At 32.1% G+C, this 57,332-nt stretch overlaps 6 protein-coding genes and 1 non-coding gene across 13 annotated transcripts; 3 read left to right on the top strand and 4 right to left on the bottom strand.

Moving 5' to 3' along the window:
- Window positions 1-1,236: 1,236 nt before the first annotated feature.
- LOC118047317 (allantoinase) lies at window positions 1,237-6,702 on the bottom strand. Of its 4 annotated transcripts, none has more exons than XM_035056581.2 (16): window positions 6,485-6,702; window positions 6,301-6,397; window positions 6,088-6,208; window positions 5,789-5,862; window positions 5,357-5,433; window positions 5,068-5,104; window positions 4,911-4,996; window positions 4,474-4,533; window positions 4,143-4,285; window positions 3,518-3,644; window positions 3,109-3,264; window positions 2,925-3,035; window positions 2,178-2,288; window positions 1,929-2,027; window positions 1,553-1,698; window positions 1,237-1,427 (listed from the first exon to the last, which is right to left on the bottom strand). In XM_035056581.2, exons 1-15 carry the CDS (start codon window positions 6,569-6,571, stop codon window positions 1,570-1,572), a joined length of 1,515 nt encoding a protein of 504 aa, XP_034912472.1. In that variant the 5' UTR covers window positions 6,572-6,702; the 3' UTR covers window positions 1,237-1,427; window positions 1,553-1,569. The 4 variants fall into 4 exon arrangements, with proteins under 4 accessions (XP_034912472.1, XP_034912471.1, XP_073264915.1 ...); XM_035056580.2 differs by having other exon boundaries at window positions 1,237-1,385; XM_073408814.1 differs by having other exon boundaries at window positions 1,237-1,698.
- A 2,843-nt stretch (window positions 6,703-9,545) lies between these two features.
- On the top strand, window positions 9,546-13,645 carry LOC118047320 (uncharacterized). Its single transcript, XM_035056583.2, has 5 exons — window positions 9,546-9,938; window positions 10,787-10,840; window positions 11,249-11,352; window positions 12,329-12,367; window positions 12,969-13,645. Exons 1-5 carry the CDS (start codon window positions 9,863-9,865, stop codon window positions 13,119-13,121), a joined length of 426 nt encoding a protein of 141 aa, XP_034912474.1. The 5' UTR covers window positions 9,546-9,862; the 3' UTR covers window positions 13,122-13,645.
- A 385-nt stretch (window positions 13,646-14,030) lies between these two features.
- LOC118047318 (general transcription and DNA repair factor IIH subunit TFB2) lies at window positions 14,031-19,529 on the top strand. Of its 2 annotated transcripts, XM_035056582.2 has the most exons (15): window positions 14,038-14,590; window positions 14,679-14,846; window positions 15,137-15,205; window positions 15,481-15,568; window positions 15,761-15,861; window positions 15,969-16,014; window positions 16,101-16,160; window positions 16,733-16,801; window positions 16,980-17,063; window positions 17,165-17,248; window positions 18,014-18,099; window positions 18,261-18,351; window positions 18,608-18,688; window positions 18,907-18,981; window positions 19,072-19,529. In XM_035056582.2, the coding sequence occupies exons 1-15, from the start codon at window positions 14,478-14,480 to the stop codon at window positions 19,204-19,206; spliced, it is 1,350 nt and encodes a 449-aa protein (XP_034912473.1). In that variant the 5' UTR covers window positions 14,038-14,477; the 3' UTR covers window positions 19,207-19,529. The 2 variants fall into 2 exon arrangements, with proteins under 2 accessions (XP_073264826.1, XP_034912473.1); XM_073408725.1 differs by lacking the exon at window positions 16,733-16,801 and having other exon boundaries at window positions 14,031-14,590.
- A 489-nt stretch (window positions 19,530-20,018) lies between these two features.
- Window positions 20,019-20,091, bottom strand: TRNAV-UAC (transfer RNA valine (anticodon UAC)). The gene has a single exon. It is a non-coding gene; the product is annotated as a tRNA-Val (tRNA).
- Window positions 20,092-26,187: 6,096 nt separating this feature from the next.
- Window positions 26,188-28,428, top strand: LOC118047321 (tetraspanin-19). 3 transcript variants are annotated; one of them, XM_035056587.2, is made up of 7 exons: window positions 26,188-26,379; window positions 26,583-26,767; window positions 27,193-27,292; window positions 27,406-27,486; window positions 27,583-27,687; window positions 27,928-28,104; window positions 28,204-28,428. In XM_035056587.2, the coding sequence occupies exons 2-7, from the start codon at window positions 26,601-26,603 to the stop codon at window positions 28,213-28,215; spliced, it is 642 nt and encodes a 213-aa protein (XP_034912478.1). In that variant the 5' UTR covers window positions 26,188-26,379; window positions 26,583-26,600; the 3' UTR covers window positions 28,216-28,428. The 3 variants fall into 3 exon arrangements, with proteins under 3 accessions (XP_034912478.1, XP_034912477.1, XP_034912476.1); XM_035056586.2 differs by having other exon boundaries at window positions 26,188-26,416; window positions 26,570-26,767; XM_035056585.2 differs by having other exon boundaries at window positions 26,189-26,379; window positions 26,570-26,767.
- Window positions 28,429-29,371: 943 nt separating this feature from the next.
- LOC118047322 (E3 ubiquitin-protein ligase AIRP2) lies at window positions 29,372-33,509 on the bottom strand. The gene is made up of 5 exons (XM_035056588.2): window positions 33,193-33,509; window positions 31,554-31,704; window positions 31,395-31,461; window positions 31,059-31,293; window positions 29,372-30,023 (listed from the first exon to the last, which is right to left on the bottom strand). Exons 1-5 carry the CDS (start codon window positions 33,270-33,272, stop codon window positions 29,813-29,815), a joined length of 744 nt encoding a protein of 247 aa, XP_034912479.1. The 5' UTR covers window positions 33,273-33,509; the 3' UTR covers window positions 29,372-29,812.
- A 9,890-nt stretch (window positions 33,510-43,399) lies between these two features.
- On the bottom strand, window positions 43,400-45,756 carry LOC118047323 (CBS domain-containing protein CBSX5). Its single transcript, XM_035056589.2, has 2 exons — window positions 45,253-45,756; window positions 43,400-44,500 (listed from the first exon to the last, which is right to left on the bottom strand). Exons 1-2 carry the CDS (start codon window positions 45,609-45,611, stop codon window positions 43,678-43,680), a joined length of 1,182 nt encoding a protein of 393 aa, XP_034912480.1. The 5' UTR covers window positions 45,612-45,756; the 3' UTR covers window positions 43,400-43,677.
- Between the last annotated feature and the right edge of the window lie 11,576 nt (window positions 45,757-57,332).

Raw genomic sequence — 57,332 nt, 5'->3', positions numbered from 1 at the left:
ATAATAATAATCAACATTTCATAAATTATTTCAAATAAAATAAGTAACAATTAAAAGAATGAGGATCAAATTTGATAAATAAAAAATTTCAATAAAAAAAATGATAAGGAAAAAGCAAATAGCAATTATAAAAATAAGGACCAAAGTTAATATAAAAATAAAATTTTAAGAGATGAAATTGAAAAATAAATATTTAAAATAAAATATATATAACAATCAAAAGTTTGAGGATCAAATTTGATATAATCAGCAAATAATGACATTTCTAAATTTTTCACAACTTCCGGAAAGTGTTTTCCCCTCAAATTTTTCAGGAAAACACTTTCCTGAAAACCAAGCCAAATTTTCCTTTTACTGGAAAGTGTTTTCCATTGACCAACTTTCCTACTGGCAAACAAACACAAGAAAGTTTGGAAAGTGATTTTCCGGAAACCACTTTCCGGAAAACAAACACAGCTAAAAGGAAAATACTTTTCTGAAAACCAAGTCAAAATTTTTTTTGACTAAAATTAACTGGAAAGTGTTTTCCGTTGACCGAAAAGTGTTTTCCGTTGACTAGAAAGTGTTTTCCGCTGACCGGAAATTGTTTTCCGTTGACCAACTTTTCTAATGACAAACAAACACAGGAAAGTTTGGAAAATGGTTTCCCGGAAACTACTTTCCGGGAAACAAACAAGGCCTAGATATCTTTTTTTTTTCTTCATCCAAACTGATCCGATGGGTTAACCGCAGAATCAATCTAAATTTATTATTTTTATTAAAATAACAGAATTTTTATTTTTTTAATAAGATATTAATATGGTTAAGTTTTATCCGGCAAACAATGTTACTAAAAATTCTATCAAATTAAAAAAAATTAATATGATCAATATTTTTTTAATTTAATTAAAAAAATATAAACTAATCCACTACCAAGCTAAGCTATTAATAATTATATATAAAACTTTGAATTAATTAGGACCCTTGATATTATTTTCGTCTTTCGTTTTCTATATTATTTGTATTCTTGAAAACAACTTGTATGTGTTTGTTTGTTTGTTTGTTTTAAGTGTTATTTAACTTTTGCTTTTTTATGACCTTAATGTATACAACATTATCAAATCTTTCACGAACGGTTCCAGAGAAAATTATGAAAGGAAAATTGAAAAGGACTTGTAGGATATATGGCTAAAACTACAGCATCTTGAGAGTATCCATCCTTTAATAATACCTTTAAATTTCCATTTAGAATTCAAAAAAAAAAAAAAAACTGCAATTTTATTCCCACAATTATATATACACACGGCTCCAATGGAGTATTCACATTCTTTCTTGGCAGGTTGTGAGCACGGTATTCACATCCAAGCACAAAAGTTAGAGTGCCTGATATGGTTTATGAAATTGGACTGCAAATTGCACCAGACAGCTAGTAAGACACCTTGATAGAACTTGAGTGGGAAATGAACAACATTTTGAAGAGATTAGGAAGCTAGGAAATTCAAAACTGAAACCCAAATATAAAAAAAAGGCCTCTTGGAGAGAAAGAAATTGGAAATTAAACTACAGGGCTTACTGTTCTAATTTATCCCATTATGTAGCTAAGATAGGAGCACCGCAAGCAGCAGGAGCGTGCTTTCCCTCTTTGTAGACCAGGTTTCCTCTGACAAATGTTGCCAAAACTTTTCCAGAAAGTTTGCTTCCCATGTAGGCTGAGATACTCTGTGCACAGCACAAATGTGATTAGTGGTTTCGACAGTAAAATCATTTTACTGTGGTGATTAGGCAAAGTTCATTAGATCATTGACAATTTGGCATGCAAACTTCCAACTGCAACCATTCACTTTGAAATATCCCATTGATGGTAAACATTTTACTAAAAACTACTATTTAGAACAAGCAGCATTAGTTCAATGTATCAGAAAGGAGGGTGGAGAAATCCGACGGCATACGGGATGTTTAAGGTAAACAGGAAGATCATTGTTGAGTTCAAACTCCACATTTGGCTCCCATACGGTAATGTCTGCATGGTTTCCTACTGCAATGCCCCCCTGCGAAATGAAGTTCAGCTTCAGGTGATGATATTAATGTAAACAATGTTATGATCTTTCTCATGTGTTTGCTCTGGTTTTTTTTTTCTTCTTATTTTTCTTGCCTTGACATCTGCCATTGTTAAGTTGTAGGAACGAGAAAAGCTTTACCTTCAAATCCTGCCCAGCAAGCTTGGCAGGCCTTTCACTCCACCACAAAGCCAGCTGTTCCAGAGTTACACCATATTGCCGTCCATGTGACCATGTCACAGGAAGAACAAACTGCAGATGCTCTCAAGAAAACGCCTATGAGTTTCTTAAATGATAGCAAAATAGCAGACATATCTATTATAGACAACAATATCTTTCTCTTTTGCATTGGTTAAATTATGATCCTAACAATTGACATGGTTTTTTTTTTTTCCGGTGATGGTTACTGCAAGTGTTTGAGTTGCTGTCTGTTTAGGCCAGAAATGATAGGATGATAGGATCCTTGGATGTGTGTACAAGGAAGAGGTTAGCTCTTTTTCATGCACAAGAATGTAAACCAAGTGAGCTGCCATTTGTTAATCTTCTTTTTTTCATATTTGCCTTCATTTCAATTTGAAATATCATTTGCAATAAAATGTTCATGGTGATTAGAATGTTCTTATGGAAAAAAATCTGCATGAAGAGTGAGCCAAAAATTCTGAATTCGAACCTTCTTCAATAACCTGTAATCCAAGTCCACCATATTACTATTTCCAGTTTCAATGATGACAGGCCAACTAGTTGAAATTCTAAACGGGCACATTGTAAGACAATATTCTGTATAACTACAAGGTTGCATCTCGAGGATGTTTACCAGTAGAGTTTCACATGTAATCGCATTGTAGAAATAAAACAGTTATATGAGTTGGTAATAAAAGAAAGACCAACCTGCAAAGAAGATATGCCACCCCAAGCCTTCAAAAAGTTACCTTCATCGAAGAGTTTAAGATCAGGAGCTGATGGTGAATGATCAGAACTTAACATGTCGATGTCACCTTCCTGAAATAGAATTCAAATCATGCATAGACAAAGTGATGTGAAGAGAAAAGGCAACATTGAAATCTGTAAGTACCAGTAGAGCTGTCCATAATCTTTCTTTATTAGCTGCGTCACGGATTGGTGGAGCACATTTAAAACGAGTGTCTCCATCCTTAATCTCTTCTGCTGAAAAGGCTAGGTAATGGGGACATGTCTCAACAGTTACGCTGTCACCATTACTTTTTGCTTGCTATATAAAAGCACAGAAAAAGACATCGTAAAAAATATGTGCAATTATCAAGGACATGAAACTGTTTTAACACAACTAAAGGGAAACGATGACCCTACGTCAAAACATGCAATTTGATTTGGTTTGATTAAATTTGGATATATTCAACTTGTATCTAAATTCCACCAGCAAACCAAGCATCATTCCCATCCCTCCCCCAACAAGGCTCTATTTTTATGCACATGCACTCCGTACATGGAAAATTATATGATACCTTTAGAAGCTGGAGGGAGGAACCTGCATCGGACAAATGAACAACATGAAGATGAGCTCCTTCTGCAGGACCACCGATCCTAGTGTCCTTGGACACTGTCAAGAGCTCTCTAATCGCTGCCTCCTCCCTGGTTAAGGAATGTATATTGTCACTACTTATATATGCAGAACATATGTAGAAATCATGCCTAGTGCCAACCAAACATATACGATGAGCTCATATGAAGATGCCACAGGGAACCTGTTTCTTGATAGCATGTAGATGAAAAGCAGGATCTTGAATCCAGATTGAAAATAAAATATATGAAAATGTTGATCGTTCACTGAATGACAGAATAACTCGGCCTTTTGAAAATATGAAAGTATATGTAACTTCTAACTTTTCCAATGTTTCATCTAGGACAGCATGCATCAAACAGAACAAGAAAAAATTGGCCATAATATCATGACACTATCTGAAAAGGCATAACTCTATGCTATTTCATAAGTCAAAAAGTCTTAGTCATATTTCCAAAGAAAAAAAGAAACTGCAATCATTTAGATCCACAAGCCAAGTATAGATAAGAAAATATAGCTTCATTTGTCGCTCACTTCTTCAGAAAAAGAAGTCATCAGCAATATCTTACCATGATGGTGGCCTTGTCTTAAGGTATGTCGAATAAGATCGAGGGTCATTTTCACCGTCTTCTAAGTAGCTTTCAGAATCTTGGGGAATCTCTGCATGTACAAGTAAAGGTCTTCTGTACTTTGCCAGTATAGATAGTCCCTCCTATGGAGGCAGAACACAAAAGCTTAATACGCATAAAATAGAATCTAATATTGCTGAAAGAATGGAGATAATATAAACAGATATGCAGCCTTGATTTGAACTAATAGGTTCCAAACCCCAAACACAATTTTATTTGACCAGATCAAATTTGTTATAAGAGAGGTTAAACCATGCATCAAGAACCCAACCTTGATATGACTGGAATTGGTCATTGGGAAGTCATTGATCCCCGAAGGACACATGAAAGACTGCAAAACAAGAACAGGAAGGTAGTAATAAATAATTCGATAAACGAAAACAACAGAAAATACACATGCATGGGCATAGTAAAACAAAGGCTCTAAAAATTGATTTGGTATCTAGCTAAACTGCAAACTGTTAACAAAGTACGAAATCCATCAAAACCCTGATTGATATGGCATCACTTGTATTCTGTAGCAGCAGATAAGTGCACGCCACTTGTTAAATAGTTCCAAAATTATATACTGAGAGCATGTTTGCACGGGAGAATACCACAACATGATTTCAAATTCGAGCAGAAAACATCTTGCAATGCATAGAAATATTGTTCAGTGAAAGCTCGTGAGAAATGATCACAGATAAAATTCCTAAGATGCTTCCCTACCTTCAAACCAAGAGCACCGGCACTTAGGAGGGCTTCTAGAGAATTTGCATCGAATGCATTTTCAGGAACAAGACCTCCCCAAAAACCTAGTGATATTAGAGCTTAGAAACAGGTCCTTAAAACATTTTTAAACTGAGATGTGGTTTTAGGAGCATACCAACATCAACGTAGATGTTCTTCTCTGCAGCGTCAATCTATCACATGCATGTCAAAAAAATTAGGACAAAACCCAGGAGTTGGTCAACTATATCCTCATATAGGAAAAAAAAAAACCCCGTAACTTCATAACCCAAGAAAAAGCAAGGATAATTGGACTTGAATGGGAATCTCCCTAATAGTGTAGGAAAATCAATGAGCAGAATAAGATTGCAGCTTAATCTTTGCAACTGAAAGCACTGATATTGCTGGATGATATTAAAATAATAATCCAACCCTTAACTTTATACCTTGAGTTTTAGAGTTTCTGCAGAAACAGTTGAGGGAAAATTATTCAAAGGCATGTCAATCAATGTTGTAATACCACCTGTAAATGGATAGTAGGGCCAAGCTTAGTGAATACAATGAAACAGAGGAGATAATTGAAAAAAAAAATGGCATAAAAGATTCCATTACAATAAAATTCAGAAGGTTTCAAACTGCATGAAGATGAACTGGCCATAAGAAGTAGGCAAAAAAAAAATCGATTCTGGATGTCCATTGACATCCCATGCCACAATTTATAAACATTGTGTGAGATTCTTAAGAAGTCTAGACCGTGCAGAATTTGGGATATTGAAAAAAATAAAAAGGCATCTTCTCTTGACAAACATCAGTGAGGATCACAACATTAGTATAAGAAAATTCAAATTCAGTATATTCTAACAAGAAAAAGAGAGTACCAGCAGCAGCTGCTCTAGTCCCAGAAGGAAACCCCTCCCATTCAGTTCTTCCCGGATCATCAAGATGTGCATGCCTGAAGCAATCATTACAAAGTCGTTATTTCATCGCTTGTTCATATATACTTTAATACTCAAATAAGATACTGCTAAGCTGATGCGAAAATAACAAACTAGACTTCATGGCCGAAGTGTTCTGTCAACAAATATTATAATCAATCATTTTACAAATATTCATTTCAAATTGATTATATTATCTCAAAATGAAGAAACTTCAGGGCAGCCAGATTCCTATTTCTTACACATCAATCAAGCCAGGCATGACAACAGCTTCTCCATAATCAATTATTTGCCCCCTTTTCAAATTACCATGCCAATCCTCTTCCTTAACTATAGAAACGATTTTCTCTTCCTTTACCTCCACTGCTTTCACACAAAAAAAGCAGTCAAGAAGCTTGTAGCAAAACTTTATAATCCCAGAAAGAAAAAAGGAATCGTTATTTATTAAAACAAACCTGCACCGGAAATAACTCCACGAGGTGTCACAATACGCTTACTAATAATCCAGTAATGGTTATAAGAAAAGAGGCTACAATCACTTCTTTCAAAGAGCTGCAAACCAACATTTCAGTAAAAAAAAAACTTCATCTCTGCAACTATGTATGGCCAGTCCATCTTCATCACTGTAAGTGAACTTACCGTGGGAGAATCCTGAAAGTAGAAGAAGTAGAGAAGAGAAGCGAGCAGTGCTAGTAGAGGTAAGACTCGCAATTGAAGATCGTCCATATCCTTTTTCCTTCTTTCTCTATGGCTTTCTTACTCTTATTAGCATGGTTTTATTATTGCACCGGGGAGCAAAAGGTAATGGAAAGATTAGAGGGCGTTTGGTTGGTGATGACCAATCACGTGCGGCGCAGATCAACTTTTGATTTGTTGCTAGGTTCCTCTGATAGTGGAAAAGAGCTCAGATTCCAATTAAAGCCAATAGGAAGATGACAAGTGGATATGAATGAAGACAATAGAGTGGGCCTTGGTCTGCTAGCTAGGACAAAATAACTGTGAATAGAGTGGGCCCTGGTCTGCTAGCTAGGACAAAATAACAGTGTCTTTTGGTGTTTTGTTTTTCCAATCCTGCCTGCCTGCCTGCAGCAGGACTAGTATGGGCTTCACTTGCTCGTATTTAAAAAAAAAACATTCTGACTCGAATAGTAAAGCAAAAAATGAAGATTTTATTTTATTTTATGTATAGTGTTTTTCTTGCCATTATTTTTTTTTCAATTTTTTTTTATATTTTGTATTGATTAGAAAATGAGTTTAATAATTTATTTTCTACAAGTTTATTACAGTATCAAAAAATATTATAATATTAAGTTGATGTTCTAATTTGAAAAAAATAATTTAATTTGATTATTTTTTGAAAATTTTTAAAAAAGGAGGGAATCAAAAATTAACAATAAGGCAAAAACAAAAATCAAATCAAATTATTTTTATCCTTTTTCTATCAATCCAACGTTTTTTCTAAGAAAGTAGCCCATAGGATTTTTCAAATTTTATTTTTATTCTTTTTAGTTTGAATTATTTATATTTTGATCTAAATTTATATTTTATTCATATATATAAATTAGAGAGGTTTTAAAAAACAACAAATGAGAGATAATGTCATTGGTTGATCACATTTTAATGATAAAAAATATTGATCTTAATGACAACAAGTTTTATTTGGTAAGAAAAATCTCATTAATGCGATTTTAAACCTTAATTTTATATTAGAGAAATAGATTAATTCTTGTGAATTCGAGTTAATTTTTATTTTTTAAATGGATTTATGTTAATTTAATATTACAAATTGTTTTATTGAGGCATCTAAAGTGTTTCTTGGGTGTTTTCAAACAAAAAAAATATTGAAAATGACTTTTTTTTTCCAAGAAGTTAAAGACCAAATTTTCTTTGAATAGTTAATCGCTGAAGATGAATCAGAAATAAAAAGGGTGTATACAGGGAGACTTTGCTTTGCAGGCCCACTTGTTTGGGTGTTTTTTAAAAAACATGGGCATGTTAGGTAACTCAACCTTGCATAACTGAGTTTTTTTTTAAAGAAAAATTATTATTATATTTTTATTTAATTTTGATTTTTTTAAAATTTTATTAATTTTTTAAAATTCCATCATTCGATATTTAATTAATTTTAATTAATTTTTTATAAGTTTGTTATTATCTCATACAGATATCATGATATTTGATTAATGCTTAATTTTATGTGGATTTATTTTTGTTGCCGTATAGTTAAGTAATAATTTCATAAAAAAACATCAAACCCAATGGAATTCATGTGCCGGATCGCAGATTTGATAAATTAACTTAAGTTGATTAAAAATTAAAATTGATAATTTATTTTGATTTACTTTTTATAAAATCATTGTAGTTTAAAATGAACATCTTGTTATTTGAATTAATACTCGATTTTATGAGTATTTTTTTTTGTTATCGTATAGTTATATAATAAATAGTTTAAGAAAATAAATATTAAAACTAGTAGAATTCAATTTGAACTATAAGTTTAACAAGTTAAGACTTGAAACTTGAACCAATTTAATATATTATTATATTAATATATATTTTTTAAATATCATCTTTATTTTTTTTTTAAACCCAACTATATTTTTGTTAATCATTAAAAAAAACTTTCATACTAAGACTTTGGCTATGCGAAAAAATAGGTTAGGAGAATTTAAAATTGACCTGATAATGTGTGTGATAACATTGACAAAGAGTTTATCATGGTTTTAACATTTTTGTTAATATTTTTTTTAGTCCAATCTATATATTTTTTAATATTCTTACAAAATAATCGAAAATCAAATAACACATATGATTTCTCTCTCTTTCTAAAAACCATATTTCTTGGAAAAAAAAAATCAGGGTTTTCATTTTGTTAAAGGAGCTGTGAAGATTTTTCGACATTATTGAATAAAATCCTGAGGCTGGGAAATGAGTTACCCATAAGCATACCTATATGGATTAATCAAAAAACTTATTCCCAACAATGGACTAGTTGTAAGCCCAAGCAATTTCTCTTTACAAAACCCTAACCCTAACCCTAACCCTAACCCCACTCTTCACTGCCACCCCAAATCGATCTTCACTGTCTGATCCTCTCAAACCCTAACCCAAAAGCATACCCATGAACGACTGCAGACCTCGTCGTCGCTTGATTTCTTCCTTTTCTTTCTCACAGTGAAATCCCAAATTCTCAACTCCTTTTAACAAGAAAATTATAATTTTGATCGGGAAATAAATATGGTGTCATATGGGCAGGCAATAAAGAATGAGAAAATGTGGATGCGGAGGTGTGAAAGAGAAAGTTGAAAGCTTTAAAATGTTCTTGCTAGAAGAAGGAGAAGGAGAAAGAGAGAGCTCTGTCTTCAAGAAATGCTTTTGCTATTGTCTCCCTCTCTATTTTTCTCTGCTCACTACTCCCGCCACGCTCAACAAGCATCCAAATCGCAATCTTTCCCTTTCTCTCTCTAAAATTTACATTTTCAGCTTTATATTTAATATAAGAATATTTTAGTAATTAAATAAAAAATAATAGTAAAATTATAAATAATTAAAAAATTCTTATTAATGTTTTTATCTTTAATGTTTGCTAGAACATTTTTTATATTATTTTTTAAAAAGTTGTGTTTAATAGCATAATAAAAATTACAGTTTTTATATTGAAATAATATTTTTTTATTTTTTAAAAATTAATTTTTATATAATATATTAAAGAAAACATAAAAAAATTAAATAAAGTTTTTTTTTTTAAATATAATTTTAATTATATTTTCAAATAAAAAACAAATACCAAATCTATGTTTTTCGTTGGCAAGTTGAAGTGTCCACAAAACACCCGGACGATCACAACGGAGAAGAATGGTCCGAAAACCTTGTAATAAAACCCAAGATGACCAAACTACCCCTATCTATATATAACGGGACCTCCTCGTCCCTTTTTCGTTATCCTCTTCCTCCGTGGCATCGCCGCCCTGCCTGCCTGCTAGTGAGATAAAGAAAAAGCGTTGTAGTTAGAGAGAGATGCTACCAGAACAATGGACTCAACCTTGTGGCAATCAATGCACACAAAAATTCTCAGCTCTCACGCAGATTCCTTGTAACCCCTTCTCTCTCTCTCTGCCCATTATCTTAAATTGCTGTTACCTTGCGAATTATCTGTCAATAATTGCATATTAGATCTCTTATTCTTATGAACTTTGTTAATAACGTTGCATTTTATTTTCTTTCCTTTAATTTCATGATTATACTAAAGATTAAGGAACTACTGTTATTATGTTATGCTGTTTGAGATTATTGAGCTAGCATTAGTAGAAAGAAACATCCTTGAAAGGAAAGCTTTTGACAATTTTTTTTTTATTCAACGGTATGGTTTATTCTAGCAATCTTAAGGGTGGATGCTGACCCTAAGTGTGTGTCTGGCATTGAGGTAGTATTGTGGTTTGAAAAAGTAGGATTGAAAAAAAGCAATAAATTGTGTTCAAGAGAGAATTTTGAGTGGGACCATGCAAAACTATGGCGTGTGTTGAAATTTTGGCTGTGACAAAACGCAGTTTCAAACACACATCATCGCACCACCAAAGGAACCCTAAGGCCCGAACCCTAGAAGTGGAACACAACTCCTTGACCATATTTTAATAAGTAATTAGAAGGAAGCTTGTTTTTGTTAATTTTATTGTGATTAAATGGGTAGTTCTTGATTATTGGTGTTGGAGAGGGCAGCTTCTATGCTCTTTTGTTCCATTAAAAAAGGTAGGTACATAGCAAACCTCCTTTCCTGTCTGGCTTATGCTTGTCTGATTGTTTGAATTACACCATAGAATATGAAAGTAAAGTTGTGCGTGCTTTGAATTTCTTGCCAATGGATAATTCTGAATAGATATTGTTATCTCTCTAATGTAAAACTATTGGTTTGATCAGTTTAATCAGTGGCATAGATTTTCACAGGGAGAGTATTTTGCAAGAAGGGCTGCGGCACTGATGGGGAGACGTGGGAAGATTGTGAGTTGTCATCTGCTTTGTTGCCATTTTTGCTTAAAGATTGTTTTAGGTGTAAATTTGTGGTACTTTAGTTTGGGAGTTGTAGTTTGTGGATATATTGTGCTGGAGTAGCACTGAGAGTTTACGCTACTGGACTTCATGGTTTCCAAGTTCCATTAAGTCAGGAATCAACTTTCTCTTCAATGACTAAATAGATTGGATTTAAGTATGGTTCTTTTATCGAAAAAAATGGATTAGGCAATTCTTCATCATGGTATTTCAATTTATTAAATTGATACACGATAAGAGACCGTGCCTATATTATAGCTTGAAAGTTGACTTGCCAAAATCAAGGGGAAGCTTTCGAAAAATCCTGATGTTGTTTGTGGATAATTTAATCTCTAAATGTTACTTTTGTTGGATTTTCAGGTTTGGACGAGTGCAATGAAATATGTTACAAGGACCCTGTACTCAAGGACCGGCAGTGGACTGCATACATTGACCGATCTCCTGGATCAGCCAGTTACTCTGAGGTATATTGTCTTTGAACGTGCTCTATTTTTTATTTGTTTTCACACTTTCTATCATTGTTTCACATGGAAATTTCAGACTGTTTTGATTGTTATGTGATTTATATTAAAGAAGACTTAACATGAAGCTACCTGGCGGGACAATCATTCAATTTTGTCAGTTCCCAATCCACAGGGGCGGTCCAGGCCTCCAAGTTTTATTTGAATTTTAAACTAAAAATATTTATCTTCAATGAATTTCTTCTTGAAGTATAAAAATTTTGTTTGCTGCTTTGATTTGTCTGCCAGGAAAAAAAAAATGATTGTTGTACTATAGGGGTGGATATGAGTTCTTTGAATGTAGAAATTGGCAAGTCTACTGTTGTCAGTAATGGTCAAAGACCATCGGCAATTAGTTAAATAGCTTCATTTGGGGTCAGTATGGTATACTTATTTCTGGCCAATAATGAAAAATCATGATTGAAGCCTGAATGGGATATACAGTTCACCAACTTTCAGGTCTTTCAACCACTAGAGTTTGGGGAGGTTTATAAGGACCTAGACAAATGGCAGTCCACCCTACATCCTGCCTCTGATCTCCCAGCCACGTAGAAATTGTCACTGCTTTGCAACGATATCTCTTACTGTATATTGCAATAACTCTTTGGCTGCTTACTGGATCATGGAGGATGAGCATTGCCTAAGCCACATAGAAGTTGCTATAAGAGACGGATCCAGTGCTTTATGTTACTAAGCACTTCTGCCATATTTATCCACTCTAGGATTCATTTAAACCTTGTTTGAAATTAGAAAATGGTATAGTTTCATGTTATTAAGATGGGTTTTTGAATTGACTAATGTAATTTATAAACTATATAATTAAGGTTATACCTGGTTGAATTTTGAGGTGTGACTTAACTTACACGTGCTTGTAGTTAATGATTCTGTGGTTAAATAAATGATTAGTACTTACTTTTCATTGATCTCTTCCTGTATACAGGAATGTTTCAAAGCCTGTAAAGCTGGTTGTGGTTACAAGGTGAGTTTCTTCTCACAAGTAAAGTCTTTTGTTGCATTGAAAGCCATTTTTTTCTTTAGATTCATGTAAATATTTGTATTTGAAGGTACTCCCATGAGTTCTGAATTTATGGGACAGTAATATATTATTCCGCATGAATCATTTACTCTGTTATGGACGAATCATTTACTCTGTGTTATGTAGAGAGCTTCCTGGCAAACATTTTTGTGGTAGTTAAAAGATTTTCTTTTGCTTGATGGGAACAATATGAATTTCACCTGGTGTTAAATTAATAGTTCAGTGGGATGCATCAAACCCTGTTTTATTCTGTAAGTGAACATGATGCTGAAACATGCTATGACAAGTATGCCATCTTGTTTTACTTAGTGGATCTCAGTAAGTTTATTCTAGAGGAAGGCCCTCTCTGTTATTTTTCCTCTCACATTATGCCTCCAAAACTTATCAATGTGGATCATAGGTTGGTATTTGGTAACTGCAGACCACAATGACATTTTTGCAGATTATATTATTTCTCTAAAGGTTTACAACCAATTCAAATGGTCCTGTGAAAAGTCTCTTTTTTCTTCTTTTTCATGCAATGGTGTTACTTTGTTTGTTGCAGTTTGAGATTCACCCAGGGGAAGTTGATAAGGCTCGTCCAAACAGGCCATGCAATCCTCCCCCTTCTGAGAAACCACCCCCTGTTCAGAAACGACCTCCACAAGCTGTCAAGCATGGTGAACCTACTGAAGATGTTCCGTGCACTTCTGCGTAGCGACAAAAAAGACAGGGGAAGAAAAGAGACCGTTAACTAAATAGTCTGATCGAAGATTCTTATTTCGGATCTTTCCGGTTCCTGGGCCCCTTTTCTGTTTGCAGAAAAGCTTACAGTTTTGGTCCCTCTTCTGTCCCTTGTTCGGTGCCTGAAGGTTCACAACACTTGACATCTGGTTTTCCAGATTTTTGATAGGATAGCTTGGATAACTTAACTGTAGAGTTGATAACCTTTCAATTTTGCTGCTGACACATACATGCATAGATTACTTTGGACGCTGCATAGGTTAAAAATGTATTCTCCAAGATTTGAGAGAGAAAACACACCAGGATTCTGTTTATTTCATCAAACAGATGTGAGAACGGTGGAGGATCGGCTAAAGCTTTAGCAGAGATAGCAGTGATTTTCACTGTGCCCTCTTTTATCATGCTTTTGATGTAACTACAGCAATGAGTAGCTTGCTGAGCTGAAAGATGGACTTTTAGCATCTAGCTTTGACAAGTATTTCGAGGGATTTGGACTAACTTTTGCCATGTATACTGTCGCTGGTCAGGAAGATTAATCCCTCCTCTTCAATCCAGTTATAGCAGATCATTTTCAGGTGAAGAATGGAGGGAGGATTCACTAGCAATTAGCTCCATGTCTTTCGAGGAGTTACCAAGGTCAAAATCCATGTCTTGCTCAACCAAGCTCCTTCCAATCAATAGTTTTTAAAGTTTTTTTTTTTTAATTAAAAATATATTAAAATAATATTTTTTTATTTTTAATATAATTACATCAAATTTATTTAATTTATTTTTTAAAAAAATTGAGTAGAATCCAAACTCTTATAGATATTAATCCCAGTGTTTTATTATTATTTTTTAAAAAAGTTTTGATACACTACTTTTATTGTCATTAAGTGATGTCTATTTCTTTTCATTTTTTTTTTTAAATTCTCTTACGTTTTTCCTCCCCAGAACCCCCCATACTTGTGATAGCATTCCACAAAAATCCCTAAAAAGTCTATAAATTCTCAACAAAAATTCCAAAAGATTAGCTATTTTTAACAGAAAAGACCAACTAGGGATTTCTGGAAACGGCAGGTACTATTCAGAAAAGTTTAAAAAATGAGGGACCTAAGTGGAATATTACAGAATTTACAAGAACTAGTATATAGTCTCCATCCCTTCTCTCTCTATATATAGAAAGTCCCCACTCCCCTGCTACGATCAAAAAGCACCACGCAGTTAACACAGCACCAGAACCAAAGAGAAAAAAATCCCCCAAAACGACACTGCTTTCAGTACTGACTCACACGAGTACAAAAATCACAAAATCAAAACCCCCATTCAATTAGAAACCCTAAAAATCAAAATGCCTCAAGTGAGAATCATTGCAAAGAATTTCATGGACATGGTAGCTTCCTTACCAGCCATGAAACTCGACAGGCTCTATCAAAACGCATTCATCTGCGAAGCCATACTCAGGTTTTTTTTTTTTTTATTTGTATGTTTATTTATTTATTGATCAATCAGTAAATGATAGCTGTTTTGGTGTGTGGTTTTTTTTTGTTAGGTCGTTGCCGCCTTTAGCGAAGAAATATGTAGTACAAATTTTGTTTTTTGACGGCCCAGTATCAGGTAAATTGCTGGAGCAATGGGTGCTTGCTGATGGGGTCACCAAACATAGAGTTGCTATTGATCGGTTGATTCAGTTGAGAATTTTTATTGAAGTTTCTGACAAGTAAGAACCGAAATCAAAATCAGAATCTCTGCTTTCTGTAAATTTCTTGGAGTTAGACTTTTCCCTTCATTTTATGCTGTTATTGTATTGTTTGTATGGGAGCTTTAATGACAATAATGTGATAATGGTAGGTAATTCTCACTCATAAATATTTCTGGGATTAGATTTATGGGACCCACTACCGGGACCCCATTCATTCATTCATTCGATGGATGAAATCTTTATGGTGGATTTTTTCTGGGGTGAAATTAGAGGTGCTCTTTCTGATATTGTTTGCCTTTTACTGGCAGGAAAAGGGAGAGTAGTTATAAATTAAACCAGACGTTTCAGGCTAATCTACGAAAGCATTTAACAAATGGGTAAGTCTTAGATTTGCATTTGAAGCATCTTCATAGATATTGCCTATTTTCAAGTTATTAATTTTTTTTTCTCCATTCTTTTCTTGATAGGTAAAGTGTAAAATAAAAAATATTAATATTTTGTTGTTAGTTTCTCGTGCGTTTGCCAATTTGTTACTGTTTGTTATCTATTTGATTTATGGCATTATGTTGCTTGGATACATTGAACATTGTGTTTTTTGTATCATTTTCTTGTGTTGCTCTTCGTAATAATAATTGAATCTTGGATACTGCAGTGGAGTTTTGCCAAGGGAAACAATGGCTGCAGTTGTAAAACTCCCTAACTTGGAGGAATTAGATACCTATGCACTTGAACAATGGGAGGTGGGAACTTCATCTATGTGTTTCCATTATCGGTCTCGTTTGCACTTGTGTGTTTAAGGAAACTGTATTCTAGTTCCTATTTGCCATGGTAACCACCACTATATGAATCACTATAACTGACTTTTTGTGTTGGTTTGTGACCAGACTCATGATTAGACTACTCACTTTTGACTTGCCATTGTGTTAAACCAGTGTTTTTTGCTGCTACTTATAAGCTCCGGCCAAGCAGAAAAGCCATCTAGCTTGAGCTCTTCCATGATGAAAATTTTTCAGCGGGGTCTTTTGTCTCAGAGGTGTTTGCCTTGAATTGAGGAATTAATTTCTTTTGTCTATTTAGACAATGGGAATCCTGAATAAAGTACCTGACTTGTGCTATGCTATGTACCTGCCTTGCGTGCAGGGATAGAGATGCTCCAAGATTAACTGAGGGTGGTTTTCAGTTTTTGGTATGTATCATGTTAATCACAAGTAAATTGCACTTCTTATGGTTTGTTACTGGCATGTTCAATTCTTTGAATGTGTGTGATTGCAGCTGATGGATACAAATGCTCAGCTGTGGTACATCATCAGAGAATATATCACTAATTCTGAGGTATGGACTTGTTAAATTCCTTTAAACTGTTCTTTCTGTAGATTTTTGCCTCACCAGCATCAGAATTCTGATTGTTTCCGTTATGTACATCCAACTTGCTTGTATATCAATGTCTTCAGGAGATGCTTGAAGAACTTGGATGTAAAAAATTTAAAACCATTGTAACATGGAATCTTATATAGCATTTGATCATTTGTTTTAGAATCTTGATGCAATTTGGACTAGACCCTTTTTTTTCAAATGAAAATTATGAATGTAGGGCAATAAACGATCCAAACTCCTTTCCAGCATCTCTTTTTAGCTGCTTGCTTGCCAGTACATCACCAGGTTGCCTTTAGCCTGTTAACCAAAATGGCTTAGATTGAAGCTGCCAATGATTGTGTTGACTTATGGAAGCTCTCAAAACAACAGATAGATATTAGCTTGGCTTGTTTCATCTGACTTGTAATATTTCTTCTGAGATAAGATAGAGTTTAATACTATGTTTGTTTTTGTATAGATATCTGGGTTTCTGCAACTTGGCATATACTCTTTATCTCATATTGTATTAAGCCCTCTGCCTTTTGGTTCAGGAGAGAGGTACAGATCCTGCGGATCTGATTTCTTTTCTTCTGGAGCTTAGCTTTCATGTCACTGGCGAGGTATTGAACATTCTTTTTTATTGGTATCTGTTATCTGGCAGTATTATTTGATTCACATGATGAACAGTCATCTGGTTAAAATTTGCTACTGCACTGTTTCCACATCTTATCATAATCTATTTTTGGATAGTGTTATATTTTCTTACTTCGTTATATTTTCTTCTTCGTCATGATTTAGGCATATAATATCAATACATTGACTGAGATTCAGAGAAATACTATCAAGGACCTTGCAGAATTGGGATTGGTTAAACTTCAGCAGGTTATTCTAGTTTGGGCTATTGTGGGCTCTCAATGTGCTAATCACCTTGAAGATAATAGGTATTACTGTGCTGCACTTCTGATTTATATTTATATTTCCAGGGAAGGAAAGAGAGTTGGTTTATACCTACTAAATTGGCTACGAATCTTTCAGTGAGCTTAACAGATTCATCATCACGGAAACAGGTATGCTTGATGTGAAGTGTATAAATGAAATGTGAATGCCTGGATTTTATCTTTATTTATTTGTGGTTTGCTGGTTCTCTAATGATTTTGATTGGCATGTTTTTCGTGGTGATTGTTATCATGTATACCACTGTATGATTTCAATGTTGGTTCAATCATAAAGATGGATATGTTAGTGAGTATAAATTGAATACATTCTCTTTGTTCAAAAGAAGCTAGTCAAAACCCTCAAACTTCATTCAAATTTGCTTCTAGTATTTGCATTATTATAAAATAAGAAGGCGGCTTCATTATCTGGTCAATGTGGATTTTGAATTCCCATATGATTCGTTCCCTTGAAGCTATAGGGCTTGTGTTGATCTTTTTTTACTATCTCCTTCAACTTTGTCTCTTGTTGTTTGGGAGTACACTAAGGCAACTATATTTCTTTTTCATACTTAATTTCATATTTAAAAAGCTAGAGGTTCAATAGCTTCTTGCTTGGGTGAATGGTACTATTGCTTGAGATGTACACATATATTCTAAATAGGCATGCATGATTTAATTGGTTATATCATCTTGATCTGTTGTAATTAGCTTTGTTTCTTTTGAAATAACTTAGATCAGAGCCAAAGTGTCATCTACCATTTGTATATCTTAAACCTGAGGACTGTGGCTGGACATCCTCCTGTTTTCCCATAGAGTGTAGCCATGAATTATTTGAATAGGAAACTTGCTGGATTTAACTTTTGTTGTCTCTAATTACATTTCTTTTCTTCTTTTCAGGGATATGTTGTTGTAGAAACCAACTTTAGGTTGTACGCGTACTCATCATCAAAGCTTCATTGTGAAATTCTACGTCTTTTCTCGAAGTATGGAAGCCCACTTCATGCTAACTTTCCTGGTCTTTTGTTGGAAAGAATTGTTTTCTGCTGAGAAGTTCTGTTTCTTGGAATCATTGCATGTAAATGAAACTAGGAGAACTCTGAAATGTTGTTTTTGTAATAGAATTTGTTGTCTTCTATGTATGCAGGATAGAATATCAACTTCCAAACCTTATAGTTGGAGCAATAACAAAAGAAAGTTTGTATACAGCCTTTGAAAATGGCATCACATCTGACCAAGTGAGTTTTAATTTCCAATAATTTTTCCCCAAAGTATGTTAATGCATTTGAATGAATTGTGTTAGCATGCATCCATGAGAATCTTATAAATAAAGCTGAAATATGTTGAAAAAATAGAGGGGGGGGGGTTTGCAACACTAGCATGTTATCATCCTTGTTTCATTTTTTAAGGAATCTTGTTTTCGTTTCTGTTTCTAATTTGTTAACTTTGGAAGCAATTCTGGTTCAATTAACTGATGCAACATTTCTTTTGCAGATAATTTCTTTTCTTCAGCAGAATGCTCATCCTCGTGTGGCAGAGAGATTACCATCAGTTCCTGAAAATGTCACTGATCAGGTCATCCTATCAATAAGTTCAAATAAGTACTCAACACAAAAAGTTTGGCTTCTTTCACTAGTTGAAGTCGTGAATCTGTACTCTCTGGCATTCCATCGAAAGCAAAATTGGCTTTGCTCTTCTATTAATCAGTGGTGTTCTCCATATGATGTGTGTAAAGGATTTACATTTTGTTTGATTTTCCTCATGCTTTTCCACCCTTTTTTTCTCTCTGACAGATTAGATTGTGGGAAGCAGATCTGAACAGGGTTGAGATAACGCCCTCGCATTTCTATGACGAGTTTCCATCTAGGGTAAATATTAAGCTTCCCTTTTTATCTTTTTTTTTTTGTCATGACTCTTCATGTTCTGTTCTGTTAAGAGTTTGTTTATTTTCCTGTTAGGATACATTTGAGGCTGCTTGTGACTTTGCACGGGAGTGGAATGGTTTGCTGTGGGAGGATTCAAAGAAAATGCGGGTTGTAGTGAAGGCAGAAATTCACATGAACATGCGAGAGTTTCTTCGTGGTCAAAAGTAGCACCGCAGATGTTATCTGTTTGTTTGCGACCATGACAACTTCGATAAAAGAAAAACAAGCTAAAGCCATGTGCAACATGCTACATATACAATATCGGGTTCCTCGATGTAAGAGTGTTTTGGGTCATCTTAGGTTGATTTTCCAGTAATATAGTTTTTTGGGGATCTCGTGGTGGTGGTTTTCATCATGTGGGAAAACGAAGTAATACCTCCTGAGAATTTGTGTGCCATGGGCAAAAAAGAGCTCTTACAAGAAGTGAGATAGGTTTTTGTTTATATACAATTATTATTTGATACAAAGGGACGAGTTTCATGTACATTAAATTGGGCAGTATTTGTTTTTGCATTTAAAAAGTATTTTTAAATATTTTTTATTTTTTAAAATAATTTTTTATGATATATTAATGTTAAAAAAATATTATTATTTTAATATGTTTTTATATAAGGTAATTCTTATTCTTATTATTTTGTATTTTCTAATTTTCTACCCAGAATACCAGATCAATTGTTAATTTTTTGCCACAGCAATATTACATGCATTAGCTTTCAAAATAATCATTAATAAATTACAATGATCTGACTTTAATTTTGTTAACACAAAGAAAATACATTATTTTAGATAAAAAAAAAGGTGAAAATATTTAATAAATGAAAAATAAATTACAAGATAAAATTTGCTATCAGCTTTTCTTTTCTCATGAAAAAATGGCAAATTTTGAAATGGATTGTTGGTATTTTGTAGGAAATATTATAAAGTGTTATCTCATGTATAGTATAGTGTCTAATTGAGAATTAGGGGAGCATAAAAATACATGTTGCTGCCCAGGATCGAACTGGGGACCTTTAGTGTGTAAGACTAACGTGATAACCACTACACCACAGCAACTGCTTGCTTATGATATCTTTATTAAAATATATATACAAATATAACTAATTAAAAGAACATAAATCCGCATTTCAATATTAATTGAGACTCTGCAGCCTCTAAAATATGTTGAGGCTTTTGATTTGTGGCGACTGGCGAGTGAAAACCGTTTCAACAAGTACAGATCCTAGCAGAGCCCAAATTGCAGTTTGCATATGATCACTTTTGGTGGCCACTAAGGAGAATTAACGCAGAGAAAGTGTTGTCAGAGTTCATACATAATTTGAAGGCTTGCAGGTTTTGTGAGTGCAAATCCAAAAATAGTTATATATCTTGGTTTTCTGGGGAAATTCAGGGATGGAGAGGCCTCTCCTGAACTTTTTCAACCATGATGCAATCCCATGAATGGGTTTTCTTTTTTGTGATGTATAATATACTGCATGCATACCTTTGATCGGCTTATACGAGTTCAAACTATAATAAATTTAGTGTTTCCATAATAATCTACAGCTCAGGATCATGCATGTCTTGCCTAGGCAAGTTCTTGGGAGATAAACATTTGAGCTGGCTGCAGCCACTTTGGATGATCGATAAGCTTTTGTAGGAACGAATGGTTAACTGGCATGCCATTAGTTACTATCTTTTATATACAAGTGAGGTGTTTTAATTTCTCTTTAAAGCCCTAGCTAGTTTCTTATTTTCCTTCCTTTTGCGCTTCTGCTTCTTACTCTCTCTGATTTTCTTCAAGTTTACATGCAAATCTAACAAAATTTTCACCAAATCCTCACGAAATATGCCAGGTCCTAAGACTTCCCCAAGGAAACCTAGCACAGCGGAAGAATGGTCCTGATCTCCACATGAAAGCGAAAGCGACACTGAAGGTTCTTGTTTAGTATCAACAGGTGCAGATGCAGAAAATGAGGCTCAAGAGACTTTTCGTGAACTGACACAACTTATGCGGGAACTTACAGTTGATGTGGAGGAAATGAAGGCCGCCATCAAAAAGATTTCTGATAAAGTTGCTGAATTTCTCAGGAAGACAAGAGGACTCCTCCAGCTAGGTCTAAGAAAAATTAAAATTTGGCTCAGTCTCACCCGAAACTGATCAGCCTGGAAGCTTAATTACTTACATTTCATAACGTTCTGGGTGCTAGTTGACGATAATTATGTTTTCTTTGAAGTAGGTCTTAAGTCGTGTTTATTTTTTAGCACTCTTTAGGATTTGCTGAAATCTTATTATGTAGCTATGCATTATGAAGCGTTTTACCCCTATTTTCGTTGATGACAAAATGGGGAGAACGTGTTTGATGGATATGTTTTAATGCATGAGGGATAATTTTAATATTTGGATGCTTTTGCATGAATATATGCATGATGTAAATGATAATGATGGCTGTGATATAAAATCCTGAGGATCTGCTTCCATCCCAAAACGCACAGTCTTTGAGCCTTGTTGAAGATATTCAACATGTTGTCTTTTAAAGTTAAACAGGTTAGAAAAAGAGGCAGAGCTGGTAGCCTAGTACTTGTGTTCTTTGCAAAACGAGCTGATGAATCCATGAATGACTTGTTTCTCGACTGCTGTGTTGTTAAAACAATTTGGTTTGAAGTTGAAAGGAACTTTTACATTTTCAGGCCAACAGAATTTACAGAATAAATCCTCTCTTTTTGCATCATTGAGGGATTTCGTAGCGTGCCTGTCTCTACTTCATTTAGCAAGAAACTAATGATGGAATGAGAATCAAAGATCTTCTGTTGTCAAAATTGTAACGTGCGGCCTCAAAATTGTCAATCCTAAGCCTTTCAAGCTGTTGTTCAATCCTTGTCTTTTTCTGCCCTCCCGCTTTAAGCTCTAATTACTCTGTTCTCACGCTTGTTAAGGGTGAGTAAAAAAATTAAAAAACTGATTAAACTAAGAAAATTTAAAAAAAAAACTGAAAAAACCAAACTGTTAAAAAAACTGATTAAATTTTTTTAAAAACCGACCGGTTCTGTTTTGGTTTTATAAGTCTGAAACCAAAAAAATTGAACTGATCCCAAACTTGAATCGATTTTTATTCTAAAATAACCGAATTAAAACTAGTCTGTTTGAACTGGTTCCGATTAAAAAAAAAAAGAGAACAGTTTTGTTACTTTTTTTGATAAAAACTGAACCAAATCGAAAATGATCACCCCTAACACCGGTCATGGTCCGGCAAATGATTGTGTCTACTTTTTTGGCTTTAGGCCTACAAGGTACAAATCTTACCTCCATTTCTTCTTGGATTGTTAATTCGAGTGCAATGACTGGTAGTACAATGGGTCTCCATGATGTTCATAAGTATGGAGGCACATAAATTATTCAGATTGTTGATGGTGGTACACTTTTTATTACTGTTATTAGTACTCTAGGTTCATAATTTTGAAATGTTTTTGTCTCTCCTAGTTTATCTACCAATTTGATTTCTTTTGGCCAATTGGTGGATAATAACTGCGACGCTCATTTCTCTCCTGGTGGTTATCTTGTGTAGGATCAGGTGTCTGGGATGGTGATTGCAAAGGAGTCTAAAGCGGGATGTCTATTTCCTTTACAATTTTCTACTCCTGATGTTGTTTCTTTTGCTTGTACAGTTATTTCCAATAATAATGAAGTATTGCATAAGAAATTAGGTCATCCTAATTCTGTTGTTTTGACTCATCTTTTGAAACATAGTCTTTTGGGCAATAAATATTCATTTTCTTCATCTCTTGCATCTTTTAATTGTGTTGCTTGTCGTCTTGGTAAAAGTAAAACATTATCTTTTTCCTATGCATGGTAATTGTGCTTCTACTTTCTTTGAGATTGTGCATACTAATATTTGGGGTGTCAGTCCTATTATTTTCTACGGTCAGTATTGTTATTTTATGATGTTTATCAATGATTATAATCGAGTTACTTGGATTTACTTTCTTCGTTCTAAAGCTAATGTGCTCACTGTTTTTCAAAAATTTGTTACGCTTGTTGAGACACGGTTTTGTACTTATATCAAAACCTTACGCTTCGACTCAGGGGGGAATACAAGTCGCATTCCTTTCAGGCTTATCTTCAGCAAAAACATATTATTTCCCAGCATTCTTGTCCTTATACCCTTTAACAAAATAGAGTCGTTGAGCGTAAGAATCGCCATCTTTTAGATGTCATTCGTACTTTTCTGATTGATTTGTTTGTACCTTCTAAGTTCTGGGTAGAAGCTTTATCTATTACTGTTTATTTGATCAATTGTTTGCCTATTGCCACTTTAAATTATGATTCTCCTTTTATTATTATTATTATTATTATTATTATTATTATTTGACATATCTCCAAAGTATCAATCATTCCATACTTTTAGGTATGTTTGATTTGTTCACTTGTCACTTGTTGATTGTCACAAACTTGCTGCCTAGTCTGTCACGTGTGATTTTATAGGATATAGCCCTACTCAGAAAGAATTTGTTTGTTATGATGCTCATGCGAACAAATTCTGAATCTCCTGGAATTTGATTTCTTTGAAAATTAGTATTTTTTTTCAATCTCAAGTTATTTTTGATCCTCCTATTACTCTTCTACCTGCTTTTGATGATGCATCTTCTTCTATTAAGCGATTTAAACTATGAGTGATGTATCATAGATGTCCTTCTTCAACGCCTATTTTAGACATTGATCTGTCATCTGATTATACGCTTCCTACACTTCGACGCTCCACCCAGGTTACACATCCACCATATAGGTATGGTTTTTCTCATACCTCATTTATTGCCACTCTAAACACTGTTTTTGTTCCTCACTCTTATACTCAGGAAATCACTCAAGCATATTAGCAGTAGGCCATATAAGAAGAAATCCAAGCTCTCCAAGAAAATCACACTTGGGATCTTATGACTTGTCCCTCAAGTGTCAAAAATATTAGTTGTAAATGGGTATACTCAATCAAGTTTCGGTTTGATAGGTCACTGGATCGATATAAGGCCTGTCTTGTGGCCTTTAGGAATCGACAAGAGTATGGTATTGATTATGAGGAGGCATTTGCACCTGTTGCCAAAATGACTATTGTACAGACTATCTTGGCACCTATTACGTAACAAGGGTGGTCTCTCTGAAAAATGAACGTGAAAAATGTTTTTCTACATAGGGATTTGAAGGAAGAAATCTATATGTCTCCACCTCCTAACATGTTTGCTACACCTTCCTCAGAGGTTTGTCCGTTGCATTGATCTTTGTAGGGTTGAAACAAGCTTCAGGTTATGATTTGATAAATTTCGCTCTACTCTGCTTGGTTTTCACTTTACATAGAGTCAGTTTGATTTTTCTTTGTTTCTTCGCAAGACTTCTGCAGGAATTGTGTTGCTTCTAGTATATGTTGACAACATTATGGTTATTGGCTCTGATGCTGCGTTACTTACGCAATTACAACATCTCAAGGTGTCTTTTCACATGAAAGATCTTGGTCCCTTGCAATACTTTCTTGGCTTTGAGGTGCAGCTTACTCCGATTGATACATTGTTACCCCAACACAAATACACAGAGGAAGTAATTTCATTAGCTGGCCTCCAATTGGGTAATTATGTTCTTACTCCTTTGGAGGTAAATCTTAAGCTTTCTCAAGAGGAAGGTGACCCTCTATCAGATTCATCCTTGTATCGGCAACTTGTTGGAAGTTTAAACTATTTGACGATTATTTTTCCTGACATTTTTTTTGCTATGCAACATGTAAGTCAATTTATGCAGGCCCCTTGAAATCTTCACCCAGCCATTGTTCATCACATTATTTGATATCTGAAGGGCACCTTTACACGCGAGTTATTCTTTTTTAAGGAATCTTCCTACAGTTGGTGGGATATAGTGACGCTGACCGTGCTGGTTGTGCAGATACTCATCACTTTGTTACTGGCTGGTGCATGTCTTTAGATAATGCACTCATTTCTTGGAAGAGTAAGAAGCAAGATAGAGTTTCCTAGTCCTCCACCAAGTCTGAATATCACACTATGTCTTCCGCATGCTCCGAGATTACTTGGCTTCGTGGATTATTGGGTGAACTTGGTTTTCCTCAGCATCATTCCACTTCTTTTCATGCTGATAATATTAGTGCTATTCAAATCGCTACTAATCCCGTCTTCCATGAGCACATGAAATATGTCAAAGTCGATTGTCATTTCTTACGTGAATCCTTTAACCAACATGTAATTACTCTTCCTCACATTTCCACCAAACATCAAACTATAGACATTTTCACTAAAGCTCTTTCTCGGCACCAACATTAGTTCTTGGTTGACAAATTGATGCTTCTTGATCTATTAGCATCAATTTGAGAGGGGATGTTACAAGATAATTTAGGGATTTGAATTGTACTATTTTAGGAATGTTTACTGACCTTGTATAGCATTTGGGTGCTGAAAATCTGCCATTAATACTTACCTTGTATACTATTTAGGTGTTGGAAATCTGCCATTAATTATGTAAATCTTCTCTGTATAATGAAGGAAGGGTATTCAGACCAATTTTGATAGTTAAGTGGTTGTACGAGTTTGAATCAGAAAAGGAGAAACCTTAAATAGAAAGTGTTTTCCAGCACTTCTCAGGATTTATTGGTTTTCATATGTTTAAATTGTTTGAACCCTGTTGTTGATCGCTCTGCTGTGGATGTTTTCGTCAGCAAGAATTCTCGGGAAGCTAAGCAGGGTTCTGAATATCCCTGCTTGTCTAGTTCCTGGCAACTGCAACAGACATTTTTTTGTAGCTTTTGTTTAGTTCTGTTTCTTCGAGGAGTTGTGTTTCCAGCATTTCTTGTGCTCATGTATCAGAAACATTTCCAGATTCGGTTGATTTTAATAATGAATTTGCCTTCATTTATCTGAAAAAATGTCAACCGCCTCTATTTTGCTGAACCAAAACCATTAATTTCAATGAATTTCATCTGAATTTCATCTTGTTGTTTTCAGTGTAATGTGAATTATATTTTTCTTTCTTCATAATACTTGTATAAAAAGAGTAGGTAACGCTATGATAAGATTGCTTGATAACATCAGGTGAGTTACGAATTTTGTCCAGTTCCTATACCTAAAGACAAACATAATGAGAACGCCAATCACTGTTTGCCTCCTTGGAAAGTGAGTCCAGACAAGTACCATGAAACAGAGAGTTTCCAAGAAATTTCCCAATTTCATCATTATTCAATTATGGCTCTTTGCTGTTTAGCACCATGATCATATCACATTGCAGGACATGAAGGGAAAGAAAAAGAAAATCCAAGTTTGCAACTTGGTGTACTAGTTTTACTTGCCGCTTGAGAAGAAAGCCCAGTTCTCCATTTGGTCAGTGAGAATTTATTTCTTAAAGCTTGAAACTGAAGTATGTTGTTATGTTTGTTTTTGAAAATGACTTTCTTTTATTTTGTCTTCCATTTGGATTAGTTGTAATAACATTCAATGCGAATTTTCTTCAGCCATTGTAACTCAATAGTGAAATTTAAAGTGATGTTTACTTCTTTGAATGTTCTGCAAGTTTTTTGGAGCAGCTCTCCGGTACTACAACAATGGCCGGAATTGCAAGGACTTGTCTGCAGTCAATATTGAAATTTGTGAATTCGACACTGGGACTTGTTGGTATAGCAATGGTTCTCTACGGTCTTTGGATGAGCAGAGTGTGGCAAAGAGACATGCAAGACTCATCTTTTGATGATTTTGATTCTAGTGCTCCATGGTAAAGGCTCTCTCTTTAGAGTGATCTTCACTTTGTGTTTTTATCCGTTTGACTTCTCATCATTTGAAGATTTTCACTATTCCGTCCCCAATCACTTACTCTATCATATTGATTCTAGTTTTTGCACTTAATTGAAACAAGATCCCCATAAAAGAGAAAAAAGATTTGTCTGCTAAAGGTTATCTTCCACCAAGTTTATCAGCAGCTTGTTAGAATTTTAGCAGAACGAAGCTTTCTGGCAGTTTCTTGGCAGAGTAATTCATTATGAATCTAGGAATGGTTACTACTCACCATTGAAACAAGAAAAAGTTGATTGATACTTTATGATTGTTAAACAATTTCCTCTTTTTTTGCACATGTTAGAGACTTTTTTTTTTTTTTTTTTAATTTCTGGAACTTGCTTAACATTTCTTCTTGAATTTCAGGTTTATATACACTTTTCTCAGCATTGGGGTTACCTTATGCCTAATAACATGCCTAGGCCATATTTCTGCAGATTGCTCAAATGGTTTTTTTCTTTCTTGTGTATCCTTTTTCAGTCTGGTGAATCCAAACATATTCATGATCAAGCAGAAATTTTAAAATCAAATCATGTTCATGCTAAGCAGAACCTTGTTGTTGGTCTTAATAGAACATAGTACATGGAAATTATCTTCGTACTTCTCTTATTGGAAACAGCACTTGCAGCAGATATACTCCTAAATTCTGATTGGGAGAAGGTACGCTGCCTCTTCGAACTTCCTTCTACTTCCTATCTTCCATGAAAAAATGTTACTTCGTACTTTTACGGCTTACAAGCTATGTTGCTCTATTAGGATTTACCTGAGGATCCGACAGGGAGGTTCCATGATTTTAGAGAATTTGTGGAATCTAATTTTGACTTCTTCAAATGGATAGGCATGTTCATCGTCCTAGCTCAGGTACATTCCTGGTGTTTGATTTCTATGTTCTACAGAGTCCTTCAAAAGTTGTTCAAATGGCGGCAAGCTAGCTGGCTGTTGAAGAAAAGAAAATTGATTACCTGATTAACTTAGTTGTTGATGAGCATTTTCCTTTTTGAAAAAACAAAGAACATGAAGGAAAATTTTGTTTAGGCACAATTTTTAAACAGATATGTTTCGCATTTAGCACCCCACTAGCTAAGAGTTCCTCGTCTGCAGGGATTCTCTATGTTATTAGCAATGGCTTTAAGAGCTCTTGGACCCAGCAATGAATCCAACTATGACATTTATGATGAACACCCTCCGGCCAGACTTCCACTCATCAATCACCATTTACAACAACCTCCATACGTTGTTGGTGAACCACGATTTCCGATGAAGAATGATGCTTGGAATGTAAGGATTCATTAATTTCCAGTCAACTAAAGGTCTTTCACTGATTGCATGTATTGTAGCAGACATAATATTTTTCTCTTTATTTCTCATCCTTCTCAGACCAACATGTGAAGAAAACAACACTTCTTTTCTGCAATATGATTCGAGAGGCGCGTGGGAAAACATTATTATTGAGACGAACATTAGGTTTGGTGAAGGTTGATATGGAATTGATGGAAGCTGCAGCCTGCAGGCATTTTGTGGAACCATATAGTACTAGTTACTCAGAACTACGTGCACCCTTTGAAGCTTTTAATTGAAATAACTAGCTTATAGCATGCGTCACACTTGAAATTCACGGCAATCTAATGTTTGAATATTTCTTTCACAGTTCAATTCCAAGAGATTTGGTCACACAAAACATAGAACATGCTACTTAAATTCTATGTTGTCCACTCCCTGCATCCAAACACATTTAATGCCGATAGGAAGGATATTCAACTCACCATAGATAAAATAAAAAAATAAACCATCAAAACTGTTGTATGATCTCAATTTTTTTGGGTGACAAATAAGTAAACAAAAGAATCTTCGTAAGAGATTGAATAGATAGTCAAATCAGTTGTTAGTCTTTACTTTATAAAAATCAATTAAATTGAGAAAACAAAAAAAATAACTGAAAAAACTGAACTGTAAAAAAAAACCGATTAAAATTTAAAAAAACTGACCGGTTCAGTTCGGTTTTGATTTTATAAACTTGAAATAGAAAAAACCAAATCAAACCCAAATAAAAAAAACCCATAAAAAATCAAGCCAAATAAATAAATAAAAAAACCAAATCAAACCGAAAAAACTGAGTCAAAACTAGTTTTTGTTCTAAAAAATTGAACCAAAACTGGTTGGTTTGAACTTTGAACCAATTTCGGTTCGATTTCGGTTTTTTTTAAAAAAAATTCAGTTTAGTTACTTTATTTTAATAAAAAAACAAACCAAACCAAAAATAATTACCCCACACCTCCTATTATTAATACTAGTAAACGAAAACGGTGCATTAAATATCTATTATTAACATATTGACAAATAGGAATAGTGATAAGATTTTAACAAGATTATCTTGCTTTTTTCAATAAAATACTGGTACATTTATCCCCCCTTTTCTCATTTGTAATAAGAAAATAAAGAGTTTCTTTGAAGAGCAGCACGTACGAGTAGTATTTGTTTTTACATTGCAACATGCTTTTTAAAATATTTTTCAAATTACTTTACGCTTGAAAAAGTACGTGAAAAGAGAAAAGAAAAATAAAAACTCCGTGTTTTCAATGGTTATTTTGAGCTGTTGCATCTGTTGATCAAGTGCTACTTCATACGAGCTGTCTTCAGCTTGAGGAACAAGACGAATAGATCTTTTTTCTTCTCCCACAGACACAAGACGAATGTGGGAGGGAAATTGCAGAGCTTTGACAAGCAAGCTCCAGGCTATACAAGCATGTACAAATGTGCTAAAATACGATTTATAAAACCCATCTTTAACTTCACCTACCAACCCACAATAACCATGGCTGGATTTTCTTCTGACAAGAAGCGGGAAGAAAGCCCTGGAACTCCCAAGCGGCCTAAACTCTGCCTACTGAATTTTCGGTGGTTATGTTATATTAAGGAAAGGGGGGGTGGTAGTGGTACTATTCATCCGAAGACCAGGGAGATGGCGGTTGCGGGCTGTACTTGTCGCCTATCTTACGTGTGAATCGTACGTGTCGAAGAGGTTGTCAGGAATTATCAGAGGCAACTTATCTACATACATAAAAAGCCTTCTTAGGTTATCTCTTGTCACCGTTGCCATGTCCACAATGTCCCTGCTGTCAGTAAACACCCAGAGATCTCCAGAGTTTACTCTCTTGAGACTGTCCCGACAGAAGGGGCATGACTGGGATCTTGATCGCCTGCAAATCATTGCAACAGAACATTATGTTCAGCTATGGTTATGTAAACATTAAGAAACGAAGGAACAGAACACTACTGGCATGGTACGGAGAAAGAGATGGGCACTAATACATCAACCAGAAAAGGCATTGCGTAAACTAGTAAGAACAACATTCAACTGATGAGGATTCAAGTTGGACCATCTAAATGCCAGGCACAAAAACCTTACGCATTCTCAGCCTGCAGCAGGTACAACACTATGCATTTCATCTTGAACATGTGTTTTACCAGTATCATAGTGAAGGAGGGATAGAACGACGGCAGCCAAAACAGAAGCAAGGCCCCAAAACCTATCATACATCAAGGCTGCAAAGCTGAAGGCCAGGCATGCCACATTAAATAATTTATTTGAGTGACTAGAATGACAAGGCTTTTTGCACCCAAAAGCCAGCAATCCTGGAATTGCAGAATCAATTTCTTGGTCTAGCATTAGCCAAGTAAGGCTACCAGGTATCATTATCAACTTCTTACAAAATTTCAACTTAAATTTAGCTTCCTTTCCAAACATTACAGAACAGAGAGAGCAATGGGATCGCTCATTCATGTTTACTCAAAAACAGAAATGAGATCATTTTTGATAATTCGCTGATGAACCTGTGGAAATCTTTCAGGTTGATGATACAGCATCCTTCCAGTACAATGCACAACAATTATTATAGCATTTGCTTTGAAATCACAGCCCAACTGTGAGCCGGGATAGGATGGCACAGATCTTGCTTAAGTCAACTGCCATGTGCAAGGACACCATATCTTTCCCTGGTCAGGGATTCACTACGACACATGTAACCAAAAATGAAACAGAATGAAACAATTCTAATTTCCAAAAGAAAGCTATTGTATCCATTTCTCATTTAAGTGTAGAGATTGAAAACCTGCACTATTTTTATCAGGATAAGAAAAAAGCCTAATAGAAGCATTTTCCATGTGGTCAACAAAAAAACTTGGCCAGCAGGGTAACTCCAGTACTTCAAGAGTAAGAGGGACGGAGGGAGTACCATTCACGGTAACATTTCAAGCACATGGCATGGTGGCAGTTGGGCAGTACAATCTTGCTATTCATCTCCATGCATATTCCACATTCTTCTTCTCTTTCAATGTCAACATCAGCATGCTGCCTATGTTCCTCATCATCACGTCTTCGGTACCTTTCCATGCATACCGCCTTCTGTTTCTTATCTTCTGTGTCAGTGACCCCTCTTTGAAGTTGCAATAAAGAGGGATAAATTACAGCTGGCCACAGCAAGGATGCAGATTAAGAAAACAGGGAGGGTCTAACTTAAGTGAATAATAAAGAAATTGTGCACAAAGATAATTGGAAGACAGAAATTTACCATAGAACTCCCTGATACTTGCTTTTCTTTCATGAGTAGTCATGGTAGTTGTGCCATCCACATAAACCTGAGGTATGGGGGAACAACCAAGTTTTCAATGATCCGGTTAATACTAGGAAAAAAAAAAGTACAGTCCCGTCCAAGTGAACAAAGTTCAACCTTATAAATTAGGATCCTTAGCAGTCCAAGTGCACCAGCAAGATGGCAGTCTGTCCACTGCACAAGAAAAAGAAACAGGTGTGCTGCTGGACTATATGACATTCTCATCTGAAGACAGGCCCCATCATAATCTCTTGAAATATCTGATGCCCTGCACCAAACATTGCAAAATAAAAATTTAAAATGAAGACATAAGAATCTAGCAATGGATTCAGCTCATAACTTTCTTCAGTAAGACGCAAAAACTGGTAAAATGTACAAGACACAATAAAAAAATAAATTCAAAGCATACTTAACATAACCCCCCACCCCCAAACCAGAGGCTGCTGGAAACTATTTTAAACATATATATAAAAAAAAAAGAAGCAGAATATGGCATCTCCATCTTAGTTTGCCTTGATGATTTTGGCCTATAGGTCCACATTAATCAAGAATTTACAGAACTTATCTTCAAACTTCTAAAACATCGTAAATATGCTGTGAACAAAAAAAAAAGATTGATTAAAAAGGATGCTTCGTGCAAAAAATCCCATAGTGAACATTCCAGGAAGCCTTTAAAGTCTTCAGCTCACAAAAATTTAAAATAAACTGGACTGATGGTCCTTTACACAACTTAACTCAAGCTACATATGACGGCATCTCCATGAACCAGATACCATTAATAAGCAGATCTAAATATGTGATTGCATTGATACATGATAGGTAGGAAGAGGGTCCCAGCAATAGATAATCCAGCACCAGCAGTCATATCATTATATACAATCACAAATAAAGTGATAACTCCATTAATAGGGTGGATACCATAAATCATGTGAAGCCAAGTAAACTCAGCTTATCAAGATAATGAAACTATTCTCCAGTCTCCTCCAACTCAAGTACAATGGCTTCCATTTGCAAGTGCAAATTGCAAAACCCACATAGATATTTTCAACTTGGACATCTTTGAAATACCATTTCAAGTAATAGGCTAACAAAGAAAAGTTTCCAACTTTAACCACGAGATTCATTAAATCAATTACATAAATCACAAACCAGGCAAAACAATCCAGGAATTAAAATCAGTATGCTCAATGCTCGGCTTTAGCATGAAATGTAGCCATACCAACCACAAAGTAAACAGTCTGAACTCAAAAGCTAACGACAAGAACAAATTTCAAAGCCATCAAAAATTTCCATCTTGGAAAAAACTGAAATACACGGAGAAGAATTGCAACAGCTCAGAGATGAAGAGTAAAAAATGACTTGAAATTAGATTTTGTCAAGCAAAATTTTTTTTTTCGAAGGGAAAAACTGTTTATATTAACTGAGAGTATCATATAATTCATTTTGACAAAAAACAATGAAGAAGAAGAAGAGACAAGGTTAAATAGTGGCTAAATTCAACAACAACAACCAAAAAAAAAAAAAAACATAATTTAAGTTAGACTCAAGACAAAACAAAACATATTTAAGGAAAAAAAAAAAAAACTTTACCAATCTAACAAGCAAAACATTAAAAAAAAAAGGCAAAAAGTCAGTACTTCTAGCATTCCACTCAAGCACCAATTACACCCCAGAAAAAATTTAAAAAAAAATTTCACAGACAAATGTAACAACAAACCCCAGAAAACCCAGAAGAAAAGGAGAGAGAGCAACTTACAGAGTATTCGCATGTTGAATATCAGCTTCAAGCACTTTAAGAGAGTCCTTGAAAGATTTTCTCACAGACCCTATATACATATCTCTTCTTCAAAACCTCCAAAATCAAGCAATCGGATTCTCTCTTTGGGTAAAAACCCTGAAAATTTTTCTAGTTTTCTCTTCACCAAAACCTCCTTCCTTTTCTTTTTTTGGTGGTGGGGTTGGTTCTTCTCAGAGGAGCTTCTTCTTCTACTCTGTTCTTGAAAGGGAAGCCATAGATAGAGAGGGGACACGTGGATTAGAGAGTGGGATGTCGTGGAGTTAGCGTTGAAAATTGAAAAAAAAAATTACTAATATTTCGAAGATGATCCAAATAGTATTTAATTGAAACCAAGAAGGGTACAAACGTCCATTTAAATTTTTTGTATTAATTATTTAATTCCAACCACATTTTAGGATTAGGTAGTGTTTGATATATATAACAGCAAGTACCATGTTTATGTATTGTTTGTTTTTTTTGCTTGGAATTAATTCGTTTTAAAAGTATATTTAACTTGAAAAAAATATTAAATTAAATTTTTTAATAATTTTAATGTGCCATATCAAAAATAAAAAAAACTCTAGAAAAAATTCACTTAGATATATTTAAAAAACACTTTTAAAAAGTATTTTGTACAATAATATCAAACACATATTTAATATTTTCTTTTTCCTTGACTTTTTAGGTTGAAATCTTGAAATAGTGCATTAAAAAAATATTATTTTTAATACATTAGATCAATATAAAACTTAAATTCATTTTAAAAAATAATTTAATATTAGTTGACATAGTCCTACCTTTACAATACCCACCACCAACCATTCTGTATTTTATTTTTTTTCAAACCTTTTATATAAATAGTTTGTCAATTAAGGTTTTGTTTGTTTGTTAAGAAACAAAGTGTTTTTTAAAAAACAATTATAAAAATCTTTTTCCGTTGCAATGAATTATATTTTGATAATACTCACTCATGTTATAAAAATTAAGTTGAATCATTATTTAAAAATACATAAAAAATAATTCTCTTAAAATAATATGGTACAATAAAAGGGAAGATATTTTCCCTTCATGATAAAATTCCCTGATCAAGGCATAGCTGACTAGTTTTCTTAACTTACACAGTTCAATGTTTCAAGTGGATATATTATATTAATTTGATGACTTGATATTTTGGTTTGATCTTCATTGAAAAGGTGAAAAATTCAATATTTTTTATCAAAATAAAGTTATTTTAGGATGGTTTTTTTAATTTTTTTTAAATATTTATAATTTAAAGTAACTCGAATTAACTCATCTAATTTACAACCCAAGCAGAGTGATAAGTTGATTTTTAGACCGAGTCTTGTAACTATAACACCAACGATGGAAAGGGAAGGAAATATTGTTGATGGAAACTTTTTTTCTCAACCAAACACAGCCTTAAGGTAGTCCAAAATTCCTCAGAGCACCGTAAGGATGCAGCAGCCCGTGACTGCCCCTTATCCACTCTCTTCTCGATACAATAATAACACATCCACTTTCTTTGGCTCTTTGTCTGCCACTTTTACCCTTGCTTTCGGTTTAGCTTTGCCTCCACGCACTCCTGATCGTTACATTTTTCCTCATACCTACTTATTGCCCTCTCCTTTTCAATTTATTTGCTAATATACCCTTCACGGCTCTAAGCTGTCATGTGATTTTATCCCAAAATACCAAGAAATGAAAAGGTAAAAAAAATCACTATTCCTTAGAAAGTAAGTGTTTAATTCATGTCTATAATTTACACCCTAATATATTATAGCGTACAAGTGTTTTTTTAAATTATTTTTAAAAATATATAATAAATTAATAAAAAAATATCCTAAGAAAATATCAACTTAATATATTTTTAAATAAAATGTCTCTTTAAAATGTATTAAGAAAAAAAAACAGAAACTTGGACTTTCAAACACTTGCTTATTGACATTTCCTCCTCTTTAATCTTATATCTACCGAGTACATTAATGGGAAGGATAATAACACTGTGTTTAGAAACACGTGCAATTCATGTTTTTAATAAATTTAATTTTTTAAATATTTTTTAAATCATTTTAATATATTGATTTTAAAAATAATTTTTAAAAAATAAAAAAAATATTTTTTTAATACATTTTAATATAAAAAACACTTTTAAAAAAATCATAATTACACTACCAAACACAAACCATAAAGTCTTTGGGCAAAATACTGCTATTGTCTTTTTTGGTGTTTTTGCGCGCACGAAAAAAAATCCACGGGGAAAATGTTTAGTAACATTCTTTTAAAGGCAAAAGCCAAAACTACAAAATAAAGCTTTTTTCAGGATGTTATAACATAAAGGGAAACAACTAGAATCATCCTTGTGTATGTAACGATTCAGCGAATTAATTCCTATAAAAGAATATTTGATCAAAATTATACTGTATTTGGAAAATTTATGAAGATCAAACTACTTGAACTAGATTGCATTAAATTGTAAGATCTATGCTAACTAAGATTTACTAGAGTGTTTAAGAAATAAAAAAAATTTAATTTTTTTAAGCAAATAAGTTTTTTTGAAAATATTTATGGAATAAAAAAACATTTTTTTGATAAAATATATTCAAGAATCTAAGAGCAAAAGTTTTAAAAAATATCGTAAGAAATTTTAAGAAAAAAAGAAAATTTGAAAAACGACACAATCATTTGAAAATGTTTAAGTCATGATGAATTTTTTTTTTTTTTGGAAATTCTCATTTATTAAAATATTTGAAAACGTTCAATAATAATAAAATCAAATTTCAAATTCTTAAGGAATGATTTTTTACTTCTTGATTTTTTTTATTTGTTTCAAAAAACCTAACGGATGATAATTTTCAAGATTTGAGAAATTTTGATTTTAAAAAAATTATAATATTTCTGAAATTTATTTTAAATTTCTAGAACATTTTCTGAGATCTTAATGGTTGATAATTCTTGAAATATTTTATCTTGAAATTTTAATTTGTTTCTTAGAAATCTTCAAAAGTGTGTTTTTGTTATAAAAATTACTTTGATTTTTAATTTTTTAATAATTTTTAAAATCTTAGCGACCGAGAATTATCATAATGATTTTATTTCCTAAAGTTTTTGAAAAAAAAGATAACTTCTCTATTCCTAAAACATTTCTAAAACTTCTTGGTTGTTGGGAAAAAAAAAAAAAACAGTTTTTATTTATTTAGAATCTCTAAATCTTAATTGGTAGTCGCCCTACAGTTCAACGCGATGGGGTTAAATGCTTACAAAAATGTACTAAATTTTAACCAAATCTTTGTGGCGTGATATAAACATAGAAAGCATTTTGAGGGTTTTTCAACTATTATTAATAAATATTTTTTTATTATAGTTTTGAAACCGATCTAATCTGGTAAATAGATCCAGGATCCAGCTGATCCGGGATTAAAACTAGACCGGGTTAAAGAAAAAACCAGGAAAGTAAAAAATCCAATGTGACCCGGTGATCTGATTGACCCGACAAGACTCGGTCAAGAACTCGATTATAACCCGTTGATTTTTATTTTTTTTATTAAAACCAAATCATTTTGATTTAAAAAAAAAATTGAACTCGAGCGATCTAATAACCCAGTTAAAACCCGAAATATAGCCAAATCTAAAAATTATGCTTTTTACAATCACAGCATCCAAACTAAAAGGTACAGTCACAGCCAAAAAAACATATTTTAGCTGTTATTTTTAAAAAATAGTTTTTCTAAGAATATATATTTAAAAAAACATTATTTTTAATATTAATTAAATCATAAAACATGAATTACACTGCAATCCCAGACAACCTCAAAATGGGTCTCGGACGCCGGTGAGTCTACCCCTGCCCCTGTTTCAAGCCAGGGCAGATGAGCCTTGAGGACGACGGTGGGGATTTTGGAATTGAAGGAAGCCCCGTCAGCCTGGGATAGAAGGAAGGGAAACTAAACAATGTTATGATATCGAAAGTGATGGCCCTAGAGTCAAGGCAGCTAAGATTCAAGATGTAGCTGATTTGTGTTTATATTTTAAAAATATTTTTTAAAAAAATAATATTTTTTTAAAATTATATATTTTAAAATTATTTTAATATACTATATAAAAATAATTTTAAAAAATAAAAAAAATATTATTTTAATATATTTTTAAATAAAAACAATTATTACACCATGAAAACACGTCCTAAGGACAGTCTGAAGAAATCATTACAAACTCCAATTTCAGAGTCTAATATTTTATTTAAGGGTCCAACCTTCTATTCTTTTTTATTTGAGTGCGTACCTTTACTTCATATTGTTACATCATGATGTGATCAGTCTAAATTAGCGCTTGATTGGTCTTTTTTACCTATACATGAGTGATATCGTGTAACTTCTGAGGCAACACATTAGAGATTCTCGCCATGTTTTGTCCTTTTCTTTTGATTATTTATTTCTAAAAAACAAATTATTTAATACTGTGTCCACTTAATAATTTATTATATATATATATATATATGTATGTATGTATGTATGGTTTTCAAAAAAATATCACGAATTGGTTCTCGGTTTTATAAAAAAATAATAATTAATTTTAATATTTAGAAAATATTAAAAATGAAGGGAAAAAAAAAAATAGCATGCCTTTTGTTTTTGAAATATAATTGCTTCAACTTTGATCCTCTCTCTTGTTTTGCCTTTAATCATTAAATTTTTGTTTTATTTTTAATTCAATCCTTCAATATTATATTTAATAGAATCTGTAATTTGTTTCAATTTACTTTTTAAGTTATTATCCCTATCTAAAAAAATAGTCAAATCATTAGGTTGGTTATTAATTTCATGAAGAAAAAAGATTTTATTGTTTGAGAAAAATAAAAAATAAGGGGGCTAAAATTGAAAATGAGAAAGAATGGGAGGCCTTTGAAAAAACATTATATCAGCACCTTTGTACCTCGGAATTCTGTCAAACTTTCTCTTCGGTCTCTTTACTTCAGAAATTAAACGGGAAGAACGCAGGGAAGCACCAACTTGTTTCTCTCCCAAACTCTAGTCAACTTGCATGCATTTTATACCTTCAATTATTGATTTATGTATGTATTACGAAGCTAGTTTACACATAAAGTTGAGAGATGGAGTAGCCGCTGTAAAAGAATCATCTTAATCTAATAATTTAAATTTTTAGATAATATCTTAGGATATAATTTTTATTATTCTCTGAAATACCTCCTCAAGTGAAAACCCTTTAGACTTGAAACTTGCACAGACTCACATTACCTTGTGCTTAATTTTTATCAAATAAATAAGGGTTGTAAGATTCGAACTCGTGACCACTTGGTCATCAAGGCTTTGATACTATATCAAAGAACCTTCTTAACATAATAACTTATGTTTTTAGATAAAATTCTAGAATATAATTTATATTATTCTCTAACAGAAATAACACGCATATTCGTGACGAAAAGATGATCAATTGTGATCAATTGTCAGCTGATGATTGAATCTGGGCACATCATTGTTCATGATGAAACCCATGGATGATTAACCTCAGGGTGAATAAATTGAAATAATTGAGTTCGATGCTCTTCATAATTCAGCCCGTTTATCTCTCAAGTACAGGGACGACTGTAATCCCTCTTCTTTTCTGCAGAATCTGCTAAAAACAAGCAATCATTGTTGCCTCAGCAGCCAGCATGCAACCAACCTGCTGCTGCAACTCCAATTATGAGTTCTGCAGAAAAGGATCTAAACATGAAGGGTAAATTGAAAAGGGGATTTAATTTCTACGCACACACTTTCTAGATCTGCTCGTCGATTTCTTATTTCATCCAAGATTTGACTTTGCATCCTCTTGAAGGATGCTTTATCATGAAGTTGGTGAGCCTCACCCCAAGTAGCTCAATCTATTTAATTATGATAGGTATATGGTCAATTAACCAGTAATGGTGATCTATAATATGATCATGATTTTCATATTTATTATGATTTTTATATTTATATAATCATCGAAGGTCCATTTAGTCGTATTTGTTACTGATATTCTCTCCTATTGTGCATATTTTATGAAGATATAACGGCACTGTTTTGAAGAAAATTGATGGAAATTACAAACAAGCATGAACAAAAAGCTTAATTGATAATACTACTAGATTTAATAATTTATATAACAAAAATTTTATCGATATTTACATTAACATTTTATTTATAATTATTTTACTTATAAAATTATAAACAGAAATTGTTTGTTGATAAGTCCATCACTAATATAATAACATGCATTTATTTTTAAAAAGTTGTTGGCGAAATAAACACATATCATCAAAGTTTTTTCCTTTTCTTTTTCCAATTACAAATCATTTTAATTTGCATGATATAACATTAAGCCATCCATGCAAAGTCGTTATATCCTGCTTGAGTTTTGTTCTAGATAGATAGATAAAAAAAAAAAAAAAAAAAAAAGAGGGACAAACCCATATCAGTATTGTTTTAAATAAAAAAGTTAAAATATATTAAAATAATATTGTTTTTTTTATATAAAAAATGAAATTAACCGGGTTGAATTTTATCTAGATTTGACCTAATCATCCTATTAACTCACTCGTTTCATTACCAAAATAATCTAAAATAAAAACCTAATCTAGATTCTCAAGAAGATATTGAATCAACTAGTAATTAAAACCAGGCTAGGTTTAATTGACAATGCATCCACCACCTCATAAAAAAACAGGGAGGAGCAATTAAATCTATGAGTATGTGGGGGAGAGGAGGGAAAAGGATATTTGGTGGGTGGGAAGGGCAGATATGTGATGTCCAGCTCACTAGGCTAAGTTATATCCTGTATATTATCCTGTCCACCTCATCATTCATCAAATAAACACTACTATATAGTTTTTTTCTGAATAAAAAATATCATTGTTGGATAGGCGTTTCATTGAATTGTCCCTTTCACCCCTTCTTAGATAAACAACATTATTTTATTTCAACATTACTTGACTCTCAAGAATTGTGTACAATTATAACTTTAAATATGTTAATGCAGGATAACATTATTTAATCTATTCGAAGTATATATACAGATAGGTTAATTTAAGTTAATTTTATCAATAACAAATTTAAAATAAAATTAACTAGGATTAGTGAAACCTACCTAGTTATACTAAATAAATTCTGATTTTATTTAAAACTCAGTACAAGTTAAGCAAGACAGCAAACTACCAGCTTGAACCACTGAGCTAGCGCAAGTGGCAATTTATTTTTGAAAAAGTTTGTTTAGAAACGCGGTATAAATGGTATTTTTTAAAATTTAATTTTTTTTTTAACTAAAATTTTTTAAATATATATTTTTAAATTGTTTTGATGTGCTAATTTTAAAAATAATAAATTATTTTATTATATTTTTAAATAAAAAATAATTTAAATCGTAATTATTATTATAATTCCAAGGAGGTTGGAAATGTAAAGAGAAACTTGGCGAGACATGGTGGCTAGCACAAGAGCAGGCTGCAGAGCTCGGTTGCCCTTGTCGGATAATTTCACCAGGAAGTAGAAGTGTCCAAGGGCTCGTGCCTGAAGGCCAGATTCATGCATGGCTTTGAGCCTTGGGCCCTTAGCAAGCATATATAGTTAAACAACCAACGGAATCGTTCCAATGAGATGGACTCGGGCCCTTTTTGCCACGACCGTGTCAAGTATCAACCCCAAACTTTAAACATTCTTCATTTTAGTCCTTATATTTAAGGATTTTCTTTTACTCGGAATATGTATTTGGCCCTTATATATATATATATAAAGCTTTATTACTTTATTTCATTGTATTCCAAATATATATTTTTATGCATATCTATGATTTTTTCCCCATCCTTGTATTAAGTATATTACTGAAGAAAAAAGATAGGAAAAAATAAAAGATAAGAATATGGTTACAAAGTATTTAAATTATTCAACAGATTCTATCTTAGTACGAGGAGGTGAGGAACCGTGTGAAAAGAGCATGCATCTTGGTGTTGTAAATTTTGTCCTTTGGGGGAAACTAGACTCTTCGTATGAGTAGTAACCTGCCATTGTCTCGCAAATCCATTAGCTCGAAAGTTCTTGAATTCTTCCCTACTAACATAATTGACGAGTGTTTAGTAGTACGGTCAAAAAATTTTAATTTTTTTAATTAATATATTTTTTATGTTTTTATATCATTTTAATATCCTGATGTCAATAATATTTTAAAAAAAATATTATTTTAATATGTTTTAAAATAAAAAACATTTTAAAAAGCAATCGCTATTATATCCCCAAACACCCTAAAATAACCTCAACCTGGTGGTTTAACTAGACATAGAAAGTAATGTGGTTTTTTTAATACAACATAATTGTTTTTTAATAATTTGTACACGGTTACATTGGTTATTTTATTTTTTTACAAGTAAAATTTTTGATTTACTCTTACAATAAAAAAAATGCGATGCCTTTTAATCACGAGTGTTATGGCATTTTTATTTTTTTTAAATAGTGCAATTATTTTGATATTTTTAAAAATAAAATCAATATAATTTTCTCATAAGGCTTCTTCCCACCCCACCCTACCCCACCCTTTCTTTACACTAGTTTTATTGTTAATATGACAATTACTCAAAAGCATTATTGTAATTGACCATATATTAAATATTATTAAAATACATATTGATGCTTGTGTAGTACACACTAGTGAGTGGACGACCTTTGCATTCTTCAGGCAATGCATGTAAGGTCATCCGGCCACTTAATACAGTCTTTTAGGATAGCGTTTAAAATATCTCGATGTCCTGTATATGATGAAGACCTGTACGTGCCACTAGTATGGCACCAACAACAATGTTTTTTTTTTTTCTCTTTCTCTCTCCTTCTCAAAACCTGCGCCAACCCCTTTAAAATTTAAGAACACCCCTTTTAATAATATTTTTCTTCATATTTAGTTTATGTTTTTTTATTAGTATTTTTTTTTTTATTTTAAATGATCTATAAAATCACAAATATTTTTTAATTTTATCTTTTTTTATTTTTTAATCTTTTAAATTTAATCTCTATTTTTTTTTAGGTTTTTAGTTACAGAAAAACAAGTAGTGCGGCAAAAAAGTATGAAATCATGCTGAAGCTAACAATTGTGGGTTGCAGCCTTGTATAGATGGGGTGTGGTGTTGCAGCAGAGATCTCGTTTACGGCCAACTAATAGCAGAGAGAAAGTGAAGTGGCTGCAACAGGCATGGAGGCTATATGAAGATGCAGTTCACATGGACTCTAGCAATCTTCAAGTAAGAGAAGCCTTGCTGTCATGGATGTCTGAGTTTAATCATAGGCTCTTGTGATCACTTTGAAGCAGGAGTTGATTGTTTCAATGCCTTTTATTTGTATTCCTTCATTCTTTCTAGGTTTTAGTTCTCCAGCTAGGTTGTATTCTATGTATAGAGATTAATACCCAGATAAGTAAATAAAACGGACAAGGTCTTCCTAATCTGATTGAGGCAACCATCATCACTTCAAGCAACTGATACTGTCTCCTTTTCTTTTGTAGAACTATGCCATTTGTTTTTCGGGCATGTTCCACCTGAAACACCAATAAATGACCTTGTTAATGAAAATTATTCTTCTTCTGTTCCTTTTACCTTCTTTTTAATACCTTTGGTCAAACTTGGGAAACGACTCTTTGTTGATAGAAGACAGTGATTTTCCATTGTAGAAAAGAACATCTTGTGATCAAACTTGATGGCCATTGGCCATAAACTTGATATAATGGTTGTTGTCTGGGTTTCACAAGCACAAGGACTTTCAGAATTTGTTTTGATCAATTGTATTATTATTTTCTCTTTAATTCTGCCTTTCTTGACTGGATTATACTATGTGAATTATGACTGTCTAAAAAAGACCAGATTGCAAATGAGAGCGCAGAAATTCCCCTCCCTCTAGCTAGCCGGCGGGCGGAGCGCTCTATATGATCGGCGGACCGGATTTAACATGTATCTGCTGCGGATTTTTGTTTAATTATGCCAATCATACTCCACGGTGGATTTATAATATGAACACGGCGGAGCTAAGAGAATGGATCGGCTGAGCAAAGTGACGAGGCAAATGACAGGAACAGATATGATCTGCAGGCATCTCTGTCCTTTCAAACCCTGTTTTTTCAACTTTTTTTTCACAGTTATTTGAATGTAGTGAATACCTTAACGAGAAGCAATAACGTCTTTGAAAGCAAAACAAGTTTCTAAGCTCTTTGATGCCAAAACGCTACTGCTTGCAGCTAAATTCATATTATCCACGCCCATTATAATGCTTGTTTCTTTCGACAATAACAACCATTATATTGGTAACAGTGAATTAACTTAGTTCATCATAAAAGGTCTAATTGTCGAACAATTCCTTGGTCTGTGATGTCCATTCTGGCATTTTCACATTTTACTGGAAATATAACGTTTTCGAAATTATAACATATTTAAATATTTAAGGAACCGTAGAACAACGCTCACACCATTGACCTCAAACGTTCCCGCAAAACTTTAATCATTCCTGCGAAGGTAACAACACCAACCAAAGTGCCATCCTCTTCAATAACCCATATGTAGCTTAAACGATGTGAAAGGGCTTGAATCATCACTGCTACCAATGAGCTCCATGGATAGCACACAATTGTCTCGGTGCTCCTCCCCGCTCTTGCTGAATTCCCAGCTACCCTCCCACTCCTTCCCATTCCGAACTCTTCGTCTGATGAAGATGAATAGGATGAATCAGATGAAGATGATAAAATTCCTGATTCCTCTTCTATTAAGTCCAACGCAGGTCCTAGATTCCTCTCTTCCAGTCTTTGCTTCACCACCATTATCAGGTCCTCCGGCGGGTCACCACATTCTATGTAAGCCATCAACTCCCCGGCCGAAAGTGTCGCAATTGCAGCAGCCACTGTCTCGTCACAGAAGTTCAATGTGAATGGTGAGATTTCGCCAATCAACTTGCCGTCTGCATCAAGAATTGCTACAGATGTTTGTTTAACAAGGGATTGAGAAATCAAGGGCAATGCAGCAGGGTCATCGTAATGGACGGTAAAGGATTCGGTATCAATGATGTTGAGGGACTCGATGGTGTGGTTTGGAGTTGGAGAGAAGAGGCCGATGGAGTTGAGGAGGTAACGGACTATGTCTTCCTGAGTGAGCCAGCAGTACTCACGGTTGTTGTGAAGGGTGGAATTGGCGGTGGATTTGCTTATCAGCTTCTTTCTTGTGAAGGGGCTGTGAAGTGGTATCACAAGGTTCTGTGCACCTTCAAGGATGAGATCTATGGCCTCCAGTAAGCTGAAAAAGAGTAAGAGAAAATCATTAGATGCACAACATAACACAATCAATATGAGACAGACAGAAACGGAACAGGAAATCTCAATGAAAACCAGTTTCAACTGCTATAGTAGTCTTAAAGAGATGCAAGTTTCAGAATCCCATCCGTTTCTTTTCTTTTTACTACTTTTGATTACAAGAGAAAGGCTTAGACCTGAACCGTCCTCTTGAGAAGGACGGGGGAGGGAGGGTGAGTGCCGTTGAGCCACAATAATAATCGGCAGCCACACATTAGTTACTCCAAAATTTGTCTCTTTTATGCAAAATTCCAGATAAATCTTCAGTGATTTTCAAATTTCACCAATAAATTTTCTGAACTTAGTTGTCGCATATAAAATTCATCAAGATTTTAAGTATTTATGCATCACACCTGCAGGTAAGAAATCTATAGACGTTGAAATCTCAATTAAAAACATATCGATGGTCACCTAGTCTCGAAATTCTGGACACAACAGGGTTGGGCGACACATTTCAAGAAAACTTTAGATTTTTAACAAAACAAAAAAACAAACAAAAACAAAGAACTCAACCGAAAGGTAATCTAATAATGGAGAAGAGAAAAGTATAGAAGGTGTGATAATAATAATAATAATAATAACATTACAATAAAGAGAAATAAACATTAGAAATCCAAAATTCTCTAAAAAAACAAACAATTCCAAATCGAAATCTCAAAAAAAGAAAAACCCTTTTCAAAAAATCAATGGACATACCTGGCGTGAGGTTCCAGGTGCCTAACAAGTCCAGAAACCTTAGAATTTAGAAGCAGGGACACCGGCTCCTGCAAGGCTTTCCCTGGATTCTTCAAATTCTCTTCTTTAGACAGGAAGCAAATCACATCTGCCAAGCAAACTTTGCCAATGCATTTACATTCTGCAAAGTCAACCTTGATTGATCTTGGAGAGTTACAACGGTGATGTTGATCACAGCTCCAAACGCTTAAAAACAAATCACCAAATCTCTTAAGAGCAGACAACGCTTCCCCGACGGTTGCAGAAACAGACAGAGAGCTCAGCGCAGGTTTTCCAAGACATAGGTCCGACACCTCATGAGATAAAATGCTTACTGCCATGCACAGAAAGAATTTATCAGAGAGGAGTAAGAAATCAACACAAGGGTTTTCTTTCTTTCTTTTTTCAGAGAGAAAGAGAGAATTGTGAGAGGAGAGAAATTTTGGAGAAAAATGGAAGAAATGTGTGGTGGTCGAGTTGTGGCGTGGGAGAAGGAAGGTTATTTATAGGCAGTGTTTTACTTTAACTCTCACGGACAGATTTTTTTAAAAGATTATCACAGTAATTTAAAAGTTATTTTTAAAATAACACTATTTAAAAAGAATTTATTCTAATAGTATATTTTTATTTTTTTTACGTTTCATAATTTGATATTTATTAAATAAGGATGTCAATTATGGAAAGGCATCTACTCAATTATACATGGAAGTGATTACCACTTCATTTAATATTAATTAGATCAAGCCTTGGTATATATGTTTGTCATCCCCGCGGTGCCTTATATGCTTATTAGGTTTGCAGGATGTTCAATGAACTGTGGGATTAGTCATGGTGCGTGCAAACTGACCCGGACACCCACGTAAAAAAAAAAAAAAAAATTAGATTGTGTCCTTAAGTCACATGTTAGAGAAACCCGAATAATATTTTTATTTATTTATTTACAAAGGCTATACCAATAAAGAATATCTAGGTCATTAGTTGTATGGGTTGACCTAATCAATTTAGAATTACATTGTTAAAAAATTTATAAAAAAAGTTAAAAATGATATTATTTTAATGTTTTTTAAAAAAATTAAAGCTAAATCTTGATTAGATTAACTTGTTAGATTACCAGATTTAATTAAATTATATTTTATTAATTTATTTAAAACCTGATGCAAAGTAAATTCCAAGTTAATAAGTTACAGGTTGATCCATTATATCAAATTTGATAATCATGTTTAAAAGTGTAATAATAAAATTAAAAAAAAAAAAAAGAGAAAGTAAATTTAAAAGTGTGTCTATAGTATTATCCATATATACCACCCGAACTTTAAAAGAAGAGAGAGAGAGTGAGAAGGAACATTTTTTTCATTATCGAGTAGTACATGACAAGCTGGAAATTTTTCACCCCAAAATTCAACTCTACACAACAGTTTAATCCTGACTATACTAAACCTTGCCTCACTATTTCACTCATGTTTGTCCAAAACTATATGTTTCACAAATCCAAAGAGGTTTTATAATTGTCTTGTTATAAAAAAATGACCAACACATGTAAATAATCTCAAAGCACACAACAAATATAAGAAAAGCTCTCAACATTTACTAATATCATCAACAAATGATTTACCCAATACAATTGTGCGCGCGCAATGCATAAATATTGCATGCTACACTGTCAAGGCCTTCCAAGCCTATTTATAGACAAGTATAAAAGATTACAAAGCATATAACTATTATCCATACTTTTTAGAAAGTAGTGGGGCACTTTCTCTCTATGTTCCTGAAACTTAGTGGGTAATTTTAACAATTAAGATTTCATTCCTCTTAATAGAAGATTATAAATTTCTTAAAATTAATATTTGTTTATTTATTTATTGGTAAGGAAATCAAAACCATAATCAATTATTTGAATTATTATCTACAATACGTTATGCTTTCACTAACTTGAAGGAAGGAAGATCCATAATCAAAATATTTTAAAATTTATAAGAGAAAATTTCTAAATTTATAAAGTTTTGTGCCATCACCCCTTCATATAGTGTTATTAAAAAAATAAAATAATATTATTTTAATATATTTTTAAATAAAATAAAATAAAATATATCTATTACTACAATTTCGAATACTAATATTACTCGTTAATCATTACAATCCTAGTTTATTTGAAGTTCTAGAATCCTCTATTTTCTGATTTATTTTAATATATATTATTAAGAGAGAGAGAAACATATCTTATTACAATTCATTTGACACTCATATTAGTAAATAAATAAAAAATATCAATCAATGCTTTCCCTTCTTGAAAAATTGGTAGGTGAGGTTATCCATCAATCATCAATCATTCGTTTAAAGGAGGTCTCATGTGGGGCAGCTTCACGTGAGTTGATATTTGAGCAGGAGCTTGTTTTGTGGACAACATCCGTAATACGGCTTCTGTCCTTGACAAGACTGAGCCGCGTTAAGGTTGTTTACCATTGGGTTGCGTTAGTACATGTACTTGGATATGTTTTAAATGTAAATTTATATGAAAACGTTTCTTTTTTAGTATTTTTTAATAATTTTATTATATTAAAAAATTAACAAATATTATTTTAATACATTTTTAAAAATTAAATACTTTTAAAAAACATTACACCATAATATCTAACACATAATTATTATCTGTTCATAATCACATTACTTTTTTTATTTTTTAAAATTATTTTTTATCTAAAAAGATATTAAGTTAACATTTTTTAATTGGTCTGACACCAAAATATTAAAAATAAATAAAATTATTATTTTAATATATTTTTAATTAAAATATATTTTACCTAATATTATTAAACACAAACTTAGTTATCAAGGATTGACATGAATTGTTAAAGAATATTTGTTTTATTGTTACTATTATTATTATTATTTAAGTTTCAAGACCAACAAATAGGATAATTATTGACTTTTTTAATATAATATATCAATATAAAATATATGATTTTAAAATTGCCTGAGATAGGAACTATTTTCAATATAATTCAAGAATATCCCTTTTAATAAAAAAAATCATTTCATAAATTATCACTGTACGGTATAATATGAGGGTGTGTTGTCAAAGACATGATAACACTGTTGTCAATGTGAACTCATTGTTTTTTCAGATTAATTTAGTTCATTGTTTAATTTATTGTTAGAAAAAATAAAATATAAAAATCTAGAGTTGATTAAGGCATTGTTTGGTAATGAGTTTTTGACCTCTTTTTTTATTATTAAAATTTTATTTTTTTTGCTATAAATAATGTTTTTAGTGTTTTTGGATTGTTTTGATATATTATTATTAAAATAATATTTTAAAATATAAAAAATATTATTTTGATGATTTTTTTAGTAAAAAATACTATGAAAAGCAATCACTACTACATTATCAAATACCCTCCAAATAATTATAAAATATATAGTATTGTTAGGTCAAGTCTCTTTTGGCTCATATTAATCCATGAGACGTATGCCTTCCATTATTTTTAAGATTAGGGATTTGTTTATTTTTTTAATCATTTAGGATTGATCTTCTAAAGAAAGATTGCAATAATAAAAACCCTCACTGATCTATGATTCGGATGCTTAAAAAACACTTAATTTCAACATGTAAAAATTGGTTAAAAGGATTGCATTACTAATAAAACATGAATGAAAACTATGTGATATGTTAATCTGTGGAGTAAACTTAGAATTAATTCATACATAAAACTAGTGGGTTTTCTTACTCACTCAAATCTTGTGTATCCCTGTTTGTTTTTGTGTTTTAAAAATAATTTTAAAAAAAAATAATTTTTTTTTATTTTTTTCTTTACTTCAAGTTAATATTTTTTTTTATGTTTTCAAATCATTGTGAAGTGTTGATATCAAAAATAATTTTTTAAAAATAAAAAATATCATTTTGATATATTTTCAAGTAAAAAACACTTTAAAAAACAACTATAATCACATTCCCGAACAATTTGGAGAAACTTTATTTATTAATAAAATCGATGGTTTAAGATTTAAAAAACCTAAAATAAGACAAAAGTTTTCAAATAATTAAATAGAAGACACTCCTAGCTAGTAAGAGCGTATTTGGTAGTGTGGTAGCGGTTGCTTTTCAAATAACTTTTTCGTACTGAAATACATGTTAATAATTTTTTTTATTTTTAAAAAATTATTTTTGATATTAATATACAAAACGATTCAAAAAATATAAATTGTATTAAATTTTAGTAAAAAAATTAAATTAAATTTGGTGGGCTCAAGCTGGATGTAATGGTGATGGCCTCCGTGAATGGAATGTTGACGGGGAACAGACATAGCTGTCAGTTCAGGGTCACAGTCTTAGAATTTACTATACAACTAAAAGGATAGTGAGATTCATCGAGGCTTCTACTATGCTTGAGTTATGAATAAATTCTTGCAATTTTATAATCAATTATAATTATGTAATGACATAAGATGATCATCACTCATTTTGTAGTTCAGATATATTAAATATTCCACTGAATGAAAAAAAATAAAATAAAAAGTAAGCAATTTGAAATCCAGATCATATATCGTTCATAATGTACAAAAAATTTCAAGAAAAAAGAAACATCAGGTTGAAAACAAAACAAGACTAGAGAAAGCTGATTTTTGCGAGATCGAAGATTAAAAAGTGGTTAAATGCATGTCTTTCATAATTTATTATTTTTTATGTTTTAAAAATAGTTTTAAAATAATATATTTTTAGTATTTTAAAATTATTTTAATATGTTGTTGTTAAATAATTTTTAAAAATAAAAAATATATTATTTTTGATGAATTTATAAGTAAAAAATATTTTAAAAAACAACCATAATTATATTTTTAAATATCTTCAAAATTTTATTGGTGAACTGTTATTATGCTAGATAATAATGGTAATTTATCGTTATATATATATATATATATATATATATATATATATATATATATATATATATATATATATAGAGAGAGAGAGAGAGAGAGAGAGAGAGAGAGATAAAAATAATTAATAAAATCCATAAACACTATCTTGGTTATTGTTAAAGCCATGGGCGTTGTTATCTATAGAAATAATATCTTTTCACCAGCCAAAGGCTATTTGTGTCTTGCATAAATAAGGTGCTCGGTGCCACATTTCATTATGCAAAAAATGATAAATCTCAACCAACGAAATCCAGGGACCATTTCTTCTTCTAAGAGATACTAAACAGCTTTTCAGTGCTTCAGCGCCGGCCGTACTGTTTTTTTTTTTTTTTTTGAAGTCTAAAAAAATAATGGTTAATTGTTACAAGCATATCTTAAAAAAAGAAAAAAAATTAACTACTCTAGATCATAGAATAGAAAGATAATTAAAAAAATAACCTTCATAAATTTCCAAGAATCAAAATGATAAAACATAAAATCAGAAGAAAAAAAATCAATGAATAAAAAAAAGGATATTTAAGCTACATCTCGCGTAATTATAAACCAGATATTTTGAAGGATCATCAAGAGCATGATAATTATAGTGCTAGTTAAAAAAAAAGGGACCCCACAAGGCCGACTTCTATGACTACTAACTTCTACAGAGTTGAAGGTGCTTGATAGTCTCTGTCGCTTTGCTTTATAAAAATGTCATCTTTGATTAGATGAATTGGCTCCCAAAGAGCTAATTTACCTTGTACCATGGATAGCGACAGCCTCGACAAGATTTTTATTTGGATTTTATTGAATTGCGTGGAACAATTAATTTTGATTGCTGAAGACTTTAATCAAATATTAACAATATCTAAATGGTGTGGGGGAATCACTGTTCCCCCACACCTAAATCACTGTGGATTACAATAGTAATCCACAGTGCTTTCTCTTTTTTTTTTTCTTTTTTTTTTTTTGCATTTTTTTCATTTTTTTTTTCAACTTTCCCTCATTTTTTTTTTCGTTTTTTTTTTCTCTTTTTTTTTTCGAAATTTCTTTCCTTTTTTTTTTCCAACTTTGCTTTTTTTTTTTTCTTTTTTTCCATTTAATTTTCTTTTAAAATGTTTTCTTTATTGATTTTACTTTTTAAATATTGAACTGGTTAAAAATTCTGCTTTGTAATTTTTTTTCTTTAAAATATTGTGGATTGCTACGGTGTTTTTTCAATTAGTTTTCTATTTTATTTTTTTATTTTTTCAAAATTATATTTGTTAAATTTTTTTATATTGAGCTGATTAATAATTTAGTTTTGTAATTTTTTTTCTTTAAAATATTGTTAATTGCTACAGTGTTTCTCTACATGGTTTTCTTTGTTTTTGTTTTTGTTTTCTCCAAAATTATCTTTTTTATTTTATTTTTTTAATATTGAGCTGGTTAAAAATTACAGTTACAATATGTGAGGAAAGCACTGTAACTTTCCTTGCAAATTACTGTGGATTGCTACAGTGTTTTTTCTCATGTGGTTTTTTGCTGTTTTGTTATGTTTTTTTTCTTTTCTAAAATTTTCTTTGTCATTTTTATTTTTTAAATATTAAGCTGTTTAATAATTGCAATTACAAATAAATATAAGTTCTTCCTCACAAAACGCTATGGATTGATACAATTTTTCCTTACATGGTTTTTTTTCCAGTTTCTTTTGTGTTTTTCTTTTTTGTAATATTTTTTTTAAATTATCTTTGTCGATTTTATTTTTTTTAATATCGAGTTGGTTAGAATTTAACTTTGTAATAAAGCTTAATCATGTGGGGAAAACACTGTAACTTTCCTCACAAAACATTGTTGAAAATTACTATTAAAAGTCATTATAAATAATATTAAATCATGTGGGAAAACACTATAGCTTTCATTACAAAACATCGTGAATTGCTACAGTGTTTCCAACATGATTTTTTTTTTCTTTTTTTGTGTTTTCTTTTAATATTTTTTTTTTCTAAAATTATCTTTGTTGATTTAATATTTTTTTTAATATTGAGCCGATTAAGAATTTAGCTTTATAATTTTTTTCTTTAAAACACTGTGAATTATTACAGTGTTTTCCCATGTGATTTTTTTATTATTTTTCCAAAATTATCTTTGTTTATTTTTTAAAAATATTAAGTTGGTTAAGAATTATAATTACAATAAAGTTAAATCATATAGGGAAAGCGTTATAGTTTTTCTTACAAAACAATAAGGATTGCTACAATATTTATCTAAATGGTTTTTTATTTTATTTTATTGGGGAAATCACTGTAGTTTTCCTCATAAAACATTATCAATTGCTACAATGTTTTTTCTTATAGGTTTTTTTCCTTCCAAAATTATCTTTGTTTTTTTTTTTTAATATTAAGTTGGTAGAAAATTTAGCTTTGTAATTTTTTTTGCCTTTTATTAACATAAAAGTTAAATCATGTGGCGAAAGCAATGTATCTTTCCTCCCAAAACATTATGGATTGCTACAAATCATTTTGTTCAGTCTCTAAGTTTTGATCACCAACACAACTTTTTTTCCCGTCATGAAATATTAGCTCCATCATATCTTTAGTTTCTATTACTTATCTAGCGCTGGTTCACAATTATAACACTATTAAATATATTTATTTTATAAGCCCGCGGCAGCGCGTGGGCATGCATCTCGTTAGATACTATTTAATATCATATCGCAGTAACAATTATTTTTTAAAATATATTTTATTTAAAAATATTTTTTAATTTTTTTAAATTTATTTATAATATTGATATATTATAAATTTAAAAATTCCTAAAATCAAAATTTTAAATGAAAAAAACACACACATCCCACAAAACCCAATCATTCTAGCTTGCATTCTCTGTATTACCTTAGTTGCTGGCAAAGAGGTAGCCATGCTTATTTCCCATGTACGGTCATTACTTCTTCTCCGGGAAAAGAAGTTCACGGCAGGGGAGATAAAAAAACAGTTTGATGATTATTTTTTATTTAAAAATATATTAAAATAATATATTTTTTATTTTTTAAAAATTATTTTTGATATTAACGTACTAAAATAATTTAAAAATATCAAAAATATATTAATTTAAAATAAATAAAATTTTTTATTTATTTTTAAATATAAAAACATGGCCGCGGACAAATATAACGTCACGGTCAATATTGCCATCATGCAAGTTCTGCCGTTGATGTCACACACACGATCGTGATTGGCATCTATTCAATTTTTTCCCATACCACTTTAAATTTGTTATCGGCATTGTTCAAAATTGTTTTTGGTTTTTATTATTTTTTATATTGTGGAAAATTGTTGACTATAAATATGGAAAATGATAGGGAAACCAACTCCCGTGGTTCAATCTCCATAGAGATATATAATTATTAGCAATAATTAAATAATTAAATAATTAAAAATTTAATTATTATATCAAGATAGAAAAAAGAAGATAATTAGAACTTAGTAAGACATAATTCATTCTAAAACCCTTATAAAAACATATTTATTCTAAAACCCTTATGATATGTTTTATTTTTCTCTCAACATTGAGATTAGAGGGTATTTTCTGCTCAATATAAATTAAAAAATTCATAATTGAAATAAACGCGTCCAAAAATGTAATGGTCCCCGCACAAACAAGATTTATCCAGTGCTTCGTCAGCAGTGACGCATGTAGTCGGTGGGTCCACGTCATATGTTGACTTGACATGGCAGATAAAAAAGGGGCAGGCAAATCTAATAGAAAAATAAATATACAGGGGTGGTGATAATTTTGCGATTTTTATTAAAAATAAAAAATAAAAAAAATAATTTAATTAAATTAAAAAAAAAACTAAACCGAACCAAAACTAATTTAAACAAACTAGTTTTAGTTCAGTTTAGTTTTTAAAATAAAAACCATTTCAAACTGACTAACTCGATTTATATGATTTGACTCGGTTTTTTTAGTTTGACTTGATTTTTTTTGTTCGATTTATTTTTTTAATTTTAGGCTTATAAAATTGAAATTAAATCAAACTGAATTAGTTAATTTTTTTTAAATTTTAATCAATTTAACTATATATTTTTAATAATTTAGTTTATTTATTTATTTATTTTTATTTTTTTAATTTAATCAGTTTTTAAAATTTTTTTCTTCTGTAAAATATACTTAATGTATTTGAGCAGGCAAAAAGATAAGGACATTGGGCGGCGAATCAAGTGCCAGAGCAACTGACAGTGAAACGACACGTCTGCCATATTTTAGATCAGGACCCATAGTTTTAAGACCCGGCCCGGTGGTCGACCCGGTCCAAGGCCCGGGTTCCGGGTTTTGACCGGGTCACCGGGTCGGCTGGGTCAAAAAAAAAATTTTAATTTTTTTTTTAAAAATCAAAACGACGTCGTTTTAGCAAAAAAAAAAACAAAAAAAAATAAAAGTCAACGGGTTTGGGGCTGGATGTTGACCGGGTCTTGCCGGGTCAACCGGGTCCCGGGTCGACCCACCAGGTCGACCGGGTCTGGCCGGGCCAATTCCCAAACGGGTTTTGGCCTTCACCCGGACCGGTCCCATGCCCGGGTCGGCCGGGTCCCGGGTCGACCCGCCGGGCCGGGTTTTAAAACTATGTCAGGACCTCGTGTTCATTCCGTGTTTGGTCTTACAATATAAGATGATCTACGTTATGGCATAACTCGAATAGATTATTCATGTCAAGACAAACAAGTCGCCATTCTTTGTTTTTGTCTTGTCCGTACTTGTAAACTTGTGTGTACTTTTACATACGTAAGCTGCGTGCTATGTTTCTCCACTTGATGTCTTCTGTTCTGTCATCTGTGGATGCTTGTACCTGCCCTCGCCGCCGAAGTCTGTGGAAGCATCTAGCATCTTTACGAGTTTTGTTCAGAATTAATGGACCCATATAAAAAATCTTGACACAAAATCAGATGGGTAAATCATTCAAAAACACTAGTGTCTGACAAGGAGACAAAAGATTTTTAATGCCTGTTTTGTATTGAGATTTAACCTATTTTTTGAAAAATTTCAATTTATTTTTTACTAAAATTGAATGCGATTTATACTTTTTAAATCGTTTTGATGTATTGATATCAAAAATAATTTTTAAAAAATAAAAAAAATTATTGACATGCTTTTCGGCACGAAAAGTTATTTAAAAAGCAACTGCTACCACACTCTCAAACACTCTAATGAAAGCCTTTGTATAGCTTTTACTAGGTTCTATAATGCAACAAACAAATAAATAAATTCGCTTGTTTGTATTACAGAAGGTTAAAATGTCACCATTTGTGTGATTTTAATGTTTAAAGATAAAGGTCGTGTTCGGCAAAATTTATGTTTTTATTTCTAGATAATTGTGAAAAATATTTTTGGTTTTAAAAAATATTGAATCAATATTTATTCTAGTTTTGATGTTATTATGTCAATAATAAAAAAAATTCAATTTAAGTGCATTTTAATATTTAAATTTTAAATGAAAAACTATTTTAAAAAACACTATATTACAATTCCAAATATCCACAAAAATATAGAAGTTACTTCTAAAGGGGTATATCATGGGTAGATGGAAGAAAATCTACTCATGTCATAATATCATTAAAAATATAATTGTGGTTATTTTTTAAAATATTTTTAATTTAAAAAATATATAAAAATAATATTATTGTTTTGTTTTTTTAAAAATTATTTTTGATATCAGCACATCAAAATGATATAAAAACATTAAAAAAATATTAATTTGAAATAAAAAAATATTTAAATTTTTTTAAAACATAAAAACAAACAGGTTTATTCTAGTATTGGATTTATCAAGTCACATGAAAATAATATATATATTTTTTAATAAATTGATATCTTTTTAAAAGTTACAATGGATTAGATCGCATGCGTTTGTTATGAATGAGATTGGTAGAATTTATAGGCTTTTTTTTTCAAATTAGTTTGAAATTAAACCAAACATGTAAGAAGTTCCGGGTCAATAAATTATCGGATCGATATGCTAGGATAAACTGAATTTAACGTACCTTTTGCTAATAAACAATTAGCTTTGCTCGTGGTTGTTTTAGGAGTGGATCATGCTGTTGATTATAACTTACCAAAAGAAAGGAAGGAAGAAAAAGGCACAAAAGGTTGCTTTGACCGAAGTAAAAATCGGGAGATACCTAGAAAGCTCGAGAGATACCTAGAAAGCTCATATGAATTCATATTCTTGTAACTTCATTAAAATTATTAAAATTAAAAGAAAAACTATGGCATTAACCCAGTGAACTGTAGATTGGAACAGCTCCTCAAACACATTGCCTTGTTAACATTGTTGATCTCGGTGTGTTTGGGAAAAAATTTAATTTTTTTTATATAAAATATATAAAATATATATTTTTAGATTATTTTAATTACAAATAAAAGGTTCAAACTCAATATTATTTCAAGATAGCCGAAGGATACATTGAGTAAAAAAAGAATGGCTTCAATTTTTATTTTTATTTTTATTTTGTGGTGGGTGCTGACCAGCCCAGCACATGTAAAGCAAATGTTAATTCTTAAAGCCTGGGAAATATCTGACCTTCAAATAATTTTATCTGGGCCTGACATTTATCTCCAACCTGTTCAGCCGATAATATTACCCGGAGAAGGATTTTTTTCCATATGACTGAGTGAGCTTACCTTTACTTTTTTTTAGTTTGTTTAAGAATATAGTTATGGTTATTTTTTAAAAATTATTTTTAATATTATAGTATTAAAATATTTGAAAATATTAAAAGATATATTAATTTAAAAAAAAAATATTTTTTTTTTAAATGTTTTTGAAATGAAAAAACAAACAATTTAAGTCAAAATTCAGATTTATGCTCGAAACGAAAAGCCAAGACTCCAGATTATGGGTTTGGTCTTCGATGCTTAATCTGTAATGTCCTTTAAGAACACTAAATTTGATGAAAACGAAGATGATCACACATCTCACAGTGATTGACTCAAGCTACCGTCCGTTTCTTCAAGTTCGTGGAAGTAATTCAATATATATTTTAAATCTGATGGTTGAATTTTAATATTATTATGTCTCTCTAGAAGCGTAATTCTCGTGAATCTGATCATGAGAGATCATGACCTTACGTTTCTATGAACCTTATCATTCTGAATTCTTTGAAATGTCAAAACTGAAGTTTGTTTTAATT

This window comes from Populus alba, chromosome 4 (genome assembly GCF_005239225.2).
Source record: "Populus alba chromosome 4, ASM523922v2, whole genome shotgun sequence".
Taxonomy (NCBI): domain Eukaryota; kingdom Viridiplantae; phylum Streptophyta; class Magnoliopsida; order Malpighiales; family Salicaceae; genus Populus; species Populus alba.
The sequence above is the reverse complement of the archived record's forward strand: the minus strand, read 5'-3'. Positions and strand labels throughout refer to the sequence as shown.

What these genes read in the sequence shown, in the direction of transcription:
- LOC118047317 (XM_073408814.1), bottom strand. Translation starts at nt 6,571, where the DNA reads ATGGACGATCTTCAATTGCGAGTCTTACCTCTACTAGCACTGCTCGCT. An exon ending in TGGAGTTATTTCCGGTGCAG is followed by an intron (nt 6,209 to 6,300) that starts GTTTGTTTTAAT and finishes GTGTGAAAGCAG; the next exon opens with TGGAGGTAAAGGAAGAGAAA. An exon ending in GATTATGGACAGCTCTACTG is followed by an intron (nt 3,036 to 3,108) that starts GTACTTACAGAT and finishes ATTCTATTTCAG; the next exon opens with GAAGGTGACATCGACATGTT.
- LOC118047322 (XM_035056588.2), bottom strand. Translation starts at nt 33,272, where the DNA reads ATGTATATAGGGTCTGTGAGAAAATCTTTCAAGGACTCTCTTAAAGTG. An exon ending in TAAGGATCCTAATTTATAAG is followed by an intron (nt 31,462 to 31,553) that starts GTTGAACTTTGT and finishes CCCATACCTCAG; the next exon opens with GTTTATGTGGATGGCACAAC. An exon ending in TTGAAATGTTACCGTGAATG is followed by an intron (nt 30,024 to 31,058) that starts GTACTCCCTCCG and finishes AATGATTTGCAG; the next exon opens with GCGATCAAGATCCCAGTCAT.
- LOC118047323 (XM_035056589.2), bottom strand. Translation starts at nt 45,611, where the DNA reads ATGGCAGTAAGCATTTTATCTCATGAGGTGTCGGACCTATGTCTTGGA. An exon ending in CACCTGGAACCTCACGCCAG is followed by an intron (nt 44,501 to 45,252) that starts GTATGTCCATTG and finishes ACTCTTTTTCAG; the next exon opens with CTTACTGGAGGCCATAGATC.
- LOC118047321 (XM_035056587.2), top strand. Translation starts at nt 26,601, where the DNA reads ATGGCCGGAATTGCAAGGACTTGTCTGCAGTCAATATTGAAATTTGTG. An exon ending in TTTGATTCTAGTGCTCCATG is followed by an intron (nt 26,768 to 27,192) that starts GTAAAGGCTCTC and finishes CTTGAATTTCAG; the next exon opens with GTTTATATACACTTTTCTCA. An exon ending in TGTTCATCGTCCTAGCTCAG is followed by an intron (nt 27,688 to 27,927) that starts GTACATTCCTGG and finishes CCTCGTCTGCAG; the next exon opens with GGATTCTCTATGTTATTAGC.
- LOC118047318 (XM_035056582.2), top strand. Translation starts at nt 14,478, where the DNA reads ATGCCTCAAGTGAGAATCATTGCAAAGAATTTCATGGACATGGTAGCT. An exon ending in ATGCACTTGAACAATGGGAG is followed by an intron (nt 15,569 to 15,760) that starts GTGGGAACTTCA and finishes GTGTTAAACCAG; the next exon opens with TGTTTTTTGCTGCTACTTAT. An exon ending in ATGACGAGTTTCCATCTAGG is followed by an intron (nt 18,982 to 19,071) that starts GTAAATATTAAG and finishes TTTTCCTGTTAG; the next exon opens with GATACATTTGAGGCTGCTTG.
- LOC118047320 (XM_035056583.2), top strand. Translation starts at nt 9,863, where the DNA reads ATGCTACCAGAACAATGGACTCAACCTTGTGGCAATCAATGCACACAA. An exon ending in AGCTCTCACGCAGATTCCTT is followed by an intron (nt 9,939 to 10,786) that starts GTAACCCCTTCT and finishes AGATTTTCACAG; the next exon opens with GGAGAGTATTTTGCAAGAAG. An exon ending in AAGCTGGTTGTGGTTACAAG is followed by an intron (nt 12,368 to 12,968) that starts GTGAGTTTCTTC and finishes TGTTTGTTGCAG; the next exon opens with TTTGAGATTCACCCAGGGGA.